The 62841-nt window shown below is 37.1% G+C and overlaps 2 protein-coding genes across 4 annotated transcripts in view; both read right to left on the bottom strand.

Moving 5' to 3' along the window:
* Window positions 1-2642: 2642 nt before the first annotated feature.
* On the bottom strand, window positions 2643-37844 carry LOC134538859 (rho GTPase-activating protein 1). Of its 2 annotated transcripts, XM_063380424.1 has the most exons (9): window positions 37653-37825; window positions 35741-35854; window positions 30951-31251; window positions 25914-26132; window positions 24418-24516; window positions 21525-21721; window positions 19787-19987; window positions 17558-17664; window positions 2643-10714 (listed from the first exon to the last, which is right to left on the bottom strand). In XM_063380424.1, the coding sequence occupies exons 1-9, from the start codon at window positions 37699-37701 to the stop codon at window positions 10544-10546; spliced, it is 1458 nt and encodes a 485-aa protein (XP_063236494.1). In that variant the 5' UTR covers window positions 37702-37825; the 3' UTR covers window positions 2643-10543. The 2 variants fall into 2 exon arrangements, with proteins under 2 accessions (XP_063236494.1, XP_063236495.1); XM_063380425.1 differs by lacking the exon at window positions 35741-35854 and having other exon boundaries at window positions 37653-37844.
* A 10692-nt stretch (window positions 37845-48536) lies between these two features.
* Window positions 48537-62841, bottom strand: part of LOC134538857 (F-actin-monooxygenase Mical) — a 232538-nt gene continuing 218233 nt past the window's right edge. For both annotated transcript variants that reach the window (XM_063380418.1, XM_063380420.1), the window contains 3 exons: window positions 62389-62501; window positions 60582-60758; window positions 48537-57673 (listed from right to left, as the gene is read on the bottom strand). In XM_063380418.1, the coding sequence (XP_063236488.1) occupies window positions 57423-57673; window positions 60582-60758; window positions 62389-62501 (541 nt within the window). In that variant the 3' untranslated portion in view covers window positions 48537-57422. The remainder of the gene's footprint in view (window positions 57674-60581; window positions 60759-62388; window positions 62502-62841) is intronic.

Genomic DNA, 62841 nt, shown 5'->3' with positions numbered 1-62841 from the left:
CCGTAAATCTTTATTTTAACCAAAACACCGTATATAATTCGTTTATAATTCTTTGTTTCCTTCGGTAGTTAATTTATGCTACGTAGCGTAAGCTACACGTTCACCGCCTTATCGTATCATACATCATGAGGGACGCTTCCTGCTCTCCGCTGCTCTCCGCGCGGTGATGCAATACTACCAGCCCGCCCGCTCGGCCACCCACGTATCTCGCACGTAGAAGTGTTATCTACTTCCCGCAACGACACAGCATTTTCTCCTAACCCTTTTCGTCCAACTCCTTGGCACTTCAGTAGAGGTGTAAAAGTAACTATCAAAAGTGTACCTGTATGTATTCGTTACTATAACAATTAGTACTCGTTACTATTGTATCGTTACTCGTTACTTCTGATACCGCATAACATGCTATGTTATGTAACAGCAACGAATCGAGTCGTATTTCGTATGCGTACAGTATGACGTCGCGTAAATAATAATAAATCGAATATAAACAATTAAAAGTATTTGATAATTAACAGCTTTTGTTAACCAAGAAACAAAATCTCATTAGAGCAGCTTTATTATAATATCTCTTTTAAGATAAGAACAAAAAACGTGAAAATACGCGATAATAAAAAACAAAAACATACATATTTATAATTTGTAAAAAATACTTTCTTACGTTGTTTCTGTTCCAATCTCAAACTTTGTCTACACACACAATACCTTTAATAAACAGTAAAAAACTTGGACGATGAATTTCCAAATTATACTTTTCTTAATAAACAAACATTGTTCTTTCTAACGAATAAGCGCGCGCATGCGTAAAACATACGAAAAATGCGAGTAACGAAATGCATTCGTGTGTAACGTTTCGTTACTCGTTACTAGATGCCGCACCCATTACTCAGTAACGAATACATACGGTTTGCTACAGCTCTACACTTCAGTCGCTATGATTTCATTGAGTTGGCCGGAGTTTTAAACGTGCCGTTGTTAACTTTATCGTGATTAAATGCGTTTGTAGTAGGCCTACAGTATCAGCTCACTGCAATTCATGATTTTTTCTTCATAAGATGTCTTCCAAACGACTATATATCTGATTTTATATTTCAATCAATAAAGGTAATAAAGCAGCTGGTTAAATAACCATTCTATAAAGCTGAGAAGTACTAGTTGGACTTGTTTCCCACGCTGTTGGTTGTCATTTGCTGATAAAATTGCCCGTTGTCACGTCTGTATGCCAGCGCTTCCGGCCGACCTTGGGCCGTGGTCGGCCGGTGGCATGAAACATGGCTCATTTTGCGTCGTTTCTATTTACGTCGCGGTTTTCAGGAACGTAACCCCGACGTAAACCGAGGACTTACTGTACCACTGAAAAGCATGTAAATTACACCATATAACACAAATTAAAACACCATAAAGCACCGAAAAGAAGCTACTATGTACCATAAAATTATTCAGCATTAAGTTTTTTAAAAAAACCTACGAACTAAGTAGATTGTAAAAATTTATTTTACTCAATTTTTGATGTTACTTCGTTGGTAATTTTAAACACATGTACTGACAGCTTTATTATGATGTTCCAAGTACATCCTTGTAAGTCAAAATGGTTCTGTTTTGGTGAAGTATCATAGAACAGTTGTGTGTCACATATGTCCAAAAACATGCTGTCTTTATAAATAAACAGAATTGGAAAAAAAAAAAACCGAAATCTCCTAAATCTGTTTTAAAAATGAAATCGGCCAAAAAATAAAACCATAAAAATCTTGTCTTTACCTACAGCCGATTAAATAAATTATTTCTTAAAACCACTCTTCGAAACCATGTCGCCACAATGATATTGCAGGCGACGGTCATCTTGCACAAAAATATTCCGTGGGGGGGGGGGGGGGGTGGGGAAATTGAAACATCCGGCCCAGAGGACCAGATGTTTTGTCACAAAAATGTAAATGGACTGTAAAATCAACACCAATGACATGATCAGCAATAATTCAACCCAACTGACAGAAAGTGTGATCAACTGCAGTTCGGTCACGGGAAACTGCAGGGCTACCCACCTTGACGGACCGACAAGCGACAAGCGGGTAGTTTGAAAAATTGCATGTGTCCGACACTAAAATTAATTCTGGCACACAATAGTTACACGTCCAAACACATGCTTGAAAGCCATATATTATCATTTTATCATGTATACACTGAAGTTATTTTTTTGGGGGGTTTGTGTAAAAATTGTATTAATAAAATATTTATGCAAGAAATACGAGTAATTGTAAGACAAAAGATTGCATGGCTTTATTCTTAGCTAAATCTCATTTTAAAATGGAAGTTTTCTTGTTAGTGATTTTATTTTTACAAATGCTGTTTTCACCATAGTTCTGAAATTTTCATTGGTAAATATGCTGCTTTCTTAAAATAAAATTATTTCTTACATGCAGTTGGGAGTGTCTTCATCTCTATAAAGATAAAGAGGCTTCCAACCTGTGAAACACTGAATTACACAATGACAATGGTAACTCAACTCTGTTGTGGACCTCGGACATAACCAGAAATTAACAGTCGGGTTAATTTTACAGATACAAAAATTTCTCTAAAATGTTTTCCTAAGTGAATGTAAAAATATGATTATTTATTGTTTAAAGGAAGGTGAAAATAATAAAATACAATTTAGTTCTGGGTTATTTACTTCATTTTCATTAAAACGTCAATATTTTATAAACTTGCTCAAATCATTTAACTCTTACAACATACTCTACGGGGAAAAAAAAAAATTCCATAGACAAAATGCTCCTCTTATCATTCAAGACAACAGCAGCATACAATAATATTTCACAATAATCCACCTGGTGCAGAATTACAACGTGTGTTGTGCCAAATGACAAATTGTGCAGGTATCAATAAAACAACTTTGGGAAGACAAACTATTGAATTAGTGCCAGAAATATTAGTTCATCAGTCTATTAGTTATAAATTTACATGAATTATGTATTTAATTTCTTTTTTTTTTTTTTTTTGTTTAGAAACATTCAAGAGACTGTTACCAGAACAGTGTTTAATTACATATCTACAATGTACACAACAGTCACCATACATACCATGAAATCACACAAAACTGAAATACATCATACATAACACTGAATAAACACATGACTCTACATTGCTGATATTTCAGTGAAAGCCAAAGGCTATTAGTAAAAATAAAATATATGAAAATAACAACTAAACTAGATGCTGCAGGTAGAATAATGGTTACACAACAGTATGTATACTTCATTATCAAATAAAGGTAGTAAAAGCAGGAAATAAAAAATATATATATAAAACTAACAGAAAGAAAAATTCTTCCAAAAAAAATTACATACTCTGTTTAGATGATTCAAGATCCCATGTAGGTACCATGTTTTATTGCATAACCGTCGCACTGTTATTTTAGGGCGTCAAAAATTAAAAGACGAAATATGTATTCACTTAAAAGTTGCGTGATAATTTTGATCCCGCTGTTAGATTCCGAGCATTTTGTGTAGGTGGTAAACATGCCCTTCGGAAGATCACAGGACAGTTTTCAAGTTGCTATAATAGTTAATAATATAAGTAGTTATAATGGGAAAATATTGTAATTACAGTAAAATTGTTTAAGACATTCTCGCACAATACAGTCATGTTTCAGTACCCACAAATTTCTCCATAATATGTACATAATTTTTTTTCCACCTACGACATTATCCAAAAACTGTTTCCTGTATAAACCATGTTCTTATTTTAGTTGAAATCCATTCTTCGTTAAAATATTACCATAGTCTTATTTAACTAATGGAAATAAGTTTCCCAATGTGTAAATTCTCTTTTAAACAAGTTTTCAAATGTTATAATCTTTATCTGTTCCATCGCCGCTGTGAAGCATATGTGAAAATGAAAAGATGGCTAAGTGCTAGCGCACGTAGTCTTAACATGCATCATCCCAAGTAAACTACCCTCTTTTATCACATAATCGTCGCGCGTGCGTAATCGTCACACCCATATTGTAGGGCGTCAAAATTTGGATTAAAAAAAACCTCATGTGTAAACGTCACATGATGTTTTTGGTCCCGCTATTAGATGCCAAGCGCTTTGTGTAGGTATATTTTCCGTATAAAACCATGTATTTTAAAGTATGAATATAATATTTATTCAGATATTACCGCGTACTTATTTAAATAACGGAGATACGAAGCTGTCCGAGGTGTAAATTTTCTTTTAAAGACTTTTTAAACGTTATAACCTTCATTGTTCGTCTGCGTCGCCGCAGTGTACCGCTTACAAAAATGTAGCCAGTGCTCGTTGCAATCATTACTGTTTGGTTATGTTGCTTCCCGTATAGAGTGCGCACACGTAGTCGATTATCAATATCTCGCTGATTGCATGCAACGTGCGCGCTCTACGCGGAACCGTGTTAACTACATTTGATATCTCGCTCAGTAGTGGTGTTTACTACGGTAGTTATGCGTTCGTTCGGCTTGCATTTGGATCACAGTTTTTATTTTTCTATTTAAAGTTTAAGAAAGGTTTTTGTTGCATGACTCATTAATAGGGCCTGGAAAATTTCGGTGTTTTCAATATGCAAAAAGCGGTACTTTCAAATTAGAAAAGCGGTGGTTTAAAGTCGGTATTTTCGTTATGCAATGGAAATTTTACCGGTATTTTAAATGTTGACTAAATTGTGCAGTTATTGAATATAATAGTTTACATATTTAATAAACAATCCATGTATACTAGGAATAGGCTAATATGCATAATAACAGCAGCCAATTAAATCCAAAACAGTTAACAAAACAGACACGTTGCTATAGATGTTTGCAACTACAAATTTTTTTTTTTTTTTTTTTTTTTTTTTTTTTTTTTTTTTTTTTTTTTTTTGGCTGCCAATGCCACATGCTTAGCCGACTTTAGGTGTTTGTCAATGAAATCTTTTCTATCCCATGAAACTTTACAGTTGCAAAATTTGCACATCACTGTGCTATTGTCAGTACAATAAAACCCATGTTTCTGATACTGATATGCTCATATTTAATGGAGTGGAGGAACACGGGGTTGCCACTTGAACAAACCCCAGCCCACAAATGAGAAGAAACTTAGTGTGAACTATACCCCAGATCAATTTTGAGCATGAAAACCATACACGAACACGGCTTATGTAAAAATAAGGTAATTATGCTGAAACACAAGACTTGGGTTAAAGGATACTTTAACCTTGTGTGGATAAAGTAGAAAACATTGGGCTATAAACGAAAGAAATAAGAACAATGCTATCCTGAAATGCTGTGACATGTTTTTGGAGTAGATAATCACAGCGACAGACCGACAGGATGCGCTCCCGCCCTTGCCGTCAGCGATGTTTATTTTGACAGCTCAAGCAATTATCTTTTCCAGGTCCCTTTGCAGCGTAAAAAAAAAGAGGAAAAAAAACAGGCTGACAGTTTCTCACGCAGAAGGTTGAAATAAGGGAGGGAATGTGTTGAAATGTTAGCTGTTAAAAAAAAAAAAAGGGGGGGGGGGGTTGTTTTTACATGGTTTGTGGCTCTGGGAGGGATGAGCCTTGAAGAATTAGCAGGGGATGGGAGAGGTAAGCGTCACGTCACGTATGACGTCAAGCCGCCGGGCGGGTAAGATAACATGACAGCTGAGACGGCTTTTCGTGCGATAGTGGAGGCGCCGAGCTCGTCTAGACACTGCCGCGTGGACAGTCTAGAGGGGTGGTATCTATTTTTAGACGTCTTTTGTATGCCTGGCTGCTTACAGTACAGCTCTCGCCAAGATAAACGTGAACGCATAGAGCCCAACAAAGTGTAACAGACTTGTTTTTCAGCCGATTTTACTCAAATTTTCGACTTTCTCTGCTTAAATTTTTCATGTTTTCTCAAAAAACGGCCATATAAACGGAATGGATGCATCAGAGGGGGGTCGCATCGGCGGGATTCTACTGTAATGGTACTTTTCGGGAATATATTCGCAGTGTAATATAGAAATGTTGTGGTTTTCGCGAATGTACTTACTTTTCGCGTTTTCATGCGAAATTCGCGATTGCGAAAAATTCCAGGCCCTACTCATTAAATTAAATTGTTTGGCGTGCTCTTTTATACTTCACTTTGTAAATATCGTGCTTTCCATGAATGGGTTTTGTTTTTATGAATACTTTTATCTAACAAAATTTTTTTCCCCCGCATAATCGTCGCACCCCTACTTTTCAAACTTTATTTTAGCATAAAATGTGCTACGATCATGCAATAAAACATGGTTATTTGCAACCAGCTAAGTGTTAACAGCAAAACAATTTTTCTCAGTGGTGGTTTTAACATTAAAATTTCTCATACGTAAGATAAGTGACATACAAACAACCAAGGTTAATTCACTGTTAAATCTTTATAAGTTTAAATAGAGCAGAAAATCATAAATTAATTTCAGTACAGTATTACATTACAACATGCAACATACATTGTCACAAAGTTACTGATTTTGTGCAAAAGGACAACCAGTGAAGTGTATTCAGTACATTATTATGTTCTGTACTGTAAACTGATCTAAAAACATCTGTAGATGTAATTGCTTTATTGTTCACTTAAAAAACTGTATCTGAGTTATTCAATGATAATTTTTGATTTCAGTTCGGATTATCTGGGTTTTCTGACTAGCAGGTTTTGGCTATCCAAGACATACCGGATAGTACATACCTGTACCAACTCACTTATTCACCAAAATTGTAATAACAGAAGGAGATGTAAGTAGAATACACACTTGTAAGACACGAGCAAGCTGACAATGAATGAACACATTTTGTTAAAGGAGGTTGTAATTAAGAGCGAAATATTTTGAGCCTACCACTGAGAACAAGGGCTAAAGATATAAACCAACAGCCCCAAATGAGACCAAAATAAAGATGAAAGGAGTTCGTAGAAAGGCAGAGGGAAAATGAAAAATACAGGAGATGTATGCATTTCAGGCTAGAAAATGTTTTAGATGACATTCTTGGATTAATTTTATTATTGTGGTTTCCAAATTTCTTTTTGCAGCTTGAGAGGTCTAAATACATAAAACAGAAGTTAAATGTTTCATTGTTGACTGTAAAATATTATGCAAGAGAACCATGAACAGTTCAGGATTTTCTCTTAATAACATCACTGTCCGTAAATCAAAAATACAAAATAAATTGTAATACCAAATGCATTACATGATGCCTAAACATAAATAAAGATAGCAAATTTAACAAATAGTGATTCTAAATTGTGTGCAGTTAAATACAAAGAATATTTTATCAATACAAAATACACATTCACTTTACAAACAAGTACTATGTTTACTCACATACGTCCTGCTACAATTTCATCAAAAACATTAGGGCACAAGGATTATGCTCTTAAGTAGAGAATATTTTTTTTTAAATGTTCTACACATTTAAAAATTTGAATGAGCATTTAGTCTTAACCTGCCATAATGACATTACACTGCGTGACACAGTAAAAGAACATAAGACGCAAATTCCGGACGATAGCAACCAATCAGCAAGGCCGCTGGTGCTAGGATCTGGCAACCATGCAGTCGCGCCATGCCTTCAGCATGTCACCAGCGAGGTAAGGAATCCATCGCTCGACACGGAAAAATGATGGCACACATTTCAGTTCTTCCTGTAGCCCACTGCTTCTCTTGCGGTTATGGCAGTCCCAGCAAGGCCAAAAGACTCTGAGACTAGGGAAATATACAGATGGAGCATAAGGTCATATTCTGGCCAAGGGGGGGTGAAGCTAAAAGGGGAGAAGGATTTAATGTGTACTACACGTACCAAAATGGCGGCCGTTTGTTTACAAATCTATCAGCTGTACCTGTACCGGAGGTTGAATTGGAGAAAAATGTCGACTCAGATCATTACATTTATATCATGATGATTCATTTTGGACTTTTATATATATATAAACGTATCAACCAGTAATATTTTGATCTAATATTGTTCCAAACAGCATAACTACAGTTGTTAATAAAAGCAGGCTATTACAGTTGAAATATAAACAAACATCCACAATATTGGTATGTGAAAATCAGAAGAAGAAAATGGGGGGGAGGGGGGGACGGCTTCATGTCTGACGGCTAATGCTCCATCTGTATCCTTTCCTAATCTCTGCAAATGACCACCTCATTTCTAATTTGCAGTAACGTATATCTCACAGGGGTATGCAAGCTTGCATCGCTTGATGTACAAGTTCAGTTGTTGGTATTACGTGATGGCAGGGCTTATGTGAATAAATAAACGTACGCACACAACCAACCATCAATGGAATGTGACACAGCCAATCATCAATTGGGAATACATTCACACAGCAATTGCACGAATACAAATCACAGTACATCAATTGTAACTTTAAGTTTGGGACAACCAACGTAAAAATACGTTTTTATAAAGCTTTCCTCAATTTAAAATTAGATACTATAGTTAAACAGTGTCAGTGCTAGCAATGTTTATGTTACATATTTCAATTCATTAAATTATATGAACAACAGGATTTGGTCTCTCTGCTATTATGAATTAAACACGTTATTAAGAAATAAAACACCTCGGATAAAGCATATATAATAATCCCTTAAAAATTTTAATCAAAAAGCAATCATACCAAGGCTATATTTATAGCTCTGTTGACACATGGCAAATACATATACATATATTTACCACACGATTCCTAATATTTCACGTGCAAAATCAAATTAAAATATTTACTTATAACATAGGTACTTATAGTGCATACCAAACATCTTGCAGGCTATCCTCCACAATTATGGAAATGTGTTAGTAGGAATTCAGCCCAGGTAACGGCATTAAGCACAAGGCATAATAATATCGCCCCCAAAGACATGTCTCGGATCTTAAATTATACACAGTTAAAGAGTCAGTTTGGATTGAGCGATGAAGTTTGTTTTGCCTCTAAAAAAACTTCGGAACTGTGGTGGTACATTGTTAAATTATATATCAGAATATCTCAAAAGAACAGTTGTAAGAACTACTTTCATTAATCAGCGTATAACCTAGAACTCAAAGGATGAACTGACCTGAACAAAATTTAAATTATTCTCTTTCATTGGATTTTCATCTTTGCTTCAAGTATTTGTCTTGTTACTATCAGATTGCCTTGCCAGATCATGATATGTAACAGTTTATTCAAAAGTTATATTTATGTGTACTGTTCATATGTTATTTTATTTCCAACTCTTGAGATACAGATTGAATCTGAGGTACTTTAATTATATTTGAGATTCATATTGGACAAAAAGTTAATGTCATTCATTACAACTTATTACTGCATATAAAGCTAAGAGAACGACACGTTATACTTAATACATTCTTAAATTAGAATTCTTCTAATCTTATTAATTTCATCACTAAAGCATTAGCACTACTAACATTACAAAAAGTTACACAATGCAGGTGTTGCATTTAACTTTATGCATTTTAAAATAAATTGCAATTCATTAGGTAGTTAGGAACAGAAAAGTATTATTTTTGGAAATGTGACTAGACTTAAAAAATTTAGTTCTAACTGCAAAACTAAATATGTTGGTGCTATTTGACTTAAAGCTGATATATTAATTGGAAGCAGTTTTCCTGTGTAAATGAGTTGTTCAATCACAGGACTTTTAATGTTGGTACGTAGAAGTGAACCTTATCAAAAAAGCAATTCACACATAACCCATTAAGGCCATGCAACAACCAACATATTAAAAATTTTATATAAAAATTGTCATTTTTATTCATTTCCACTGTTTCACAATGTGAATATAGCAATACATGATCCTGCAAAAGACCTGACTACCATAAATCTTGCGCTATTATTTGTTGTTAATACTCATCATCACTAATATAAAAATTTTAGTGCTGACTGACAACTGTGAACTTATTAACAGGTTTTTATGACTTTCCTGTGTGTCTACAAGAGAAGGGAACAGAGCACAACTACAAAAAAAACTGCAGTTCAGAAAGCTAGCAACAGAACAGTATAAGCAAAAGCAAGACATAAGAGCATTATTACAGGCATGAGTGTATACAGAATAGGCAAACGAAGAGGCATAAATCCCTTCTAGTCATTTCATTTTCAACAAGAATATTTGGTGGAGAAGGAGGGGGGAGGGGGAACACCACATACAGTGTGGTGTGCATGCTATAAGCACACCAAAATAAATAACAAAAATAGATCACATACATCAATAAAAAAAAAATTTGCAATGTGCAACATCAACATTCATCTAAGGTGTTCTTGGAATTTCCTACTCGCAGACCAAATTCTGTTCACAATCTCCCGGTGCTCGTTAATCTCTAACGTATAAAATATTTGTTACATACAAAATAATTTGCACAGATTCCGAACTACCTCTTCCTTGCCACGATCATCGATGTTACTTCCCGTGACATCCTGCGTGTGCAGCATTAACTAACGACTACTCAAGGTATGGATGACTATGTACAATTCGATTCCGTTCCTTCGATCTTTGGTATCCGCTCGGCGACTGCGGCAGCGCTCACGAGTCCGTCCACGGCCGCGCCGCGCCGCGCCGCCTAGATGATGAAGATCTGGTCCTGGTGCACGAGGACGAAGTCGGTGAACATGTTGATGGGGGCGATGGCGGACAGGGACAGCTGGCCCGTCTGGGCCCACACCAGGTTGGGGCCGAACACCACCGCCAGGTTGGACGACGTCATCTTGTTCAGGTCGCTGCGGTCCATCACCTGTGGCGCGCACGCGCAGATCGAGGATCGAGGATCAAGCCATCTTACAATCATCCATGCACGCGCAGAGCCACGAACACGAGGAGTTCGCAAGGGAGCCCGCAGGAAGATACAGAGGGTGATTGCGTATGGGTAGGGCCATGCAGATTTCCCGAAAAGATTCTGAGACTAGCTGAAAGTTAAAACACTGCAGCATCGTCCGTGTTTCGTGATTGGGTGGGTTTCTCTCAGATACGTATCGATTGTAACAACGCCAATCGCAGTGATTCAGTGCGGAAGCAAACGCGTCTTGAACGGCTTGGCCAAACAAGGCAACGACTTCTCTCGCAGACGGCTGCCAATCACAAGGAAGAAACCACAGGTGGGGGTATACTACCTTGTTGCAGTCTAATAGGTGTGCAGATCTTTTCGCGAAAAACGCCTGCCCCTACGTATGGGGTTAGCCACACAAGTCAACTGTGGATCAGGTGCTTTTATGTGGTATACTCCTCATGTTTTGGCCTGCATGCATGCAATATGCAGAAAACTATAAATATATAAAGAAAGTATATCAGCCCCTTTTCATAGTCACGTTTTTGCAAGCTCAAGAGGGCAGTTAGGGGCTGCTTAATTCCAGTTCCCCCCCTTCTCAGTGAAATAGTTCAAGTTCAATAAGCTTATGACATTTTAAACACTTTAAAATAATCACCACCATTCATTGAACATGTTAAAAAAAACTGTGCACAAAATTTAAAAAACAAATAACCCGCAAAGAAAAGTGTAAACAAACAAAAGGTTAACTTGGAAATTTTTTTCATTTTTTCTTTTGTCATTTTCTGGTTAGCAACTGTTTTCTCCGCTTTAAAAATAACAATACTTAGGCATTTTGTAAAGTCATTACAAATGAACCAATCAAATCTTCAAAAATCATCACCTTATAACATTTAAAAGATTTGATATTCGACAAGCAAGATTACAAGAAAAAAATAATAAATAAATAAATACAGAAGTTTAGAAACTCTCTCATGGTTTGAAACTTTCTACAAAGTAAATAAATATTAACATATTAAGACATTTCTTAAGAGCCCTTTGGGAATTTTAATAATATTCAGATATACATAAATATAAGGGTGAGCTGGTGAAATCCAGAAATACCATAAATTATAGTGTTTGAAAGATTTGAGATTCAAGGGAACAGAGTCAAAGAAAAATATTGGAGGGAATGCAGTATGTACACAAAATGATAATTCTGAGGTTAACTAGGTGTATACGTGTTTATTTCTATGAACTTATCCTATTATTCTCAAGATATTGTACTTTCAATATATAATTACCAATTATATAAATAAAATGATAAATATTGAGTCAAGAAACCAAGTTCCTAACAATTTTTTCTTGTACTTCTTTTAATTTTTGACCCTTGAGAGTGTTGAGACAAAGATTTGGATTTGAATGGTAGATTTGTGATTAAAATTTAAGATTCAGATCCAAGAAAATTGGGATTTGACCTATTACTATGTATATCAAAATTTTTGATGTGACAGGGCATAGATATAGGAGAACTCTGTTAGAAATTTCTGAAGAGTAAAAATTTAAGCTTGCTAATCATAAAAAAAAAGTTACCAAGCAATATTAGAGTTTTAAAATATTAGCTGTAGTTGGAGGACATGTGTCATTTAATTTTGTGGTGCAACAAATCACAGTACAGTAAAACCTTTTTGTTGCGACCCCATTTATTGCGACCACCTCTCTATTACAACCCGATTTCGAGGAACCGTGAAAAAATTGCTGAAAATCCGAAGTTTCTTGTGGTGAGTAGCGTGTTACTGCGTTTCTCTTGCTGAGTGCTGTACTGCCGTAGGCAGCGCAGATCTAACAATAGATACCACTTCCTGTCGACCGCTGTCAGCGCTTGACAACCCCCATTCCACGAATCACGTTATCTGCTTCATTTTAACAAGAGTAAAAATATATTAAAACTGTCAGCAAATTGATAAAAGCTTTATGTGTCCGCAAAACAGGGCACAACATTGGTCCGCCAGTTGTTTTCCTTTAAAACGTGGCTAAAGAACTTGTATGGATCAGGCTGAAAACATCCGGCAATACGTGTAGGTTATAAGGAATCTTGTAATGAATTGAGATGTTATGTTTTTCGAGTAGATATACACAGTGACCGACTGGATGCACGCACGCCTCGACTTGTTTTAACTGCCGCAGCGATGTTTATTTTGACAGCTCAAGCAATTATCTTTTCCCCGTGGGTTGACAGAAAAAGGTTGCTTCACCCAGCATAAAAAAAAAGGCTACGCCACTTATTCCCCAAGCAGGAAACACACTGGCTGCCGTCTGTCTCCCCCGCATTTATCTTTCTTCTAACATTCCACGTCTCGCCTCTCGCGTGAGCAATAACGAAGCGACCACGCATTGGGCCGTTTTATGCTTTGTTTGGTGACAGCAGCTTGATTTTATTCGGTATATTCCTTTTCATAGGACCCTTGCTATTAAAATACGTTTATATTTAATTTTGAAAGCTTGTAAATTCCTTGCCTGAGATGACTGAACTCGAACTTGGTGTGAAAAGTGACATATTTTGACATACTTTTTTTTTTGGCGTGTTTGGTGAGGAGGGAGGGGTCTGAAAATATTTACAACGATCTTACCTCTCCATCACCGCTTTAGTACCCCATTCATAATAGCCAAATTTTACGGGAGAAGAAACGGTGAAAAGAGCATTTTCGCACTGAAGGTTTTTCAAAGGGGAGCGAAGTTGGGGTGTTATAAGGGAGGACACTAGATGGTTTGTGTGTCTGGGAGGGATGAGCTAGCCTTGAAGAATGTTAACGAGAGGGGAGGGAGGGGTGAGCTTATGTGTCATGATGCCGCTTCCGCCAGCCAGCCGGGCGAACTTCCTGTGCGCCCACTCGCGTTGCAGAACCTACAGCTGCCATACTTATAAAGGAAATGTACCATTATTTTTTTTGTTATTCTTACATGAACATTATTGGAAGTATTAAAACTGACACAAAAATATGCTGTGTGTTAAAATTAACAGATTTTAATGATCTTTCATTTCGTTTTTTTTTTTTTTAATTTTTTTCTGATTTTCACATTTTGGTCAAAATGCCCAATTTTTTGACGGTTCCCGAGAATGTATTCGTAAAATCACTGCTTCGTTAAATCCGGGGTTAGTGACGACGGGGTTCTAGTGTATATAACTACGGCAAGCAGAAAACGTACATGTAAACTAACCAGTAAAAATAAACTGTCTTTTGACATATTTTCTTTAAAGGTGGCCTGTAGGGCGACGGACTTGTCATGAAGGTTGCAGTGGGTTTAAAGCAATGCAGTCTAGCATTGTGAGTGACAGCATCCTCCTGCCATTGTACGGCTGGTTTCTTAGCGAGTAGCGGTTTTGGAAGGGGGGAGGGGGGGTGAAATCAACTGGAAATTTCGGAAAACATTTATTACGTCCCCCCTTCTATTAAGACCCTATTCCTGGGAACCGTTGTAACACCCCTCGTGCCTCAAAATAGAATTATTTGGAATTAATTAAAAGAGCCTTGGAAACAAGCTGGAAACAAAATACGTTAAATGAAATGATTTACCAGAGGCGACACGAGGTGGGAACAAACACAATTTAGGAACTTCCAGTAACAAGCGAAGGGGAAGTTGTAGGATCGTTATAATCAATAGAATAAAACTACACGATTAACTTGATCTATAGTTTCCCTGTTTTATTTGCCCTGATTCATTATCATGTTTCCATTATTTTACCATACACACAAAAGGTTTTAACAATTTTCAAAGATTAACAAAAGGAAAACGAAAATAGGCCGGCCTATGCTTATTGAGAACAGTTTACATTCGTAGTTTGACATATAAACATTTGCATTATGACTTTCACACCCAAAGTTGGATGGATTTGAATATTACATTGATAATTAGTTCTATTAGTTTTACAATTTCTTGAGAAAAAGACTGGTCGCTGGTGAGTTGGTCATCCGGTTGAGATAGTTCGTCGCTAGGTAAAGGGGAAATGTTGAAATTACATTACCACCCGGGGTCTTCAAACAATCACGTCGGGTGGTAGAAAAGTTTCTTCTAATGTTTCTTCCCACGGAACAGGGAAGGGGGGGGAGGCCACGAGATGAGAGTATCAATCTCTCCCGGTCATCGAACCCTGTCTGCAACAGTCCAAATCAAACTGATTAGAACTGGTATACAGGCAGTCTATGGGGCAGAAAATGCCCGAAAAAAAAATTTACAGGGAAAAAGGAGGGTTCGCGTATTATCACTCACCAAAACAGGGGAGTTGCCCAGCACGCTGCCATCGTGGAGTCAGCCCGGGGTCTGGAGCTCGCGAATTGCGCGGCAGGACGCGGATGATTTCTTCATAATAATAAATTTCAAAAAAAATTAAAAGCTAAAAAAAATAACTATTACATTGCAGACGGACTAAACTACTTGAAAAGTTTTTTAGGGATAGCATCCCTCAATTAGGCGACTACATAGTCGGTTGCGGCCGGATGGAAGTTTTGCAAAGTCTCGTCGACTCGCCGATAATCAAACGATCCGTCTGCAGTCGCGGCGCGAAGTGTCCCGCGGAGAAACGCGTCTCGTAATTAAAGGTAAAACTTGAATCAAAAGTGGAGGGGAGGACTGGGAGTCCGGACCGAAAGGTCCCGAAGTTCCCCGAGTGAGGGCCATAAAAAAAACTCTGATTGAAGTCTCGAAGCTGGTAGCATTGCGTCGACCTTAGCGCTACCTGTTGGGGGCTGTCTGAAATAAAAAAGAATCGACTCGCCCACGGCGTCCATATAACTCAAGGCAAAGCAGGTGCTGCTCCCTGGCGCCCTAGCGGGCAGGCAAGCGGAGAAGTTCGCGAATTGGCCGCTAGGAAGCGCTTGTGATCAGTTTTGGCGCACTCGTTTTGCGACGAAGAGACCTTGGAAACGGTCACCGGTGTCCAGGGGGTTACGACCGGTCATTGGTCTTACTTGGAACAGAGAAGGAGGGGGGGGGGGGTGTAATGCAACGTTGGTGGGAAACTACGCCCCGTCGTGGCTACCGAGGGGCGAATATAACACTACGACGTGATGAAAAAGGCGGATCTCAGCTCGTCTCTGCGAACTGGTCGCCTGCAAGCTACAGCCTTGCCTATGCAGTTAGAGTCACGAAGGGAAATAATATAACTGGCTTGAGGCGTGACTGAAGGCGGGGGAAATGGTAAGCGGGCTGCCAGTCAGTGATTAGACCAGCAGAATATCCGATACGCCGATGGGAAAGGGGCTCCAGAGCACTGAGACAAAGTTTAACTCAGAGGAGTACACCGGACTAACAAATTAAAATTACACTATAGTAGGGCAAATAAAATTTCTACACAAAAATTTAAAATCATAATAAAAATTTAAAATATATCGTGTCGAATTTACTAATTAACGGCACACCGTGAGGGGTCGTTTCAGAGAGGTTTGACTGTACTTAAGCTTTGCCTCATTGACGTCAACATTTGTTTTCTAGTGTAACTATTATGTCAGTCCATGTGAAATAATCTGTCCCTTCCAGATGTGAGTTGATGGAACTTGTTATTAAACACCACACTATACAACAACATAAATAAGATTATAAATACTGATGTGTCTATACACTGAAATCTTTCGCAGTGAAAATACAGACTACTCCTGACAAAACATAGTTATTTGGAGACATAACATACCTATTAATGCTTTACACACAATCAATGTCTTTCTAAATTTCCTTAAAATGGCCAATTAACCAGAACTGAACCCAGAAAAAGAATATGCGACATCACCAACAAATTTTTTAATTTTTAATTAATCACTCTAAATACATATTTGGATAAATAATGTTAAGATGGGAACTAGACCAAAAAATTTGGAGGAGCTTGTTCTGCTTATGTCTTGGTTGAAAAATTCATTAAGGTAGCTGGTCGAAATTTTTGCAACATATTTTTGTTGTGGGCACGCTAATCTGGCTTCATCTCGTATCATTACGGGGCATTACAGTTCTGCGCTTGTACTGAAAGTGCTGATTGGAGGTCGTTGGCTGGACTCAAACCCCAGCACCCTTCAAACTTCAAATATTTAATACTATATATGCTAAACAATTTTGCATTATAAAATAACCTGAACATTTTATTTTACTACTTCTCTATTATCTTGATTAGCTCACAATACTAACCTATTTTTCACTGGCACTTTTGAGTAATAAAATGCCATGTGTTAAGTGTACTGCACTCTGCTATGGTTTAGAAATTAATAATGTTCACGGTTGCCGGGACTAAGTCCCCTTCCAATTTGTCTGCACAACTTATCAATCTCCTGAAAGCTGGAATGGTAAACAAAAAAAACAACATACAGTACACTCCCGATTATCCGCGAAATTAAGTGGCAGTGCCACTGCGGATAGTGAAAATCGCAGATAATCCGCAAAAGAGCCGAAAATGGGAAACAAAAAAGGAAACATTAATTTTAACTTAAAATCTAAAAATTTATGTACACTAAAAGTTACAATTAACAGTAAATTTTTTTAAATGATGCTAAAATACTGAATAATTAACATACAATACATTTCAGTAATGTAAACATAAAAGTGCTCGGTACTTGCTTCGTAACAAGGATACAGGACTGTACGTACTCAGAGACTTCATCAGACACTGCGTGAGTTCCGAGGAGGCCTGTGGCGTTTTACTGTGTACTGCACACAATACACAATTGTCAGTAGAGTTCCAATTTGCTCACTTGTAATAAAATACAGATTTACATGTGTGGTGTATTTTTTCGGAGCACGCGCGGATAATCCGCACCACGGATTAAGGAGAGTTTACTGTACGACAATGCTTACCTTCGACAGGAATTGGAAAATGTACTTCATGACTTGGTAGTTGTCCTCGGGAAGCTTCTCGAGAATCAGGATCTTCACGTATCGCGGCCTCTCGTCCTTGGACACACCTGCAACCAAGGCACACCGCGCTCACACCCGGGTGCAGATGAGAACTAGACTGGCGACTAGGGACAAGCATACAGGGGCGTAGCCAGGGGAGGGTTTTAGGGGTTCAAACCCCCCCCCCCCCCCCCCTAGCACCAATTCTTTTATTAATTTCTTATTCATCACTCAAACAAATTTCATATTAAAATTAATAAAATTTTTACCATTATGATATTTAAATTTAAGTACCGAAAACTGCTAAAATAGCACTATTTTACACCTTAAAGTCCAAATTTTCCCGGGGGAGGACCCCCCCACCACCCGCTTCAATAAGGGGGGGGGGGGGGGGGGGAGCCATGATTCTTAACACCCCCCATACACCAATCCTAGCTACGCCACTGCAAACATATCAACCTGAACGCACGTTCTATTTGAAAATGCCATTCCAGACGGATGCCAGTTTCAAAATTAAGTTTTATTCACATTCCGATTTATTACAAACAAAGGTATGAAGGAAGATAAATTTAGTAGGATTAAATCTGATACATTTAAATCCAAGAAGCCAACATGTATGACATTTCAAAACAATATCTATACACAAGCAAAGGAGAAATAAGCATTTATCGCACAGTGCCAACCTTGACACTGTCATTACTAATTATTCCATTCATTATTTAATTTCTGGAAGTGATAAGTTGGAGAGTAATTACAGTAGTAAAATCTATAAATAGACTTGAAGTTTGATAGTATAAATATTATAAACAAAACATTATCTGGAAAAAAAAACCTGTGGGGTTTTCTGACTATTAAGATATCCTAAACCAATTAAAATCGGCTGAATCAGATCTCTTCCCCATACACAGGTACATCCCTACACAAGATGTGAAAACATATATGTACCTGATTCAAGCTCAACTATGTACATTACATAAAAAGAATTACATCTTGTACAGCTTAGTTACCAACTTGAATAGATTAGCCAAATCTCAACTACTGCATATTCTTTGGGCCTTCAAGAGCTAGGTAATTTGTATATATTTTTACTTTATATCTTATTCCGTAGTTCTAATTGTGTTAACATTGTATTGTTTTTATTGTTATTTAATATCATTATTTGTAATATTAGACTTTGCATGAGAATGTGTTTTTTTGTTCTATTGTCTATGCGTTATTTTGTCGCTGTTTCAGTTGTCGTGTCCTGAATGTCTTTTATTATGCATCTTTTAGTTTACTGTAACATTACACTTAACATGAGTAGGTTTTGTTTTCGTGTGTCTGTGTGTTTACTTGTGGTGTCCTGTGTCTTTTGTGTTGTTAGTTTGTGATACCTGTCTTCTAGGCGGTGCCTGCTCTGTGGAAAGTGCCTGCCAGTACGTAGTGCCTACCTTACATTTCAGTGCCCACCATATAGTCTTGTGTTTTGTTTAGTGTGTGTTTGCTTTTGTGTTGTGTCTATCATTTAGGCAATAAACCAATGTAATAATAAATTTAAAAAAAAAAATTAAAGCAGCTCTGCTACCTAGCATTGCCATTTAGCAGCTACCATCAGTTGCAATAACCTTCAGACTGACATGTCTGTAGTTCAGCAACCATCCGATCAAATGCCACACCTCTGTAGAACACATAATATCTAAGAGCTCATTTGTACTACTTTCCCCAGAGCAGCTGTTTACAACATTTTTTTATATATAATATTGTACCACAGATGAATTTTTCTTCGGTATTCCTGTTGGAAATATATTGGCTTTCGACGATCCAGCAAAAATGTTAGCTAATCTGGCATGGCCAGGGGCGTAGCCAGGGGAGGGGAGGGGGGGGGGGGGGTTAGGGGTTCAAAAACCCCCCTTAGCCCAAAAAACTTTAATTAAATTTCTTATTCATCACTCAAACAAATTTCATATTAAAAAATTAGTAAATTTTTTTACCATTACAATATTTAAATTTAAGTACCGAAAACTGCTAAAATAGCACTATTTTACACCTTGAAATCCAAATTTTCCCGGGGGAGGACCCCCGGACCCCCCGCTTTAATACGGAGGGGGGGGGGGGTCCATGCTTCTTAACAATCCCCCATGCACTAATCCTGGCTACGCCACTGGGCATGTAATGTTTGACGTGCAGCGATCCCGCCCGGGGGGAACTCACTCTGGAACTGGTTGACCTCGTCGTACAGGTCGAAGGTGAGCAGCGGCTCCTCCAGCTCGCGCAGGAAGGTCTTGAGCAGCACGGCCGCCAGGTGCACGTCTCCCTGCAGGTCCACCGGGTGGCCCTGGTTGCACCGGCTGCGCACCTCCTTCAGCACCGCGACGCTGGCCGACCGCCGGAACAGGCCCTCCGTCTCCAGGGCTGCCGCACAACCCGCCACTCTGTCAGCCCCCTTCTCCACTTCCACGGCACATCGCGACCGTTCAACTCGGGTTATTCACAACAAATCACCAGGCGGCAGGTGTTTCTCGCGAATAAATCCGATCGTTTGTTAAACTGCGAAAAGGTTACGTCCGCGTCAGCGGTTGTTTTTCCTTGCGACTGGCTGCCGTCTGCGAGAGAAGCCATATGGCCCTGTCTGGCCGGGCCGGTCGGAACGTGTCGGCTTCCGCTACGGACGACCGTGATTTGTGGACCGGCAGTAAAACATGCGCAACGGAAAGAAACACGACCAATCACGGAACACAGACGATGCTGCAGTGTTTTTAACACAAAAGCTGGTCTGTAAATCTTTTCGCGAAAACTACATGGCCCTACAAATCACACATCAAATTGAAGGTAAACTAACCTATTTTTTTTTATTACAAACGTTCAATATGTGCACCTTTAGTTATACGGCACGCATCAAAACCTGAAGTCCAATTCTTCCCACACTTTGGTCAACACGTCCGGAGTGATGGAAGCAATAGCCTCTTCAATTCTACGTCAACTCTGGAAAATCACTAGGTAGCGGCGGAATGTAGACACAATCTTTTACAATACCCCAAAGAGAAAAAATCTCATGGAATTACTCTTTGATTGTGACCTCGAACCAAAACTCTACAACGCTTACAGTTGATACTATTAAAATTTATGACTGGGACATTCTTTGATGGACTTACTGTGTTTTTAAATACCATTGATTCACCTTCAAACTACATTTTTTTGAAGCCATGCTTAAAATCTACTTGCAAGATCTCTCTGCCCAGGTGATGAAATCATTACTTGCCTCATTACTTGTATCAAACTGTTGAAATATCATGAACATAATTCAGTTACTTTTGCACCAAATCCTACACTGAAATGTAAAAAAAGTATTATACTTCAGTGGCCAGCTGTTTTCAAAACATTACGCTCAATTAGAAGTCGTCGTATAATTTATAACTTCATTCGCTGCTAAATTGCCAAATAACAGTGTTAGGTGCAGTGATTTTTCCAAAGTTTTTTTTTTTAAACCTGTTTTGTTTAACCTAGCTGGAACAGACTGTACTAGCCTCGATACTACTTGCACTTCAGTAGATGGTAAAATCTCCGTTGGCTTTAATCGGACCTAAAATTGCTCTGCAACTTGAGCGCCATGAAAATTTCCCACCAATAAAAAATAAAATTCACAGAAGACTCAGTTTTTCTAACACCAATGTAAGATTTTCTGGGCTTGATAAAATTTAGCACACTTGACCTCCAAAACAACTTCAAAATCAAGAAGAAGTTTGCTGACTACGTGAAATTTTGAAAAAACCACCCTTCCCAACTATGTAAAGCAGAATATTGTGGTATTGCTTGATGAAATTTCGCATGATTGGACTTAACACTAAAAAAAAAAGGAGGGGAGGGGGGTAAAATCACATATATTTTGAAAAACTGTCCCACTCAATCACCCTTCACTCGAGGGGTACTTGCAGCGACTGGTCGCACGTACCGTCCGGCTGGCTGAGGAACTCCACGCACTGCCTGACGATGGGCGGTATCACCTCGCCGCCGTGGTGGTCCTTGATGAACTGCAGGGACACCCCGAACTGCTGCGTCTCCAGCGGAGCGTGGAAGGTGGCGCTGGGGGCCTCCGCGGGGGACTGCGGCGCCACCCGGTTGTTCTTCAGCAGCAGCCGGGCGTCGTGCCTGGCGGTCACACGAGAGCACTCCAGACTACCCTAGCTCGCACATCTGGCCACTATCTTCCGCCGAGATACCACGATATAACTATACAGTGGTTTCCAAAACATCAGTATATTTTACCTGTGGTGCTCAGCATAGCACGAGCTCCCCCCGGCCCAATAATAAAAGTCTTCAATTTCGTCCCCTCCAATAAAATATTTAGTTTCGTAGTTGTATTAAAAACATGATTTCTGTGATATATAACCCATACATTGCGCATGGCGCATTTGGTCCAATCGTGGTAACGTGAGCACTTTTTAATTCAATCTTCGTGTAAAATCAAAATCAGTTCCGATACCGAATACAGATATACGTTAACTGTGTTTTTACAAATATGTTGTTCTCTGAAAATATTTTTTTAGAAAAAATAAATTATATATTGCAACCAACTATAATTAGAATATTTAGGAAAAAATATGCCTAAAAACCACCTTTTTGCACCTTCAAACCCCAAATTTTCCCGGGGGAGAACCGCCAGACCCCACGCTTTTTTTCCCCAGGGGATGGATATTCCTCAACAACTAAATCAATTGAAGTCCCCCCCAAAAAATATATGCTTGCGACGCCCATGAGCTCATAGATTAATAAAGTAATTTGTACAGATTGGTCGTCAGTACCCTCCCATAGTGGACTCACCCCAAATGTGCGCCCCAAAATCTTGGTAACATCACATATTTACAACCTGACAACAGTGCAACCAGAAAACAGAAACACACAGTATTTTTTTTTTCTAATCAGTAGCTCCTTGATTTTGTGTCTTATCTCATAAACGTTACAGAGATTTTGTACAGGATATATTTATATGTATACTGGCTGAAGTAGCTGTTGTTACCAGTTTAGATTTCCATCAAATCACAAAAACTTCTTATTCACTAACCTTCCACACTGCAATCTAAGAATGAGTCACTTTATATTGCCTCATTTTCAATGCTGACACCAGTGAACACATTTTCTGCTATTTTAGATTTTATTTATATTTACTGTTAATTTATTGCCCGAGAAAATAGTGTTAGAACATGCGTGGTGCTGATGATATTTACCATCAGTTTAAAATGAAGAATGCTGAAATAGCTCTTCTTTTTTATGTTACCTATATGCTTTATTTAATCATGCTAAATCAAGTATAACTTCTAATGTGCATAAGTAAATGCACCTTTTATTATTTTTAAATTATAATTAAAATTGTAGGTGATCTTTGAATTTGATAAAGGCCAATTGGTGGGCTGTAGTAATGCTAATTATTGGTCACAAACATAAGCTGGTTGATACAGCACATCATTAAAACGCTCACCATCTTTAAACTGTGGAAAATTTAGAAACGGCTACAAGTCTAAGTTCTTTCCCCGTTTATAATCTATGTTATTGCATAATTTCAGCCCTAGCAGTTTATTAGTTTTTGCGTTAAAAGACAGACACACATCATTAGATTTATAAATGTATAGATCTATAGAGATAATTTACAAATACACAAAAATCAATCACTTCAATTAAACATTGAAGTATTCATACTCACAGGAATCAGCCGATAAAGCTACTACATCTGTAAATAGTTGTTACAAGAATAATAAAAGAACCTAATTATCTTTACAATTAATTTTTTAATATAACATAATTATATATAACTTTTAGTGAATAAATTATTTAAAGACATGTATTTAAAAATTTAATAAATGCTGATTTAATCTTGAATAAGGTGGTAAATGAAGATGTATAGAAGAATATGCTTTAACCAAGGATGTCCAAGTCAATTCCTTGATTCCTTGTCATCCTATATTATTAGATTATTAAAGGTATTGAAAAATCATTAATTAAAGGTGCAATTCTGTTAAATCCTTGTCTACTTGCATTTACATTTAACATAGTAATGCTATAACAAAAAAATTACTATTATTCAAAATTACCTACACAACTTAAAGAATCTCACATTTTGTGTAGGCTACAGTGAAATAAATGTGCAAACTGTAGTCAATGGCTCCCAACACTGTTTACTTACTGCCTCAAAGATATGTTCTTAATTCATATTACAGTGTCGATGATGTGGTTAGAATATTATGGACGAAACCAATTTTAGATAATGACTAATTTGAATTTACTCACCTTTTAGTTTACTTATACCCAAAGCCCAAAGTTTATATTAGTCAGCTAGTTTAAGGTGATGAACTGAATATATTATCATTAAACAATGTAACAACTTATGACAATTTCCCCATGACTGATTGTAGCAATACCTACATATCCATAAACACACTGAATTATTATCGTTAATATCCTAGTGTGCCTACATTACGCTATGTCAGCAATGCTGAGTACTTTGACAGAAATATCCTCAAATATCTGCACATGTGATGGGCGAGAGCTATGTTTGCTTATGTTTTATACTTTAGCTGCTAAAATTAGACAGAAAATTCGGGAAAGTTAAACGTAAACCCTAAAACCAACCTACCTACCTACCTAATGATACAAAATCGTAAAGAAATCAAGACAGACACCCTACACAAACATACATTTTGAACATAGAAATTATACAAGCAAAAAAATGTGACTGTAAAACAAATATTGAAACTTTTAATTACAAAATATGTGATATAGCGAAACCTTTGAAATATTTCATTGAAGGCACAGAGAATTCTCACACAGCAATCTTTAGGACTGGCACTTACTCCAACACAGGCTGAGGAATGTTGAGCTGATCCAAGTCTAGGTGCTGTTTCAGCTCGTGGAGGTAATTTACGTACATGATTTTACGTCCAAACTTCGCACTGAAAATAAAGAACACACACTATCAAGCTACTGAAAGCTCACTTACTCTAAATAATGTACTTCTGTAATTACTTTGTGAACCTTTTTTCTGGCTAAAACGTTATGGATAAAGACTCCAGTGAAACAGACACCTGCCAACAAGTTTATGCAATACCATATAATCAAAAAATTAACTTTTAAGTTTTTCATACCTTTTTTTTTTTCCTAATAACTAAATTCTGTTAGGTCAGTAAAGTGCAGAATGATGTTAAGTATGTGTCACAAGATGATTGTGTAAAACAGACTGTTTATTCAAAATTTGTGAAGTACTCACCATTATTAATTAGACGAAAGACTATCAGAGTTCGTGAAAAGTCAGTCAACTTTTGACTATCAATTCTGCAGCTTATCCACAGAACTTACAGCACTTAAGAGTAAGCTTGTTTAATGTTTCTCTCTAAACTAATAAAACATTGGCATAAATAATTTTATTCTGTTTTCTGATCCTTATGTGTAAGTCTGGGACGAAGTTATGTGCAAAAGTTGTATGCTCTAAATGTACTGGCTTTTGTGGTCGCAAGATGGCCATCCCAATGACTGAATTTTTTTCAAGTATCAATAAAAAAATACGTTAAGATCAGTTGGTGTCGGAGAGACCTTACTTTAGTAAATTAATCAACGATAGTAACATTTTTTTCTGAAACTTCAGTAATTTTCCAACGCCCGAATTATTCATGCAAGTGTTTATGTATATCCAATCCAGACCAAATTTTGAGATAGCCGAGGTGGTCTGGGGTGTGATAACACTTACCTATTTGGAAAATGAATTATTTTCATTAAAAAAAAATGTGCATTTTTTAATAGTGCTCCGTTTTACTGGAACAAATAAGGGCATTACTTTGAGTGGGCGGGTGTTAAAGAGTGTTTGTCTAGATAGTCAGGATACAAAAATTTTAATCTGACATTACTTAAAAGTGTATTTTAGTTATCCATGGACCTCTTGCCAATCATTACCCCACTTTAAAGAATTTCGCATTTAAATGAACACATTTCCAGAACCCCAAAAAAAATTAAATTAAATTATTAGTAGCAGTTACGTATACAGTACATTCATTATTAAGAACAAAATGGACGGTCTCCGGGTAAAAGGTAACAAGTCAAGAATTCACTTTTTGCAGGAGAAACAAAAAAACTCTTACAGATAAAAATTGAATTTAAATACTTAAATTTTTCTTGCATTATTCTTTTATTTACCAACATAGTTGCCAATGATTAAAAATTCATTACATATTCTACGTATACTTTTAAGAGTTTATTGCTGGAATAAACTAAAAAATCACCAAAATGTGACTTGTTACCTTTTACCCGGAGACCGTCCAAATATGTAGTTTTCCAAAGCATGTGGTGTCGCACCGACCTGATGGCGGCGCGGAATATCTGCCAGACGACCCTGATGAAGTTGGTGGGGTGCACCAGGTACAGGGCCTTGAGGTTCTTCTTGTACTTGCGGTCGAAGGCCCGGTACGCCTGCCACAGCCACGAGAGCGAGGGCTTGTTCTTGCTGGTGAGCCCGTAGTGGAAGTACACCAGGCTGTAGTCCTGCTCCACGTACTTGTCCAGGGTGTACATCAGGTACCTGCGTCACAGTCGCGCCAACACGCCCGCTCACAGTCGCGCCATCGCAAAACAACACGTATCCCCCAGAACCAGGTAGTGACCCACCAAGACACTCTCACCGAGGTGAAACTTCTTTGGTGAAGGCGCTACAATTTTCTAGCTTTACGAATATTCAGATTGCATGAGGGGGAACAGTTGGGGTACGTCAGGGGCGCAACAACTAAATTTCCAAAAGGGAGGGGGGGGGGGGGCAATATACCTTTTTATAAAGAATCATCGATCCCCCCTATTGAAGCGGGGGGGGTCCCAGGAAAATTTGTATTTCAAGATGGAAAATGGTGCTATTTAAGCAGTTTTATTATCTAAAAATTGATTACACAGCACTTTCTTTGCTTCAAGGTTTCAGAGGGGTGGCAAAATACCCTTGCCCCCCCCCCCCCCTTCCTGTGGTGGCGCCCCTGGGGTACGTGGTGGGGGGAACCAGTAGAGGAGAGTGCGCCAGTGGTGACGCCGAAACAACACATGCGCTAGCGGTCGAATGGGAAGACGGCTGGGAGAGGGGACAGGTACGTAACGGAGCATGCTACACGCTAGTTGCAACGGCCGGAAGGGGAGACGGCAGGGGAGAGGTACAAATGATGCAGCAGTGACGCTACAGAATTCTCGTAACGCTGCTTGTGTTTGTCTGCTTCTCTGTTTGCGTAACGGCTAACGATTGATCAACAAAATTAATTTTCTATTTATTTTAAGCACCTCAGTTTATTCATCTGTATGGAAAAGAGTTATTGATTTCTGCAAATAACTTTATAAGAATCATTCATTTTTTTGTGAATAGTGTGATTTAAAATGTAAAAAAAGATGTATAGTCTTAAGAGGTTAGCTTTTTAAGTGTAATTTATTTTTGGTATGAGAACATTTTTTATTAGAAATATCAAAAGGACTTACAGATTTTTGAGATAAATGTAATTTATGTTTGGTTGGAGTGTTTTTTTTGTTCATTTTATTCAGCTGAAGATCGTGAATTGACATATTTGCTTTAAAAATAATAAGGCAGATGTAGATAAGAGGTATTATCAAAGGAAACATGGGAATAAACCGGCAAAGGCGCCAAAAAGTGCCAGTGAATAGATGCGAGAGTATAGGGTATGGAAAAATGCATTTTTTTCTTTTGAAATAATACCTGCATCCTTACAATTCTCAATTAATACCTCTTGTTCAGTAAAAAAAAAAATACTAATAATTTATCTCTATTTATACCTAATAAGCAAGAAGTTTAACTACTGTCGTATGTGGACTCCACACAAACAATTTTGTTAGTAGGAAGGAAAAAAATTATATTGCATAAACCTTTTAATTTCCAAAATCATAATCACAACGAAACAAGTGTACCAACATTGGGTAGATCAGTCAATATCCCTACTTTGTGCCAAGCACTATCAACATACTGTTTTCCATGTAAAAGCCAGCTTTCGTAAAAAATGAGGGTTACAAACTTGGTTCTATTTTTTTAGTTTTTTTTTATTTACGAATCTTATTAAGTTTTTATTTCAGATGACGGTGTGCTTACAAGTCGAAACAAGGAAAAATATTCATTCTGTTCTAACTTACTCAGTTTTAAAATGTCCATTCACACTAAATGAGAAGATAGTTAAACAAGTAGAATAAGTCAAATGATTACATAAATACCACATATTTAAAAAAAAAAAGTATATAGTATATATTCTATACAATAAAAAATTAAAGATACTATTTTGGAACAGTCAAGCAACTATTTAAAACTAATTATTTAAACTGGAGAAAAGTAATTTTTAAATGTCTTGAGAAAAGTATTGCATGCAATAGTCAAAATGTCTATATTTTAATAAAGAAATGCCTAAGAACGCAACTGTCTGAGGTCAAAACAGTAAACAAAAACCTAAAAAAACACTAACTTTGCACTGCTTGAATTTTTCTTTATAGATTATGACAAGATGAGGAAATTTAGTACACAACTAATAAACATAGCAGTGATGTGACTTGGGAGGTTTACTATCTACATGTGAGTTATAAAGGTTGAGTTATAATTTCACCGACAAACTTTGGTTGAGAGTTGGAGCTGAACTGCAAGTAACAGAGAAAGTATTTAAGATGGAACACCAAGTGTCTGGATAATGATTACTAATTAAACAAAGCTCTAGAACCATCGCAAAATATTTGTCACTTTGTAAAAATATTTCACTGAAATAACTGGAGGTAACAACGTTGTTTCCATACTTTTTTTTTTGACGTATTGCTACTCCCAACTACTTCAAAGAAATCATTTTACGAGAATGACAAGTTTTGTAAAGATTGTAGATTTTTGTTTGAATTAACATTAACCAGATGGCCAGTGTTCTCTCTAAAATAAATAATCATTGATTCGCAAAATGCCAGTTTGTTGGTCCAATTCTGACTCATTGTTTTTACCATATGAACAGAAACAATTGAATGTCCTGGTAATCACGCATGCAAGCTCGTATGGTAATCCTTCTCTTTTCAGCCAGGTTGCATAATATTTTATTAACTCATTTATTCTAAAGTTTTACAACTTATTTTCAGCACTACAACGGAAGTTGATTTTAGAATACAATAACCTTTTTAATTTTATGCTTTTTTTTTGGCATGTGCGAGAAAGACTTTTTTGAATTCGAGACGAGATCGAGAAAGCAATTTAAAAATTCTCGTGAATCGAGAAATCTGTACTTTAGTTAACAGGATAATATGATCCAAAAAAGTAAAACTCAATAATCTGACAAACATACATAATTATACAATAATTTTATCAAGTATCCACAATTGCAATTGCAATTACAACTTTACCTTTACACTCAACAGTTTATTTGCCTACTGTCGTATGTAAACATACGTTATTGATTCCATAGTCTATACAGTTTCCTTGAGCCATGGACGGTACTTGATCATGAAAGTCTGAACATTCGCCACTATCGATATGTCACTATCGATACGGACCGCAATTTAAACATCATGTTGCTTGTTATATACTGCTGGCCGTGTGTATAACCTAAGGCCATAAAACAAAATGCAATCGCGGAAGAATTCTGCAGTCATGTTTATATTTTTATTTTTTACCGTAACGTTTTACGTTGATACTTGATATTGATACCGAAAATGATTTCTTTTTAACTTTAATGTTGGTTTTATTAACGGAAAATAATCATTTTCTTCTGTACTTTAATGTGATAACCACAGCACAATTCATTGTTTACGTTTACCGTTTCATGTAGTGACTTGTGAACGGAAGTTGTTCGTTTTTAACTTTTTAATAATTTATCGTGTATTCTACCATAACAAGTATATTTTATTTTATTCGATCTACGTTACGTTGAAAATATGTTAATTATTTCAACACGCAACGCAAAATGCTGCCTCAATATATTATATTACCTAACCTATTTCTTGTTTACAAAATTCTCGAAAATTCCGAGCCAAAAAAATTATCTCGAGACGAGATCGAGAAAATTTCTGTCTCGACTCGTTCTCGATGATGCCGAGACTCGCACATCACTACTTTTTTTGTTAGCATTTGAATATCAAGAATAAGTTTACCAAATACATGATTACGATTTGCTAATAATATTCCAAGTTCACATTTTTTAACAAAATCAAGTTCTCAAAATTACACACTTATTGTTGGTTTTCATTTTTAAACACATCCACAAAATAACACCAAGTTTCCGAGTGAGATTGTTACGCTGTCTCTCAGCATATCTCATATTGCTGCTTAAAACTCACAAGTGTTGGTATTCATGTCAAGTCACATAGTAACAAAGAGATACACAACAACTAAAACAGAAACTTATCACTAAATACCGGTTAAATGATAACTGGGCATAGTTCTGTCTTCTGTACAGTGTTACGGCTGCAGTAAACTGTTATGTTGCAGCCAGCAACTCGTCGGGAAACTCTGCCGCAGCATTAACGCAAGAACTAATCCACACTTGGACGTACGATTTTTGGTGAATAGTTTCCGTTAAGACAACCTTTAAGTTTCAATAAAACTGGAAATAGTGCTTTTTAAGATCACTGCTTCCTTAACATTGCGTGTTTACCAGCGTACAAACTTGCAATTATAGTCTGTATGACTATGAACATTAAAACCTTAAAATTATTAATTGCGCGGTGAATCATTGCTGGTCCCGTATTCTAGTCACGTGGACACAAAGTCTTAACATTCACAGGGTGGAAAGGAGGTAGGCATAGGACACTAAGACATAATATTGCTGCAGCGAGAGTTGCGCCAGAGGTGCGGCCCAGCGAGGTGTGTGGAACGAGCGACTGGGGAATCAACATTTCTTTAAGTGTAGTTAATTATTTTCCATCTTAGAGAAGATTAAATTGTAAGTGACATAAGTAGTGGCCATCAATAAAACTATGCGAGAAATAAAATCTTTAATCGGGCTATCCTTTACGAACCAGTGGTAAATCGTAACAGTGTTATAAACCACGCAACAATCACAAGGATGCAATACATGGAAGTAGTATTGATTTATGAACCACGCAAGAGCACAATGCAGAAACATGTCACTTTGCTCCAAAGGCAAACGACTCGAGTTCGCTAACTTGACACATGTTGGACGGGAGTACCAGTTTTATCGAAACTTAAAAAGGTCGACTTGACGGAAACTGTTCACCAAAAATCGCACGTCCGAGCGTGGATCAGTTCTCGCGGCGATGCTGCCGGCAGAGTTTTCCCGAGGAGTCAAACGTGACGTCGTCGTAGACTGGCCGTAACACCGCGCAGAATTACTCTCTAGTTAGCCAAGTGCACTGCCGGGAACGCGGGAAGGAGACACGGCACCTGAGCAGCAGGGCGTGGTCCAGCTCCCTGCCGCCGGGCAGCTTGCAGGCAGACACCACGACCACCTTGCGGCCGTAGGCGTCGTCGCCCACCACGTCCACGATGCCGTGCCGGGCCGCGTCACGGTAGTCCTCCTCCTCCTCGTCGTCGGGGAAGCTGTAGGCGAGGCTGTCCTCGCCCGTGGGCACCACCGGGGCGCCCACCAGCTGCTCCTCGAAGTTCTCCTCGATGGTGCCGTCCGACACCGGCGACTCCAGGTAGTCCAGCGCGCTCGCCTCCTCCTCCTCCTCCGGCGTCGCTCCTTCCAGTCCCGCCAACAACCACTCAACACAGTCTCCCTTTACATTCAACATACATCAAGTAAACAAAAAAATTTGTCTGTAAAGTCGGTTCACGGACGATAGTTTAACGTGACGTCATAACAAAACATCGATGAAATGATTGCATACTTTTATGAATAAAAATTGAATCATTTTTTATCGAATTATCAACTATTTTGTATGGATACAAAGGAGGAGTGAAATGAAATCTAAAATTTAATCGATGAATTTACTTTTTATTTGCGCTCGTTAATTCAAATATGTTTATTACTTTAACGAACAGATTATTTTAACCATTAACTTTTATACATGTTTGCTATTTAACTTCTTCAAATTTGTGTTATTCGGTTAAGGATAGGACGATGATTGGAAAAGTAGGAAACGAATGGGAGTGTTTCAAGTTTAATGTGCCTCGAAAAAGTCAATTCGATGGTTGTTCCAATCGAGTGGAAGAGAGATAGATGTAGCGCAAGCGTACAATGAGCGTAACGGAACACAGCGTAACGGGACAATGTGCATTACAGGACACTTTTTCGTGCGTGCAGCCGGCATTCATCGATTTATTAGACGTCACGTCAAAAATGGGTGAAAATATTCAAATCAACAATTCCCCCGTCATAAATACAACTTTTCCTAGATAAATTTATTTTAAATACTACTGTAAACGTAGGGTACGCCCAAGTTTTTAACCTGCTGATGCATGATTAAAATAAAAAAAATTTTAGTTGAATTTTTCTGTTTGGATTAATCGGATGTCCGGACGAGAGGAGTCTGGATTCCGGATTAGCGGGACTCTCCTGTGTACTGTATCTCGTATTTAAGTTTATCCCTTGCTCCTGAGTGAATGACCCTTGAGTATGTGTTGATCCTGTGGTACATGATGCTTGCCGTTTTAATTCAATACACATCAAAAATATCCTGGTCTAACAAAAACTTTAATTTCTCTCGGGTACTGCGGAAATTTTTTTTCCTTTCGTATTCAACACACGATCATAATTTATTGTTACATAACAAGTTTATTTTGTACCCTGGATCTTTCGAAGTACTAAATTGAAACAGCAAGCACCATGTACCATAGGATAAATATATATAGGATCATGCCATCAGGAATAAGGGGTAAACTTGGATACGTAAAATGGAAAATTTTATCATTTAGATAAAAACACGTCTACGTGTAACTCCATAGGCATATGTAAGTATTTTCTTTTATTAATTTTCACCACGACCAGTATTCATAAAAAAAACTGTCGAGTTGCATGCAGTTGTAAAATACATGAACTTGGAAGTGTGTTTTTCTTTGGGGAAATATATAACCAAGCTATCATTATTCTTACTATCTGTTGGATATTATATACAATGTACACAAGACGTGTTCATGCAACACATTTGGCATTCGCTGCATGTGTCGAAGCTCTGATTGGCCGAAGCTTAGCACTTCACAGCACAATGCATTACATCGCTGTGCAACATGCTTAATGCTGCAACACAAAAATGCACCTTTTTGCTTTGCAGAGGGACTGAATACGAACAAAGAAACTTTCAACTGGCCACGTGATGGATACAAGATGTGTGCATTTGCATAAGACCATGCAGGTATATATATTTCAGATAAGTTATATTTGATCAGGTCTCAAAGCAGCAAATGCAGTGTGCATAGCCCACACACTGTGATTACGAATGTCATGAAACAAATAAACCAAAAACCAATCTGCTTATAAGTTTTCACTAAATCTACATTTAAAGACAGCAGAAATGTTTCCAGAAAACCATGCACTTTTTTCAAGACATTTAAGAAAAAAAAGACTAAGCAAGCTCAACCAATTACAGTAGAACCTTGTTATGTTTTTTCAAGGGATGATAAGGAAAAAACATTATAAGCAGGAAAACATAAAAGCAGAAACATTATAACAGGGTTCTACTGTACTCATCATTATACTAGAACCAAGAAAAGCATTTAACTTCAAGCTACTGCTAGTGCAATAAAGCCAAGCAAATATTGAAACATAAAAAATATTGTATGAATAAACATAGTTGTAGTTGTAAGCTGCCCACCAAACAAGTAAGCACAAACAGCAGATATATCACACGATAACTGCAAGCAAACCAATGACTTTGTACAAATCTACCCACACGCGTACATTCATTTCTAGTTTCAGGAAAAGATACCCAACAGAGTTGCACAGACTTAGTTCTCAGACACGTGCATAGTACCATTGAAAGTCAACAAACTTATTGCTTCTCAATTAAATTAAACATAATACCTATAGGATTACAAAGATTAACATGTCAATTTGAAAGGCAAAAAATTTAAATCAAGATTACTACTTCCTTTCAAATGGTGAATGATCCATCATACAAATAATATGCTGCTTTACGTTAATTTATATCACTGCAATTTTGAATACAGTGGCAAGATGTTTAAGGCCCATCTCGTCAGGTTTGTATTTGTCAGCGAGGTTGGACTGTGTGATGCTCGCTGACGCTTCTAGCACAGTATTGACTCTAGACTGGCGTACTGTCTCATCGTCCATGCATAGGGAAGCTATGAGATTAAAGCGGTACCTGTAATATAATATGGCAGAGAAATGATGATAATGGTGTAATTCAAGTCCCTTTGAATGACTAAACATTATTATTATTTTAGCACTTTTCACCCTCCTAAAAAGACAGTTTAAAAAAAAAATACGGAAGCCGAACTAGTCACCCGTCCTCAGCGTATTACTGTATGTTTTTGGTACACAGACACCACTTTGATATCTCGAGCAGTTTTTAAAATGCATGCACTGTTTTTTTCTGACGGTTCAGTCACCATATGTGTGCCCGGGTACATAGGGCCCATTATAATAATGATCACCTAAGTCCGACATGGCATTTAGGTTGTTTTTAGTGATCCCTTTTTACATAACTACAACATGGCTTCAAGAAGCATTCTCTGTCTAAACTGAATCAATAACATTACACATAGAGTGATCGCCGCCATTAAAATCACTTTGTTCAACTTCAAACTTCCACCACCATGGCAAAGTACTGTAAAGCATTAAACAGAACATTACACTATCACACACTGGATAGACTTCTGTAACAGATGACCCACCCCCCACCCGTGATTGGTTAGAATAACACTATTGTGATAATGTGTCATCTTTATCATTAACAGAATGCAATTTCACCAAAAGAAAATGGGTCCTTTATAGCAGGTCATGTGTTGTCATTCGTGCGATCACAGGTTGTTGTCTGTATGGTCCAGCCTGCACAAGCTTGTAATTCTTGACAGTCACACTGTTAACAGCACACATGAGTATGAATGACAAGCAAATATAAGTGTGCATGTATTAGTTTCTGTTAAAAAAGAGAACATATATTTAATTCAAATCACTGAAAATTGACAAATATATACATACTAATTTTGACTATGGCATACCAACTCATAATTTCAGCTTCTTTGAGAAATAGTAAAATGTTAACATTGAATCTAAGGCTGAAGTACTACAAGCTAGACAGTATTAATAGCTCCAAGTTGCTTATTTTTCATGAAACTGTATAGGTATGTAAATCTCCTTGCTTACAGTAACCAATTTGTTCTCAATTCTGTCTCAATTAAATCACCCGAATTCAAACGCAACAGATCAGCATAAAAATTTATCAGCAGAACAACAGAATTACTTTGAGCTTAGTGGATTTTTACTTAAATGTAAACGAAGCTGCCTACATATTTTTCACAGCAATTTTCATTTCAAAAGTTTCATATTCTGTCAAAAGAATCTGAACAAGACCCAAGCCTCATTCACTTTATTCATTCACACATCAGAAGTAATCATTCAGACCATGCACATCAAACAAGGTGGTCAGTTATCACAATAACCCATGCCAATTACAAAAGCATACTACTTTTCTAAGAATGTGTTATTTACATACGCTAGCCAGAAAAAAACTGCCGCACTGCGACTGTTACTGGAAAAAGCTTTTAAGGACACATTTAAAAAAATTAGTGCTTTTCAGAAATTAGTACAGTAAAGTCTCAATTAAAGCTTTGCTTAAACGAGGTTCCATTTTATTCAAAATGACTTAGAATACCATTCCCAGCAAAAACTGTTCAAACATTTTCTTGAGGACTATCAAAATAAACTAACTGGTGTTGAAAGCATTAATAAATTTAACTTCAATGATGAAATTTACTAGTTAAGCGAATCACGAGGAGATGTAAAAAAATTTACACCGAAAAAAGCTGGAAAAAATGTTATCCCAAAAATGAAACCACTGGGCAAACGGAAAACCAAGACGATTTTCGAGTTACATCCGGTTATCAGATGTTCCCACGCCAACATTAACTCGGATAATCGAGACACTACTGAACCGACTGGTGCCAATAGGGAAGGTCGCGGGGAAAATACGAGCAGAGGGGCAGAGCTAACAGCATGCTATGCACAACAGACAGGCGGCTGCGATCGCTAGCAGGCATGCCACCCTTACCATCCGTGGCGACCGCAGAATGTTGCAGCTCTGTGTCGTCAAACTCCAGGTTTGGCTCATAGTCATGGTAGTCTGACAGACTGGGGTACGGGTCCTCATGGTCATTATGAGACGCTGTACAGAGCAGAGAACACTGGGTGACGCACACACGGCTGCCCGTCGGCGGGAACACGCTTTGCTGGAGACACCACGCGTAGCTCTCGTCACACCGTGCACGACACTTGTGGACTTCGACCGCCACGAATCCCAGAGACCAATTTATATAACATATCGACCCACCTTCTATAAGAAGCATCTATCTCAAAACAGAGATTCCTTTTTTTTTTTTAAAAAAAAAAAAAAACTTCATTTTCCATTCTGTTTTCCATCAATGAATGTTTGTATTGTAAAAACTTGAATTTTCAAACGTATTCTTTTGAAATTAACTGTGCGAAGATTTCTGTCACGCAACATATGGTAGCAGATATGACAAGATAGATACTACTAATTACCCCCCCCCAACCCTCCGCGGTCCCTCAAATATGTCCAGGAATCATTTAAATCATATAATGATACTGGCAACACAGCAGCCCAGAGTATGTTTAATGGCTGGCACATTGTTTCCTATTGTGCAAGATTGCAGAGGACGAGAAGATAACCAGGAGTGCTAAAAGGCCCACATGTCGAAACACACAAAGACAAACATCAGTGAAAACTGCTGACGGATCCTCTGTGGTTGTGGTCGCTGACGCGTCACGCTAACGAGGTGAGGATCGTGAGTTTTATCCCAACCCCCAAGCATGAGTTTAATTTACGTGCCTAATGGTTATAAACCCTACTATAATCTCGAAGGTACCATTGCTCTAGGGCTGCGTCCAAAAAAGTATTTCGGGAATAGCCATGACGTAATAATATTACCGTTTTTTCAACTACATTGAACACAGTATAAATTTACAGTGTAAACAAGTGCTCCTGGTGGTTGTTTTCGAACTTCTCACAAGCGAACAGTTTTATAATATAAAACTGAGGTGATAGGAAGGCCTGGTAATAACTACATACTCAAACACAGTTACATTGTGGTGAAAGATTGGAAATACAAGGAATTTGTGGAGTAATCATTTAAAAGTAGTAAAATATGGATTAAGCAAAGGCTAATAGGTACAATTGTACATCTCTCCAAAATTATATTGTGTAAAATGTGGCAGAATGTAGACAAAAACTCACAATGTTAGCGCAAAATTAATTTAATCGTCCATTTTTTTTATACCTAGTAAATCAGCACCATTCTACTTACCCCAGTGCACGGAAGGCATGCCTGTCTAGTCACATTCTATTCCTGGTTAATCCTTGCTATTTAATATATTTAAAAAAATAAGGGATAAAATGCTGCAGGTTGAAAGGAGCACCCTTCAAACGTACAAATAAATGAGATATTAAAAAATCATTTAGCTTATCAGTAGTATTTGTTTTACTCCTGTCCCTTTTCATTAGATTTTAATGTGAGGAGAGTTATAAAAACAGCAACTGTAAACACACAGCTTTTGTTTTTAGGAACGCCCCAAAATCCACAACTGCCTTACCTTCTATATAGAAACCCTTAGCACATATACAAATGTAGGCCAACTACTATATAGAAACCCTTAGCACGTATAAAAATGTAGGCCAACTAAACATATCTCCAGCAAAGCCTGATACAGATTCGAATCACACTTACTCCGGACAAGCACAAAGAACTAACAAAAAGCAAAACAACATCTACACAACTACAAGTTGGGCGAAGAAGTTTACCCCCTTTTACAAATAATGCATACGGTTACTACCCAAAAAAAAAAAAGAAGCGAAACCTGTAATAATATAACCTTTTAAAATCTACTTAAACTTTAGACTTTAAAACAAAACATGGTAATGCGACTGAACGAAATACGGGCTATACCTGTCAAGCCCCTTGCAGAACTAAACGGTGGCTGATAGTCGGCTTCCATTGTACTGCAAGTCGTATTAAGTATCTAAACACACGAAAAATCCGAAAAATATATACTTTTCATCAGCCCAAACAGACATTACCATTACAAACACAACAACCGCTTATCTAACACCTTTTTTTCCTTCTATTTTCTATTTTAACATATGGAATCAGATGGACCAACCCTTGAAAAATTAAATCAAACATTTAAGACAACTGAAAATAAGTTCCCATAATACACATTTTTGGAATCAATTTAATTTATTTATTTTTATCAGCAATCTGAACTATTAATTTATTATGTTACGGGCCTCGTCAATAATACATAGTACCAAAATTAACACTTAATAATCAAGAATATATGCCGGAGGAAGTCCCTTTCGTAATCTCTAAAAGAAGTTGTCGCTACCTCTTCATTCGCCCAACATGATGGACGGGAAACCAAAAAGACTCACGAAGCGATTTTTTTCTTATTTTCCTAACGTAACTAAAAACTTTAAGTGTATTTGGGAGCGGTTCGGTTTAGGGAGGAGACTAAGTGCGTCTCAGGCCGAAGCTTATATTCTCTACACATGCAGGGTATTAGCCATGCAGAAGGGGTAACATGCATCATGTACTTAGAAGGGATTGGCCAGCTACGGCTGCGATTGGCGCCATGACTAACTCCCCTCACTGACTATTCTAGACTAAAACTGGATAAGTTGGGCCCAGGTAAAACCTGCATAGACACAGCAAAACCCTTGGCCCCTACATGCAGGATGTAAAAGATCTAGCATTAAAATAAAGCAGGTTTGTTATAGGTATAAACAGTGGGATGGTTATGAAAGAAGAGATGAACAGAGTAGAAAGAAACTACTAAGCAAGTGGGCAGGAAGTTGGATATGGCTGTCCGCATTAGTTTGGGTGGTGCTGGCTCATTTGGGGGCGACTTTTCATCGTTTTCCACCGGGCTGCCAGCCAGCCCAACTTAAATAATGGAGAAGCAAAAAGAAAAATAACGGTGCCTACTAATTAAATTATACAGGTAATTCTAACTTAACTAACACTACTGTGAAGTCCAGCACTAAACACTGCTGGCGGTGTCCTCTACAGCAACACAGACCGCCTCCAACAAGAGAGGGGAGGGCGGCCCCAGCCCCAGCTACGAGAAACACTGCGTGAAAGCCTGCTGAAGATCCGCCCCTGGGGCCCCCGGAAGAGCACCGTGTGCCCTGGCACTTGTCCTTCGGGGCAACCGAGGGGCCGGGATGCCGGCTGCAAAAGTGGACGCCACCCTGCGCTCTGCCGGCCACACACCGACAAAGTGCTGGCGAGTCTGTAGCAGAACTACAGGTCGCCTCACGGGCCTCTACAGCTTGGCCTTCGCTACCATTCAAGAGGCCACACTTCTTTTGGAGGCCGGCGTCAACATCCGAGGCACCCACCTTGTGGCGGAGCTCCCCAGGGCCTGGGGCCACCCCGAACTGCAGTGCATCCCGCGTGGCGCAGTGCTGCAGTTGGCGGTAATGCACCACCCTATGTACAATGCGAGCCAACAGTGGGTCTAGGGGACTTGTCCCCTCCGCCGGCCTAGCCTCTACTCCCGTTAAAGGGAAGGGGTCAGTGGCCCAAGGTCTTGGGAACCTCGCCCGACGTAAACAACACCCAGCTAAACACAGTGAAGTATGTCCAGCCTGTGCCTACATGCTAAACTAAGTAAACAACAAAACAAACCTAGAAATAAATTAAATAACCAGAAAACTAGAGCAGTTAAGGCCAGCTACTCAGCTAAAGCTTGACAACCCCCCCCCCCCCCCCCTCACAAAATGTATGGTTGGACAACACACAAAATTAAAGTAAAAAGTAAATTCAATTCCCTCGAAATTGAATTTAATCCAAAACTGGCCAATTTTCAGTCACCGAGCTTCGCAGATTTTAATTACTGTAGTAACATTTATTTACAATCTCCAAATAAAAATGTTTTTTTATAGGTTCAAAACAGGGGGTTAGGGGCAGCAGTTCGTGACTTGGTACTGCTCGCGGGCGTCGGAGTTCCAATCCAAGCTCGGATACTCGGCCCTTGGGTTCACTATGGCGATCATGAGATCCCTGTCAGCCAGTCAGCAATGACTGCTGGAGGTTGCTTCATTAAGCAATTCATCTGAGCAGTGGTGAATGCAGCTTCGTAGATGCATCGTTATTCGGTTCTTGGGCATATCTGCGAGAGTAGGAGCGTGACTGCCGGCTCGATAATTTAATTCAATTACAGTAGCGGATCCAGAGGGGGGCTAAGGGGCTCAAGCCCCATCCAAAAGCATCTGGGTCTACTATTGTTTTAGTGTTTGCCTTGATAAAACCTAGCCTCAGCTGGGTCAAGCCCCTCCCAAACCAAAATTCTGGATCCGCCACTGGAACGGGCGCAGCCAGGGGGGCGGGGGGGGTTTAGGGGTTCTACCCCCCCCCCCCCTAGCACCAAATCTTTAATTAATTTCTTATTCATCACTCAAACAAATTTCATATTAAAATTAATAAAATTTTTACCATAACAATATTTAAATTTAAGTACCGAAAACTGCTAAAATAGCACTATTTTACACCTTAAAATCCAAATTTTCCCAGGGGAGGACCCCCGGACCCCCCGCTTTAATACAGGGGTGGGGGGTGATGCTTCTTAACACCCCCCATACACAAATCCTGGTTACACCACTGGCCATTGGTCAATCATGTAGGGTTGAGAATAATTTCATGCCTGTGGTCCGGGTCAATCTGTTTATTAACCATATTTCCAACAGTTAATATGATTTTCGACCATTGATGGGAGCAAAGGTCTAGAGTGAAGTTTTATAGTTAATCGCTGTCCATGCCAAGCAGACAAAGGTCTTGTCGGCTCTTTGTACCGTACACCGCAAGTGATTGTGGGATTACGGCTAATGTACCGCGAGTAAAATATCATGCCCCAGCGATGAACCGATTGGTTTGAGAAGTTTCGTTTGTCTGCGAGTTTTTAGTTAATTTCGGAATGTAAATGTTACTGCATCGTAAAATGGCAGCAATGTACTGTTTTGGGTGGAGAGAAAAATACGACAGACTTCGTTCTTTATTTTTTAATTTTTTTTTTTTTTTTAAGAAAATTTTCAACAAACTTACAAAGTTAAATTCTATGGTACTAAAATTAATCTTGGTGCAAAGCAAAAATTCTTAGATTTTTTTATGTAAACAATTCAGGCCATAGCTAGTCGGTGAGGTCTGGATTAGTAAAGCTAAAAGCAAATTGCAGCTAGAAAATATACTTCAGTGAAAACTGTGCGTACTATTTATAAACACTAATTTACTAACAAATACAGAGTGAATTATTATTTTTTTTATTTTTAACAGAGGCAATGAACTCTCATTGTGTAAGTGTTCACTATGTTTCTCAAGTAAAGGAACTTCCTTAATTTTCCTCTTCGGGTGGAATGACTGTGACCACTTCCCTGCTTGGGCCCAGACAAAGTACCGTATTTACCAGCAGAAGGGTTGCCCCTTAGTATGGGATGCACCCTTATTTTTGGGCCAAAAAAAATCTTAACATTTTCACCATAAGTTGCCCCTGCATATGGATCGCAGCACCATATATACTGTCTTCACTTGAGTTCAGCGGATACAAATAATGTGTTTTTTTCTCAGCTTAATCGGCTCTTGTTTGTCTGTTTACTACAGTAGGATGAGAGGCGGCCCCAATTCGCTCCCCCCTCCCCCCAAATTAAAGACCCTTCTAATTTCCACACAACCTAACAAGACAAAGAAGAGACTGATATTTTTTATACCCTTGTTTCCCTTTCCACCATTGTATTTTTTTGTACCCATCCCATTGCCGTGGAGAGAAGAGGTGGCAAACTACTCTTTATCAGCTGCGTCTTAAATTCTAGCACCCAGTTTACCGTGTGGTTGGAGGTACATAAAAGGTGGTCTTAAAAACACCAACGAGGTCTTCAGTTTTGTCACGGTATGTTTAGTTGAAAGCGTGTGTAATTTCCTACAAAAACAACAATGATTGGGCACAGTTGCGTCAAGAACATCTGTCAAGATAAACACGTTAATAGTGTGTGGGTGCCAGTTCACAGGACATTTAAAAAGAAGTGAGGGAGGATGACCGTCAACACTGCCATATGGTCATTCTCTCTCTCTCTCTCACACACACACCAACACACACACACACATTCTCTACACACACAAGTGCGCTCCCTTCCTGGCTGGTTTATGTTTGGATTTTCCTCACCTCTACTCATCAATGCAATCACAGAAGTAGACACGGCTCGCACAATAACCGAGCTGTTCACAGAACTTCACACGGCTACCGAGACATTTTTATTGAACAATTTATACTTACCCGTGGAGTTATATTTATTAAAAACCAACATAGGTTAGTTAATGTAAACTGTGAATTGATAGTTGTAAACTGACAAGTAAACACACTAGAACAAACATCAAAGCTTTCATGCAATGAACGAGTGTTTGATCGTCACATGTCCACAATGACAAATTAAGCAGGAACCACTATTATCGTGTGAACATTTAATTTTTTAATATAGGGGTACCACTCTAAAAGACTATGGATTATTTGAGTTTGTTTTATTTCTAATCATTCTGTGAAGGCACATTCATATACATATATCCAAGTAGTTAATATGTACTTCAAGTTTTTAATGTTCACCTTTACAGTAATGCAGGCGGAACCATGCTAGAGTTCCAGTAAACAGCCACGTGTGAAATTTGGTATTTTCACGTTAAGGGTTGGTATGAAATTATTCTAAATACTACCAGTGATGTAAATTTATTTTTTGCATTAATAATGTAGCCGCAACTGTTTTCTACTAGATATTTCCCAGATTGTTTTTACCACCCTACTGTTTACTTGATACTAGCTGCAACTTGATCCTGTGGTTCTCCAGAGATCCTTAGGAATATAGCTTAGCCGAGACTGTTTAATAACCTAAAACTCACTCATATTTTTTAAAAGATAATACGACAGTACTGATCTACTGATTATGAGCCAAAGACTTAATTTATAATGTGTGATTATACTATGTTTATGCAATGATTCATGACCTTTTTAGTTTATTTTCTGAAAATTTCACAATTGCAGAGTAACTTGCATCCCTATTCAAAAATATTTCCTTAGGGTAAAAAAAAATCTGATCATACTTATAAAGAATCCAAATAGAAAACATAGTGCAAAAACGACAGAAAACGAAATACAGAAGTAAACTCTCTTCAGTTACAAGGCAATTTTATTCAAAACATACAAACAACATAACTGCATACATCACACTTTACTGAATCCTTTAACTCTTTCAAAAGTCTTGAATTTTTTCTAATGAATCACAAATTTTTTTGTTATACTATTATGTACAAACAAAAATGAGGTTAGATTTTAGAAAATAAAATTAATAAACTTTACGTGAACCTAACTTTAAACATTCGGGAAAACATAGGAACAAAAATGCATCTACATACTGTACTTTATTATATGCATAAAACTTATGCTGGAATCCTCAAAATTTATGCACGACTTATAAATTAAAAAAAACTTCATACATCCTTTCTCTCGATTTAATATAACAAACTTTAAAAAAGTAACAATGTTCTAAAATAAAATTATAGTTAAAGAGATTTACTAAGTTAAATATAAAATTAATACAATCTATTCTCCATGTACATAAGGAGTGTGCTTTATATTTATAATTGAAAAGCAATTTTCAGTAAAAAAAAAAAAATAGCAGTGATACAATACAGCAAATCCCTTAACGGTGCAAACAAAAGTTTGTAAGTGATGTATCAAACCACACTAGCTACTGCAACAAAGTCAGTTAGTAAAAACTACACCAAAAGATTAAAAAAAAAAAGCATACAACAATTTCTGTAACATTCTTGATGATTGCACAAGATTATCATAGGTCAATACTTATTCTAATTTTCAAGCAAATACAACTTCCAATTCTCTGTACAAAATTTATTGGTAATTAAATTTATAGTTCTACTAATTTTTTTTAACAAACTATATAAATCTAATACTTTTAGCAATGCATAAAATCACAGCGCTGTAAAACTGATCCGTCATTACTTAACTGTACATAATGACATGATGGTACACACTTAATACCACCCACATGCACACAATGTGATGATGATTACAACACACACAAGAAAAAGAAATATCACAAAAAAATTCCATCTCTCTTCCACTTTGGTGATGCTACACTTTCGTTACCCTGTCTTTCACGTACTATCAACTACAACCAGTTGCACTCTACGAAAAAAGTCAAAAAATAAACACTATAAATAAATAAAGCATCTTCCATTTGTTAATTTCTCACTTTTATATACACTACTGTACAGCCACATTATTTGCAATTCATAAAAAAGTGTATCACTTATGCAATATATATCTATATCAGTTATTTACAATACAAACTGTGTCTTCACTGATTGTTCACAAAGCTGTTAAGCTGCATGATATTATGAGCTTAAGCCATAAAAAAAAAAAATTCCACCACAAACTTTATTGAAACAAGGGTTCTGCGAAACATTACCATTTCAAATCAAATTTCAAAAATGTACATCACAAATCTTAAATTGGATTGTTTCAATAGTTAACTGAAAGTATGTTTACATATTAGGAGTATTTACATATTAAATACACTTTTTCAAAATGATTTTTAGTTATTGACAAACTCCTTTTCAGCATGCAACAATTAGCAAATGTACATGCATTTCTAATTTTCAATTCAAAATTGATGGACCCCAGTGCTATAAAAAATTATAAAATTCAACCTCTTTGTAATTTTTTATTTTATTTTAATAACTATATACTTTTTTGGTATACTTCTAGTATTGTTCTTGAAACGATTTGTAAATGGAAATAGTATTAAAAAAACAACAGGAATTAAATTCATTTTACGGAAGCTTCACAGAACCCTTCTTAAAATAAAAACATTATTGTTAAAAAATTATGGTTAAAAAAATACTGTTGTCAATGAATTTTCTTTACACACATAGTAATAGTTTGGAAGCTAGGGGTGAAAACTGTTTCTTTGAAGTGTTTGAAATATTTATTAGTGCATTTTCTTATTGAATTATGAATGTATCGCACAATATTGATAAAAAATATGTAACTATTCTATGAAGAAGAATAATACAATCATTTAATACTGAAAATATCTTCAAGATATTTTATAAAAGATTTGAAAATTTATATCTAATGAAAAAAACTGATTAGTAATTTTGAGCAGTTAAATAAACTGTATTTTAAAACAGTTGTAAAATGGCAAGAAAAAAACACACACGAGCATTACTGAAAACTGACAATCGCAACTAATACTGAAAGAACTAAACACGTGAGCAGTGCAGTGGCACGAAATTGTGGTCCTAACGCCAGTGGCTCGATAATGCCAGGTTACAGAATATGACAAACTGAAGGAAGCAGGATGAGAGAGTGCCAACTGTAATAACAATTACAGATTTAATTTGAAACGTTAAATTTTGAAAAAAATAAAATAAATAAAATAAATATTTCAAACACTTAACTGCCACAACGGTGCAAATCAACAGGACGCCGATAAAGCGCAGTCAAAACCACGGACGGTAAACGACCGGGGTGAGAAACACGTCGCAGAGTTATCTGACTAGCATAGCGAGAAGCACACCGAGTTACGCTGTGTCCACACGAGAAACGCCTTAGCACACATCCCCATGGCACAACTTCGCAGTCCACCTCAAACGTGCGATTCCTTCCTCAGCGGCGTAAGTCGAACACCTTTGGCAAGCATCTGAGCTTCAAGGTCGCGATCTTCTTCTTTATACCTGGAATCAACGATGGAGCGTTTAAAGCCAACTCTGCGCTGCACACGGACGGAACACAGTTCACTCAACAAGAAACACAGAACACCGTCGTCAATTTGTGACAATAACCGCTACTACGTGAATCCAACACGCATGCACCGTGAACTTAAACACAGAAAATATTGCAACATCACATCAATGCTTTCGATACGGTAGTGAGTGGTACAGATAGTGTAAATATATAAATTTGTTCAAAAAATAAAATAGTACACAATGGGAATACGAGAGAAGTAATGAATGACAGTTATTTATAAAATGTTAAACAGCTCCATGAGGAGGAAAAATTATGAATACTGCAATACTAACAAAGCGGTGTCTTGATTAACCGAGCTGTGATTAACAAAGGTTCAGTTTCATCCAAAAAGCTCTGAAGTGCCGTTCCCTGCAAAGACTGTTGAACCATTTACTTGAGCTCCTACAAAACGGTCTAACCGTTGTCTAAAGCCATATTAAAATAACCTCACTGATGCAATTTACTGGTTAAGCAAATCAAAGAGATTTTTGGCTTTACAGCACATTAATTTTATCACTACTTTGGTGGAGTAAGTATTAAAAAAAAAAACAAAAAAAAAAACAGCTTTCTGTAAAAATAAAAACACAGAAATGTTCTGTTTTAAAAATGAAAATGGACTGATATCTTCTCTCTAGCTCGTCTGGTGTGAGTCATCGCGTGTGTTACCGACTTTAATGACTTCGCTGTCTACCAGATGTTAAAAGCCCGTGTGCATGCGCGCACACACACCCTATACCACACTTACCAACTTGTACGACTTACCTGCAACATGAACGGAAAATGATTTTACCTTATGGTTGTACCACACTCTACCCACTTTAGGATATTATTTTAAAAAATGCTGACTATTTTGCTAAATAAGTAATGGTATATCTATGTCAAACAAAAATAAAATACATACATTTTGATTTCATTAGTTTCCTCACTGGCAGCTACTAGCCAATCATACCCAGAGATTCACTTTCGTTTCAGCTTGTATAATATGGAAGTTTTTTGAAGGAATGGAATTAATATTTTGCAGGCGTAATATTTTTTCTCCATGAATTTACTATGTCTAACTTACTTCAAGATCAAATTGGTTTAATGAGGCATGTTTTCTAATTGCAGTTGTGGCTAGTAGCACTATGAGACTTACAATATTTGGTATGGCTTCAATATTTTTTTGTGTCAAAATTATGACTGGGATAAGCATGTAGTACCTTTGTCCAGTTTGTTGTCATTATGTAATCATTGGAAATGGTGGCAAAAAAATAAAGAAATAATCACTGCATCGAAACAAATCATATCAGCAATTCAACATGTTGTGAAGAAGATAAGAAAATTCAGAATTAGTTTGTGAATAGCATGGACGTGATTTTATTTATGAATTTCACTGTGGAACATAACCTACCACTGTAAGTGGTCGACCTCATAGGGTTTCTGTTTAGGAATATGTGTTCATTAGACATTAAGAAAAATCTAGCAGGGGCAAAACAAAATAGCTGAGCTATTTTCAAAGAGACTTTTCAAATGCTACTTACTAAATCACACTTTCAGTCCGTCTATCAACACGAAAGTAGTAAAAGTTAAGATTGTAGACTATATCCTGGGTAAGCAACTGTTGAGTTTGACAAAGATGTGCAAAAAAAAAAAAGATTGTCTCACACATTTTTTTTTTGAATAACTTGGTAGGTGATCCAAATGTTTTAAACAAAAGTAATTTGATGTTTGCTAAATTGAAACACAAAGTGCCTGCAGTTATGCTTGAACACAAACTGGCTTAGCGGGACTTATTGTAATGGTATGTTTGTGTTACTTGATTAATTTGGGCCACATAAAAAGGGTAGATAGGTAGCTCTCAGTAAAAATGTATACAATTTATTCTGGACATAGACATGCCTGTGGTAGATTGTAAAAAAATGTTGAATAACTATTTAGTAATGTTGTTGTTTATTTTAAACTTAAGAAAAAACAAACTGTCAAGTTTGAATCTCGCCTTAACTAAGAATTTTTATTTGTTTACTGAATTTGGAATTTCAAAAGTTGGTAAGTATGCTAAACACCAAAAACATCTGCTGGCATTCTTAAGCAGTTGTCTTAAAATTATGGAACATAAAACAATTTAGGGACGATTCTTGTACATGATACGAGGGCGGTGTTTCGTTCTGTCAGTCGACACTGGTACGGGATGTAGGAAGCACTTTGCTTTACCTTGAATACACTTGCTTGCATTGCATACAACCACCAAATACTGTCGGATGTATTTTGTAGTATTAGACTGAAAAAGACACATTTGAAGTGCTCCAACCATGTAGCTTACTAACTACTAATATGCAGGAATATAAATAAACGTACTATTCTTTTTTTTTATTTTTTTAAAGAGGGTGAAAAACTACTGCAAAGTTTGTTAGTCTTGAAAGTGTTAAATACTTCAAACCCACCAACATTCAATGCTGAAGGAAAGTTTATTATTACTATTATTACTTGATAATATATTGTTTATTACAATGCCCACAATTTCTTTTAGAACAGAGTTTTAAAGGCAAGCTAATTACAGACCTATAGCCAATTAATAAATGAAGTCTTTTATAAAGAATATTGCAACAGATCTTGGCATTATTCATTTAACATTAAAACTATTTATTTTATACCTGTATTTAATTTTTTTTTATACAAAAAACCTTTATGAAATATGTAGGTTTCCAAATAGTTATTACAGTTTCTTAGAATTGAAATATGTATGCATAAAGAAAGCAATGGTTTAAACGCATGCAAACTTGAGAGTTGTTCTTACCTAGCAGACGGAGTGCAACAACCATGCCATGCCAACTCTAGTCAGTGGTTCGTGCGCTAACTCTGACCTTGGTTGTAGTGGCTGAGTGGGGGGGTCAGTGCCGAACCCAGCCACCGCTACCACCCAGTGTTTAGTACTGTACAATACTGGTGAACACACAGGCACGGGGCAACTACTGCGTGCGCGTGAGAAAAAACTACCACAACACTTACAAATAAGAATTCCATATAATCACAGTGGTACAAGCATGATTGTTTTGGTGGACCAAATTTACATACCACAGAGAGCCATTTTGTCTTGTCTACAAAAAGTAACAAAAAAATAATATGTTGTTAGACACACATCAAGCAAAACCTTATTCCACAATCATACAGCACGAAGGTAAACAATTAGTATGTGGGTATTATACATCAAGCAGTTAACCAAATTTTTGTTATACAAAAATAGAAAAAAAAAAAAAACTTTCCAGAAAGAAAAAAATTACACTACTACAAATACCTAGCACAGTAATAATGGAAAAAATTGTTTCAATCTTATAAACAACTAATAAAACTCATATAAATGAAAAAAAAAATAAAAATAACGCTACACAGAAATTAATGTTGCAGTTATGAAACCACCGCACACATTACAAAGTTTCAGAATGAATTACGTACATAGACTGGTAATAAAACATCTACAATTCGCCCAAACCAAATATGCTTATTGATGGGTAAAACAAACTGGTGGTGTGTAGCATTTAATAAATAGGCAAGAGAATTATGTTAACAGATCTGTGAATAAAATTTTTTTTATCAAAACCTTTTCCACTGCCGATCTGAAATCGAAGGACATGATTCGTGCCGGACTTGGCATCATTAAAAAATAATAATACATCAGTAGAGGAAAACTGTGTGACGAATAGTAATGAAACCAAAATAACACTACAATACACAGAAAAACACCAAACACTAAGGCAAAAACATGAACTGCAATAAAATTCTCCTAAATGACTATTTTGTACAACAAATGTAAAATTCAAATCATAAATATTTTGTTTAGGTTTTTATTTGGATTTATTAGAGCTTAAAGTAAAAGTCAATAAAATAATAATAATATGGAACAGCTAGGTAAATAAAAGCAGTCTATAATTGATATATACAGATGTGGCTAAATGCCTGCAGAGAAAAGTCATAAGAAAAATAAATGTGGAGGAAAACAGGGCTTTACGAATTTCATTTTTTTCCCTTCAAAATATAAAACTAGTGTAATAATCAGGTATCATTAATAAGTAAAATTAAAAACTATAAATGTCACTCAAAACAAATTAAAAAACTAACATTTTTTTTTATTCAGCTCCCAATATTTTTACGTTTTAGTAGTTCAAGTACTATGGTGTCATGTTATAATACATAAAATGTGTCATAAACCAAAATTAGTTATTTCGTTCTTTGGTACATTTATACTGGCGACATGTTCAAATCTAATGAAAAATTATTAACAATAACAAAAGATCGTTAGTACTTCAGAACTAATTCATAAATTAAAAAACCCATATAAATGACCTAACATATCAGGCAGCCAAGCTAGCTTGGTGTGGGATGAACCAAGCACATGAGATTTTCAAGAAAGTACTCTCACACAGAATGCAGTTGCAAAATAACTAAATGTTATACTCCAGCCCCTCGAAATACGTAACGCTGTTCAATTACAGCAGTTTTGAAGTAACGATGCTAATAAATTTTGGCACTACTTGAAGTAGTGCTGTTTTCTTTTGTGTAAATCTTTTTTCCCTGCACATGCAAAAGGCAACGGTACTTGTGTAGCATTAAATACACTGCAACAAATTTAATAATGTGAAGAATCAATACTTGCAAGTAGGGATGGGGCGACCGAATCCAATATCCGCCGAATCCGCAGAATCCTAGGGATTCGAAGGTTCGGCGGGTCTGATACAGGATTCGTCAAAGGATTCGGTTTTTACTATTTACGGGAAAAAAATACAGTAAAAATCGCTTACGAGGTCCCGCATGGTAGGTTTTTCCGTATAAAGCGTTTAAATCGCCCGAGGTCTCGTCATTTACGCCATTAAATGTGTGATATAATGCCCGTTAAAATTTTTTCTGAAACTTCTTGTCTCAAATAATAGGTTTGTTTGACTCAAGGTCTCTCGCGCTCCTCGGGAGTTGAAAGAGTTGGGAGCGAGTTGACCTGAGGGCAAAAAGAGTCGGTAACTTTTAATACACGAAGAAAACGCGATTTGTTGTAAAACAATGATGGCGGAAAATATAGCAGACATCGTGAGAAATTTGTTTGGAAATGGAAGATTCATCTAAAGATGAAGTAGCTATTGATTTACCATATATTGGACTACAAATTATGAGAGAGCTTGATAAAGGTAAAAAAAAAATATATAATTATTGCTTTTTGACTTTAAACCGCCTGTGGTATGCATAAGCTAACCTGTACTAGGAAACTATTGCAAATCTTTTGATTGTTAAATAAAGGACGCCGAATAAGTTATATTGTAATGTTTTTCCGCTTCAATGTCGTCATCAACGTCATCTATTAAAATATTACCGTCATCACCAAATGTAGCTTGATAACATATTGACTCCATCGTGAAAGTCGCGCCAAAACAACCAGCAGACGACTTGCCCTCGCAACTCTTCCTCGAGAGGAGCAGCATCGAGAGCATGACCTGAGTGACCTGAGAGCAACTTGCCCCCGCGAGTAGAACGACCATCCGCCATACTGCTTCCGAGAGTTGACAGGTCAAAAAGAGACCTCGAGTCAAACAAACCTTATGGCACACGTAAATATGAAGAAAAGACAAATGAACAACAACATACGAAGAAATATGGATGATGTACCATAACTACAGTACAAACCCAATAGTTATTTTAAGATAATTACCATAAAAAGAACTAAAGATTCTTTGTAGAATACCATAATTACTACAGAAGCATGATAGCTACCATATTTGCACTATAGTTACCGTAACAACTGAGATGTATATTTACCGTGATAGTAATATATTATTTATTTATGACATATTAAATTAAAGAACATTGTTAAAAAAAAAAAGGATGTTAAACTTTCATATGTAAGGTTGGCACATGTTACTAAGAAATAATGCGATCTGAAAGAATGCAGTACTACTACGAAAAGTGAAAATGGTACTTGTGGATTTTTAGGTTATGGCAGTCTCTTTCGTTTTTCAGTAATATCGGCCGAAAATTAACGAGCGTACTGTATCGGAAGTCGGCAGAAATGCCGATTCAACTAAATATTGGCAAAATCGGCTTCTTCAATACAGCTCTACATTTAATGACATGAGTAAACATATTTCAGACTTCAGGATATTGAAAAAGACTTTAATTTCCATGTAGGTTTATGTGTGTATGTTTTTTTTGCAAGTGTAAATTGAATGAAGTAAAATGTTTTTATTTTTATTACTTTCAATTGATTAAACTTTAATGACCAGTTACAGATATTTATGACACTAATTTTGAGGTTAAGCAATTTTACTAAAGCATTCCAGCCAAGCAGGTTGCCAGCGATAGACGCTTCTCTTCTGCTGGAAACACTATCTCATCTCCAATCGTAGAGCTAATTTAACTCCTGAACGTGCAGAACAAATTATTGTTCTGAATGATAGATTAAAGAATAGAATTTAATACTCTGTGACAATCTCTCTCAGAATTATTGTGCTAAAAAGTGGAAATGTTGAAACAATGTGAATGTACTTTTCAAACAACATGATTTTTGGTGCTAAGTTTGTTGAAGCTCAGTAAGGACTCCAGAAAAATTGACAAGGGTGAAATTTTTCCAAAGTTATGTTACATTTACACAAACATATACTTGGTTATGTTAGTTGGATGATATCAGTTACTAATGAACCAATAAAAACAGGTAAGATTCAATGAAAAAAAATGTTATTTTTTTTCTAGCAGTGCAAAATGTAAACACACTCTGTAAATAGTTACCCAAAATTAATAAGCCCACTTCATTTTAATACTTTATTCAAACATGATATTAAGTTTAAGATAAAAATAATTTCCCAAAAGTGTAACTGTACCACAAAAACTCGAGCTCGGCTCGAAGTAAAATTCTTAGGCTCGCAGACCTGTAGCTTATTTATAGAAAAAATCCTAACCGCTAATCTGTACTAAAACTGAAATTTCTTAAGAAAAAATTGTTGTCTTTATATACACTTATACCAGAAATGTACCAAACTACAAGTGAGAAAGTCAAGGGACTTTTAGTGCAAGCAGAATACATCTCACTTACATTAGATATGTGGACATCATCTATTAAAAGATTTGGGTTTGGGTTCGAGATTCGGCAATTCCAGTCGAGGATTCGAGTTAGGATTCGGATTCGAGGAAATCAGGATTCGCCCCATCCTTACTTGCAAGCTTTCCAAATGTAACATTTTTTTGTCAAATTTATTGCGCACTGAACTCTTGTCGTGCCTGATGATCAAATTCAGGTTAATGTAAGTAAATTGTGTTAGTAAAAAAGTACAAAGACTGATACAAGAGGTAGGTATATTTTAAACTTCTTAAGTGTTATTCTTTTGATTAACCTTTTGCTTTCATATCCATAATTTAATTCAGAAAAAAAGTAATATTTGGAATTAGAATTGGAATCGGATTTGAAGAAATGTGGAATCTACCTATCCATACAATAGCCAACATTCATAGACAAAAAAACTTGAAATCTTCCTCATGATTATTTTTGTAGACCTTAAGCCATGTCAGCATAATTTCAGACAGACACTGCTTTTATTTACTTAACCGTTAAGTTTTTTAAAAAATTTTTCTTGGATTCTTCAACTTGTAAAAAATGCATAGATATTCAATAAATTTTTGCAAGTTATTATATAAATTTTGTAATGAAAGCCGGAACTAAAGATTTATGGATTTTATATTGAAACAGATAAAATTAAGTAATTCAAGTGAGTTTTGTTGCATTCCAATATTATGTGGTGTATTGACTTCTGTTGAAGTGTTATTACTACGGTTTTTATTGCAATTCATTATATAATCTTGCCTGTACCGATGGCTCGAACTAGCTCAAATAATGAATTATGCCCAATTGCACTTCATTACAAGAAACAACACGCTCATCCTACCACCAACTGACAGTTCAATGTCCTTGAACTGAGTCGTGGTTTTGCGAAAACCATTTTACACACAGATTAAGATTATACTGACAGGCACAAATTAGGAAGGGACTTTGTGTCTGCGGGTGTAGACAATAAAACCCAACCCCAAATATTATGAAAATACTAGAAAGTTACATAATCAAGACTATACGACAGTTAACCACACAATTGTTGATATACTTATTTATTTTAAAGACTATACAATTGTATTATAATAAAAATTTCAAATTAAAAAGTCACCAATGGAACCTCTATTAGTCTCATATGGGAGGAGAAAAATAAAAACCTGGCTATGACACTGAAACTGAAGTGTAAAAATAATTGTAAAATAATGAGTGTAAAATAATAAAATTAGTTTTTGTAAAAAAATCTTATACAAACATTGTACAGCAGTACATACCATTGTCAATATCTACACAGAAGTTAAGAAAAAAAATACATAGCAAATTTTTAAAATAAGTTAGTTTGACATGAAATGAATTTTATGACAGAAAGTTCAAAAATTGAAGTTAGGTACATAATCTGAAAAGTAGTAGTATCATTATGTTAATGAAACATGCAACCAAAACCATTAGAAGTTAACAAACCAAGCACAATCTATTAGCACAAGTGAAGACCCAGATGACCACATACACAAAGCTATAAATTGCAGGATGCAAGACACCACTGCACAGACTACAGTCTAGTCCAGAAGTCTTGTGAGACAAGTTACTAGAAACAGCAGGCAGCGCATTGTGGGATTATCGGCACTGATTTATTTTTGGACTAAAATTAAATTCCGCAAATTAATTTTGACAGAGAATTCATAGCTAAACGTATTGTTCACTCCCATTAAATCTTTTCCACTGGGTTCCTCTAGAGATTCTCAGCGCTTGAAGTGAGAGTTTGCAAACCCTGCGTTGCGCAAGCAGATAAGACTCATTTTCTTTCCATCTCATTTAAACAACATTTAAACAAAGAAGCTATTAGTTTGCTTATAGCAATGAAAATGAGATTACAATAATGTTAATTTTTTTATCAAGGAAAACCATCAACTCCAATTTTTTTTTCCCTTCGAAAGTGGCCTTCTGATGCCATTGAATTTGCCAGTGCAATCCGAAATTTACAAGATAAGCAAGTCAAAGAAAACACCAGCCTAGTTCAATCTGTTCCTTTTGTTTACGAATACTTGTTTTTTTATAATTAGTTGATTCTGCAAAACTCGGGGTCAGTACACGTAGGGAGAACTCCACGCTCCACTGATGCATGTATGTTCTCGGCCCTTAATTTCCCTGTCACTCTGTTTCTCTCTCGCGCTCCTCACCCCAGCTCACATCTCGCACGACTTCTGGTCCGCATTTCACTGAGGGCTACACAGTCAATTACTGAATTACATTCTAATCGTGCTAGAGTTAATCACGTTTAAAGAAGCGCTTTGCGAAAGTTAACTAGTATGCAGTACACAATTAGTCCATCAAGGTTTTCCGAACAAAAAAAAACAGAATATTATGCAGTCCAATGCACTAACATCTCAAAAACAAATAAAAGGTCACTGTTACATAAGCATTCACCATGGAAAACAGCCATCTACTACACCATGCAATGTTACAAATCACAGTAATTTTTTTTTCCTCCCTACAATCTTAAATTTACTCATGTTACATTCTGTTCCAAACATGTTATGATATTTTCTGACCGTTTTGCAACAAAATTTGCTTATCTGTAACTGCACGAAGTTTTTAATAATGTGAGCAACAATGAACATTAAAACTGTTGACAAAAAAAAAGCGTGAAAGACCACCAAGCATGTTAGAAGCAAAAATTCAAAATTCAATAATCAGCTTCAACGATTAAACCACATATTAAATAGGTAAATTACTTTAATGGTACATAAAACTAAACAAAAAAACACAATAAAGAACTAAATACAATAAAGTCTACGAAATGTGCAGAGGGTAAACCGCCTGAGTGTGTGTGACGCGGTGTTTCCAGCGATCATGTTCGTGAGGAGTGATGTCAACAAGACAGAGGAGTTTTATACACATACTTGCTTTTAGGTTTGGTGTGTGATACATAATTACAGATAAGATTTTATGGTTTTACTTTTAGGCCAGTTATATTTTTAAAACTGGCAATTTCAGTGTTGTTTTTTTTTTATATTTAAGAAATTTGTATATTCATAATGATGGAATATCATTCAACCAAAAAATGAGTTAAATGGTCTAAAATACTTATTTCACAAAAAAAAAAAAAGTAATTTTAACTGCTAAATAATTCTCTTTTAAATTACAATAATTTTTAATGAGAATGTCTAACTAAATGGATCAATAAAAATAATCCTGCAAGTATTTGAACGTTAAAAAAAATGTAAAAATGTGTTATGTAATAACAGTTGCAAAATTTTAAGAAAGTAAATTTTTTCCGATTCTATTTAGTCCATACATTTTGGTACAGCTAATTAGGTTAATTACATTCATGGTATTTAATATTTTCAAAAATCATGTTTTTATGATTTGAGTTTAAGTTTTGATTAATAATGCGGATTAACTTCATGATTTAAGTAACATTTGGTGCTTTGTGATGTACTAAGTTGCTTTGTAAGTACATGCTACACACATTCACTACATAATAGATGAATAAATACAAAAATTTAGCATGGGAAAACAAACAAAAGGAAAATCTATGAAATCATTTGATTAAGAGATGAAATGTAGCCAAGCCTACGCACTCCAAATGTGCCCAATGCATTGGCAAGATATCGGAATGCACAGATTCCCACAGAATCAATCATTTATAAGATTTTGTATTTTTCTCATTTAGTCATATTCAAAATGTTTTATTTAATCGTCAAGACCAACAAGCTAACATGTTTATCTCGCAAACTATTACTCACCAACAGTACGATATACAATTTTTTTTAAAGGTGTGTAATCAATGAAAATTTACTGTGTGTAGAAATAACAATGTCAACAAAATCACAGAGAAAAAAATGTTAACTTTTCCTGACTTGTTTATTGTTTGGCTAACTACTGTGATTTGTGTGAACTGCATAATTTTATATATATACATATAGATTAGATTATACACTAGACTAGTCACGGAAGGGTTTATGCCCGCGTCAGACTGCTTCACCAATGTCTCATAGCTAAAACTACACAACTTTAGTAGTGCAACACTATAGGGGAATTCATGATTCAAAATAAAATTAGAGTTATGGTTACTGACCTCCCTTTGTATATATTACAATTACATGATATTTCACAAATTTGGATACCTTTATAAGTTGCCGCAACAAATCGAAATCCAAATTGAAATCGGAATATTAAGTCAAGTCCTGACCCGGCAGTTATAATTGGAATCAGCCCAGCAATGACCCGAAACGAGGTGGAGTGCCCGTGCATCCGACACTCTACTACTAGAAGCCTCCGCGTGACAGGTGACGACGGAGGGGTGGTCTCTCGCTGCTTACACCGAGGAGTGCGCTCCTACCCTAGGACGGGCGGGCAAGCAAGCAAGGAAGGTTAGCAACAGGCTTCGCAAGCCGATGATGCACTACGCTCATCAACACCAACAGTCAGAAAAATCATGGAACTTTGTCTGAAACAAGATCACGTCAGTTATAGTAGCGATTAAAACACACAAACACAAGAAAACAACTCGAGTATCAAAAGTCTCAAAAAGTACTCTGAAACAGTAAGAACAATGTTCTTGGTAGTAACAAATAAATCACGACTACTACTACTACTAACTAAAAACTACACAATTATTACGCTCGTATTATGGCACACGTCAGTATCGTTACACTAGGTAAATCGTAGATGATGTTAATTAATGTTAAATGAAGTTCTAAAAACCACAAAATAATGATGTTAGTAACGAGAAGGAAAACGAAAGTCACAAGTCGGGAGCGATGGAAGTCGAGGAGGAGAGGGACCACCAAGCACCATGCGAGGAGCGGGGGAGCTAGGCGACAGAGCCGACTACAACGTAGGACAGGGTCCAAGCGACCACGAGCAGCACCGCGAGGCAGGCCAGGGAGCGCCCGGCGGGGCCCGGGGTCGGGGTCCACGTCACGCCCCGCCACAGCCGCGGGCCGCACCTCTTACGGTCCTCCTCCAGCAGCAGGGTGAGCGAGTCCCGTCGCTCCACGATCTCCAGCATCTCCTTCAGGATCCGCCCCTCCTTCGCCACGTCCTCGCTCGTCTTGCTGCCGTCTGCGCACACACGCCACACACGCTGACGACGGACATCAGCCGCCCTGGCTTCATGCCAAGTCAACAGGCTTCATTCAGGGGCATGTCAATGGTTTTTCACGTGAATACGTCTTTAAAATTGCTTCCATAGTGGGAGGCAATTCAAAAAAATAATGACTACAAAATCAGGGGATACAGTTTGGTGTTGCAGCTACATATCTATCATCTCCATCCAAAATTTTATCACACCACTGGATAGCTGAAGAATCAAAGAATTCGTTACGCCAAGTGAGGACTGTGACGCATCGCGCACGGTGGAGGGGGGAAGCGCCGCCATTTTGAGGTCATTTTTCTGCGTTTCGAGATTTCCATTTAGTGTAACTTTTGACTCGGAGAAGCTACGACGTTCGTTTGGGTTTCAATCGTAAGCTCTCGTCAAAATCTATAGATTGCATATATAAAACATTAGTGTGAAATAGTTACAGTGAATATATATAATGTTAAAATAAAAAATATTGTATTTTATATTTTGTATAGAAAATATTACCTGTTACGTGCACGTATTCACATACAACACACGGCCGTGTCCATGACACAGCCACACCACATTTTTAAAAATAGACGTGGACAGTAATTTTCCTCTTGTTTTTGAAACTCATGTGTACAATATATTTCTTCTGATTTACCAAATTTCTGCTTCAAGGTTCGTCTTACATGTCATGTTGGTGAAAAAATCAAGAATTATTTACACTTTTAACTTAAGTCATTCACTATTTTTAGTTACTTACGATTGCAACCAGTAACAAGTCATTAAAAAAGAGATGATGGTAGGCTCCTTGGAAATGAACCTTACCAGTTAGCTAAATTAAATGAAATAGAAAGTTCAGAACACTTTCCTCCCACAAATGTGATCCAAAATTGATTCCCGGCAGTGTTGAACACAGTTTATAAGCTAGAAAGAAAAGGTTTTGGGCATTGCCTTAGGTCAGTGTTTTCCTTGTAGCACTCTCCATTCCCCAATAATGTTGCATTCTACTCACATTTCATCATCTTCTCAGTCTCTGGTTATCTCAATGTCAATAATACATTAAAACCACAACTGACTGCTGCTACGCTGAGCCTAAACCCCTTTCCCTTGCACATGGCTATGCCCATAAAGAGCACAGAGTCTCCATTCTATCGGTAAAATATTTTTATACAACTACTGAAATTTTATCATTTATAGCTAATGCCCGACATGCATTGCAATGCCTCAATTTTTTTTTGTAATTTTTCTAATTCTGTATCTTTATCTATATCTCTATATCTCTATATCTCTCTATATCTCTAGTAGTGCTGTGTCGGGTCTACTTTTTTCCAGGGTTCTCCGTTCAGTTACATTTCGTAAAAATCCGTTCTTGGTTTTCAGTTTTAGGTTAACCTCCACACAATTTCAAGTCATACCAAAGATACAGCCTGCCCTAATGAATGGTGTGTTTGTTCAACATGACTCATCAGCACCCCTCTTAACTATAATTAAACGACAAACAAGCTACCTAGCCCCAAGTAGCATAGTTGTATCTCGTGTCACTAGATGCAATTATATAAACCAAATTAACCCCACAAATACCCTACTTAAGAGAATATTTTTTTCAGTGAAGTTAATTTTAATACTTTTTTAATAAATATTTAATGAAAGCGAGTAAAAATTTTATGTCCATGAAATAATGAAAGGATCCCTTGTCTTGCGAAACCCAACCCCTCGAATAATGACATTATTTATTATTGTCTTTGGGTTGTTTGGCTTGAAAAACTGTGTCTGGGAAAAATCAGGTTGACTGGGGTGGAAGTGCTGAAGGCTGGAGAGATGTACATATTTGTCTGAGTTACAGGTTGGTAATGTTATCATCACAGTCTGTTCAGTCTGGTATGACTGTGGCCCGGCCCTTAGCGGGAAGGATGACAATGTCAGAATATGCTTTTAGTGTTTTGATGGCTTTAAGCTCGTCAGAGGTAAGATTTGGTTTAGGTGGCCTGGCTGTGTAATGGCAGTCCGAACTGTCGACAGAAACTCCTCCTGTTCGACTGCTGGCAGTTTGAATATGGCACTTTCTACAGAAGGAACTATGAAACAGGGATTCTGTGAGGAGCAATACTGAAATTGAGCCCTTTCTATAAAACAGATTTTTCACATTCTGAAAAAATTTCTTCTGATATTTATGACTGTATTTTTGAAAATTTGGTGTTGGATGTGCATTTCAGTATGTCGATCCTAACAACGTGGCAAGTTTTTTTTTGTTTTTGGTTGTCCTTGCATTTCAGTGATTTCTTCGTTAAAAGATTCAAGATAGATTGGTGAATATTATTGAAATATTTGGTGCTAAGAAGTCACTGGATTTCCAGTTGGAGTTCAGAAATTTAATTGGAAAGTTTTTTGCGACAATGGTGAAAAGCTATTCTTTCACACAAACAAAAGCACACACAATAATACACAAAATCAATCACACACCACATAATAAAACCACACACACAATATATCGCACAAAATCAATCACACACCACATAATAAAAACACACACACAATATATCACACAAAATCAATCACACACCACATAATAAAACCACACAAAATCAATCACACACCATATAATAAACCACAAACACAATATTATCAAACACAATCAATCACACACCACATAATAAAAACACACACACAATATATCACACAAAATCAATCACACACCACATAATAAAACCACACAAAATCAATCACACACCATATAATAAATCACAAACAGAATATTATCAAACAAAATCAATCACAACACCACATAATAAAACCACACACACAATATAATCACACAAAATCAATCACACACCATATAATAAACCACACACAGAACACTTATATTCTGGTCATTGTGTAAATGAGGACCAGGACGGTGCTCACCGTCTATGCTCATCCTGTCGCGCAGGTCCTGCTGCAGCCTGGCGTGCCGGTCCTCCAGCTGGATCTCCTCCGCCCGCACCGCCAGCTCCCGCTCGAAGCGACGCAGCTCACTGCGCTCCCGCATCAGGTCGAACCACTCCCTCAGCAGCTCGCCCTCCTCGCAGTCCCCCTCCGCGCCTGGCCGACACACGTCCGCACTCATCCACAGTCAACCACCGTCAACCACCGTCAACCACGTCACCTGCAGCCCGTCCGAGGGCCAGAGCTTCAACTATCAACTAAAATACATTTAACATTTTGAGACCTGCCCATACTCAAAGGCTAGGTCCCCAGCCAGGCGGGGCTGTTTAGTAAGTATTTTTGGATTCATGTATGAAAATTGAAAACATATCAAAACTATTTTTCTTGATAAATGCACAAATAATATGATGATTTTGTGGATAAATTGCTAACATTTTGAAGCTGCACATTTTTATGCACTTCAAGAGTGAAATGTGACGGAATGAAACAGGATTAAGTCCAATGCACATGTTGCAGTTAATCTCAAGCCTGTTCAAGCACAAGTTATACAATGTGGAACGTGGTTAGTTTCCATAAGAATGAAAATTAATTTTTGTAGCAAACGGTAGAAAAACGTGTGCTCATACATATTTTTTGTCATTGAACTAATTGCTACAACTAGTTGCACCTATTTTTTTTTTTAATACAGAAACTAGTTCCATATGGTTTTCTTCAGGGTTACATTATAATTTACTAACTGAGAAAATTATGTTAGAACAAACTTGGCTTCAATGATGTTTACCATAAAGGACACGTACAGAGCATCAGTTAGTGATGAGACATCACCGAACGCACAGCATGTCTAGTTGACGTGGGAACTGAAGTGTTAAAGTGGCACAAAGCTAGAAACAAGGGGTGCGTGAAGTGGCGAAGACCATCATGAAGGGTTGTGCAGGAATGTGCCAATTTTAACGTTGGAAAGTGATAAAACCTTTTCACAGATAATCTCCACATGATTTAAGTCGACAAGTCTCCAAACATGCGACTATTAAACTGAACCGAGGCTTTAAAAAACAAAATGCTAACAAACGGCTCCTGGAGATTAAAAGTTTCATGACTTCCAGCACACTTACTGTTTGTTTGGTCACTTTCATGACCAGTCCTTCAGCTTTTTACATTTCTGTGAATTTCGTTACATGTTGGACGAACTGTAAAAACGCCCACACCTTAAGCCAGGAGGCCTAGTGGAAGATTGCTTGCATACTACAAAAGGCTTTAATTCAGTACTTGCAGGACAATGGCCAAGCCGAATCACAGATTTTGTTAGATAATAGAACATCAGTATAAATTTATCGGGAGTACCAAATATGAAACGCAACCCATCGGAAACAGGAAATACTGCACCGACAGTAATGGTGAATTCCGCTGAACCCCACACCACCGGTGCTTATTATGACATAGCAGCATAACTAGACAGTACATTAGTAAACAAATTTTTTAATACACATAATCATATTCATTTTAACCGCCTTCTGTAAAATACAGTACGAACAACACCAAAGCATAATGATTCTATGGAAATTATGTTTACCAATTTCCACTGTCAGCTTTGTTTACATTTTGAAGAAGCTGTTCATTGAAAACTGTGAAACATGCACTACCAGAAACACAAGCTCAATTACTCAAGGTGTAAAAACGTCGCCTAGATCTCAAAAAGACCTGACATACCAGTAAAGACCTAATAATAATAATCCAAACTCACTAAATTACTGTAATCACTCGCGGCAGCGGGGGGCCGGGGGCTCACCTGTGCCTTCCCCCCGCAACGCCTTCTCCACCCGCACGCCCCTCTCCTCCAACTGCCGCTGCTTCACTTCGACCTCCTCCAACTGGCGTTGAATCTCCTGCGCCATTCGGAGCCTGCGGCACGCCACCAAGCAACACACGTTCACGCTCCGCACGTTCCAGAGGGCACACAGACCACTCATTCTTGGAAACAAAACAAGCTGGACCAAATTCGGTAGGTAGGCAAAGGTGAACAAGTAAGGTTTTGGCAACGAAACTTTTTTTTTGCCGAGGGGATTATAACTTTCGAGCGTTTTAAAAATTCTGATCCCTTGAAGGGAATAGTTAGGTACGTGGTGGGGGAACCGGCAGAGGAGGATAGTGCGAAAGCGGCGACGCCACTCCAACGCATGCACTAGTGATCAAATCAGAAGAAGGCTGTTTTTTTTTTGGGGGGGGTTGGGGGGGGGAGGAA

The sequence above is a fragment of the Bacillus rossius genome, chromosome 14 (genome assembly GCF_032445375.1).
Source record: "Bacillus rossius redtenbacheri isolate Brsri chromosome 14, Brsri_v3, whole genome shotgun sequence".
Taxonomy (NCBI): domain Eukaryota; kingdom Metazoa; phylum Arthropoda; class Insecta; order Phasmatodea; family Bacillidae; genus Bacillus; species Bacillus rossius.
The sequence above is the reverse complement of the archived record's forward strand: the minus strand, read 5'-3'. Positions and strand labels throughout refer to the sequence as shown.

What these genes read in the sequence shown, in the direction of transcription:
- LOC134538859 (XM_063380424.1), bottom strand. Translation starts at nt 37,701, where the DNA reads ATGGAAGCCGACTATCAGCCACCGTTTAGTTCTGCAAGGGGCTTGACA. An exon ending in GTTCCTCAGCCAGCCGGACG is followed by an intron (nt 19,988 to 21,524) that starts GTACGTGCGACC and finishes GTTGTGCGGCAG; the next exon opens with CCCTGGAGACGGAGGGCCTG. An exon ending in TTTTCCAATTCCTGTCGAAG is followed by an intron (nt 10,715 to 17,557) that starts GTAAGCATTGTC and finishes TGCGCGCCACAG; the next exon opens with GTGATGGACCGCAGCGACCT.